Source organism: Bos mutus, chromosome 23 (assembly GCF_027580195.1).
Source record: "Bos mutus isolate GX-2022 chromosome 23, NWIPB_WYAK_1.1, whole genome shotgun sequence".
NCBI classification, from domain to species: Eukaryota; Metazoa; Chordata; class Mammalia; order Artiodactyla; family Bovidae; genus Bos; species Bos mutus.
Window position 1 is genome coordinate 6994531 of NC_091639.1, and position 60491 is coordinate 7055021.

The following is a 60491-nucleotide window of genomic DNA, read 5'->3' on the forward strand; positions in this document are numbered from 1 at the left end:
AGAAGCCAATCTGAAAAGGCTATATGGTATGTAATTCCAACTGCATGACATTGTGGAAAAAAAAAAACTGTGGAGATAATAAAAAGATTAGTGGTTGCCAGAGGTTTGCAGGGAGGAAGGGATTTCTGCGGAAGTGAAACTGTTTTGTATGATACTCTACAACTTCGGTTGTCACATGTCATTATACATGCTGTCCAGACCCACAGAATGTACAGCGCAGAACCCTGAACCCTAATGTACACTGTGGGCTTTAATAGCAGTGAATCAATATTGGTGCATCAGGTGTAGCCAATGTGCCACACTTAGGCAAGATAGTTACAGTAGGGAGGATGAGGAGGGGGAGATGAGGGAGTGTATGGAAACTCTCCTTTCTGAGTAGACGCTTCATAAACCTGAAACTGGTTTTTAAAAAAAGTTGACATTAACAACAAAAACAGGCCTCAGTACGAGTATAAAGTTTAAAAATGTAAAGAAAACAGACTAGTTAACCATATCAATTTTAATATCTATTCACAGTTTAAAAGTTTCCCAGCAACACAAAAGAGTATTTTAGCTTTGAGACATTAAAACTACAAATATATATATGGCCATTATCACTAATATTAATATAAATTACTCTTTAGATTTTAACATTTTCCAACAAGGTGAGTCTTTTGTACAAAAATACCATATTCTTATTATCTTATAATGTGCCTTTATATAATATCCACAAAATGATACCAATTGCATTTGTTATAAAGTCATAAAATGCATAAGATATCAGCAGTTTGATAACATTATTCTTTAAAAAGAATATCCAGTCCGTAAAATGACAGGCTTAACTAGACCAGTTCTAAGTTCAAAATGTCAATTTTAAATACCAATTTAAAAATAAAACTAAGAGAATATGTCATAAGTGAGATCACTGCTATAGCAACCAAGTGCATTTGCTCTTCAGAGCAAGTGTGACATTCAGAGCTGAGTCAGTGATCTGTCTGCAGCAGCAGCAGCAAGAATTTGCTTTGGAGAACAAGCTGGCATACTGTGGTGGGAACATGGAAAGAATGCATTTTGAAAGTAATGAACACACTTGATGTGAAGATGACAGAACCTTGACTTGGTTAAGTTGGAAGTCATCAAGCAGTGGGTTTGATGATCACCATTAATGCAGAGCGGTTGTATCGGTCAAAATCAAACAGGAGACTTTCTCCTCTATAATCAGGTGACGTAATTTTGAAATCTTTGTTGAAGTATTTCTAAGAAAGACACCCTGCTCTAGGTTGGAATTATCATTGCTCCCAAAATTACCTCATTCCAAAAGAGGAAAATGATGAATTACCATCTTTTATAAATTACCACTGCCAAATGGTAGAGGAGAACCTTGGTCGCAAAGAACCGTAATTGACAGCCCACAGGCATCTATGTAATTGCTGTACAAAACCAAAACAAACCTTTGAGGCCAAACAAAGTATTAGTCGGGGCAAATATAAAACACTCTAAACACTTAATTTCTGGAGGCATTTTTCTTTAAAAAAAAAGCTTCTTAGAGTAGTATCTATTAATTTGTAGATCAAATACTTGATACTTTGGCAAATAAAGTTTATTCAATACTTTTAAAGTCCTACCCATATCAGCATTGTGGGCAATGATGCTAAGAAAATGCATTTCATTTCTAGGAAAAAAATAGGAGATGATTTTTGCTCTTCAGAGTACCCACTATTATATATTTCTTCCAGAACACAGTAGAAATAGACAGCTGTAGACATGTCCCAGGGTCAGGGGGACTTGGTGGACTCCGTGGCGTGACGCCGTGGGGTTCACGCTAGATTCCTACCGGTGGCCTCCATACTTGGCCACCCAGTCTGTCCTCCCGTGCACGGAGGACACTGGCTGTGCACGGTTCACAATATTTAGATTCTTGGCTGTAGGATTATAAGTAGGTCCTGAAAACTGCCCCCGACCAGTTTTGGTGTTCCAGGGATATTCTGAAAGAAAGCACAATCAGAAATTAGAATTTTATTCAGATGACCATGCAAAATAAAGCAGTTCATTTTATGGGGGGAAGTCTGAATTTAAAAGATTAATTCAGTGTTTTCTAAAGTTTTTATATATATGCATATACAAATATAAACCAAAAATTCTAAGGTAGAATTGTGCTGATGCCAGTTCGCATTTTCAGCAGCTTCCGAGCCATAATTTCTGGTTTGCAATTCTGACACTGCTGCTCTTCCAAGTTTTGCTCACTGAAGCGCCCATCATATTTAGATAGGCAATACCATCTTGGGTGACCAAGAGCAGCTCCTTGGTTTCAGTTCAATGGACAATACCCACAGAGTTGTTGATCAGTCGCTGAGTCATGTCTGACTCTGCGACCCCATGAACGGCATCCCCAGGGAGCAGGTCCCCTGTCCTTCACTATCTCCCTGAGTTTGCTCAGATGTCCACTGTGTCGTTGACGCCATCCAACCATCTCATCCTCTGTGCCCCCTTCTCTTGCCCGCAGTCTTTCCCACGTGTTAGTATTTATATCACACTGTGGTTACATCTAAATGACACTTGAACACAGGGTCTCTACAGAAAATGCATTCAGAATTGTCCTGTAAAGTCTGACTTCATGGGGCCCCATAGTAGGTTCCTCTTTAAACTTGAAAATGTGGTTTTAAGTCAAGAAACCTAAATGTTTTATTGGGCAACTCATGGATGACAACATGACCCCAAACCTTTCATCACGAGGCTCATTTTATTCATACTTGGATTTGGCTGATGAGAACTTTGTGAAACATTTTACTGTGTTAGACATTTGTTACCTGAACAGTTTATGAGCTCTGATTGCTTGAACATCTCAAATGACAAAATCATTTTATAGAGAACTTTTTAACATCCTCAGTCCCTGCTTTGCCCCTTCCTTGCTTCAAACTGGCAGCCAGGTGTCAAGCTGTTCTCACTTGATGGTCCATCTTTCTGTTTGGGATTTAAATACCTTTTGACACTGTGTGGTCGGTGTCTTTCTTGGATTATCCTCTATAGGAGTCAATTTTGAAATAACTAACCATTCTGTACACTTAATAATAGCTCTGCTCTATTTATCTGCGTGGTTTTCCCGTTTCTTTCTTACATTTTTACCGTAGAATCGGGAGTGTAGGAGGAACTCATGGGGGCAGGTGGGTCCTGACATGCTGCTAACCTTGGCTGACAGAGAACATAGCCTTAAGTGAGGCGCCATCCTGGTGACGGTCACCTGGGAGGTTGGTGGTTTGGTCGGGACAGGGAAGCCAGGAGCTCTTTCTTGGTTTTAACAGGTCATTTCATCCCACACTTACTTGGTTTAAAGTTCTCAGAGGCAATACAAAGCTCCCTAACAAAGACAGGGACAGCGTCTAGAAGGGCCAGTTAAGTGTGCCTGTTTTCTAGAAACTGCCCTTTAGTTATAACCCACTGGGATACAGACCACCATCAGTATGATAAATTAGCGCCCTCACATCTGAAGACTCCAACCGAGCAGAATGGTACCACGGGAGGGCGGAGGAGAGGGCACTCAGGAGGAGGCCCCGGTAGCTCAGAGAAGGGAAAGGGAACCCATTCCTAAGTTACCAGTGGGTGAGAAGTGAGGGCCCCGGGGAGTAACACCCAGAGCGGCTTTTTCTCCACATCGTGACTTAGTGACTAAGTCAAGTCCTAAATGCATTTGAAGGAGACTGTGTTCAGGCCAGTATTCATGAAACCTTCCCCCAAAAGGGAATCATTTTGCCACTGAGGCAGGAGTCTTTGCTGAGAAGTAACTCTTTTAGGACTCCAGCCCCCTGGGGGTGAAGAACCTGGTAGCCCACCCTGCACCACCCCCAGAGCGGAGCTGAGAGCCCGTGGATGCTGGCTGTGTGTTTGTTTTAAAACCTGCATGTATCCTCAGAGGCGTTTAACCTGAAACCAAGGAGTTCCTTCTTGGCCAAAGGAAAAGGTGTTTGCCTCTAGTTAAGAACGTGATCCGTAACTTTTAGCAAGACAGAAACCTCTGTGCAGTGGAGCTCACGATGGCACCTTCTGCCGCAGAGGCGCTGGGAGAATTCAGTGAGTTACCGTGCCTCAGGACAGGCGGTGTCTGAAGCGGGTCCCTGCTCCAAGTCCCTGTGGCTGTCAGCTCAGGGGACAGGGAGGTACAAGGGGGCTCGGGATGAGAGACGACCTGGCGAGGGAGGCGGTGGCTAATCTGACGTTTCTTCTCCAAACTCGAGGATGAGGACTAGAGCAGAGAGGGAGGCCGAGAGACGGGGAAATAGTCGAGTAAATACGGTAATGACCTGGTTTTATTCTCTTGTGGGAAACTGTCACACCAGTGGGAGGGCTGGAAGACACATCTCTTCCAGAACAGTGTTTTCCTAAGGATTTGCATTGACCACTTGAGAATGGTTAATATTTACTTCTTTTTTTTACCTTTCCTCCTATCACGATCTGTAGGAAAATCTGATAAGCAGAGTAAATGGAAGAGATGAAAAGTTATGAGAGAGCATTTTACTTAGGAAAAAAAAATGAAACCAGGAATATGCATGCTAATCTGACAGAATAATTAATATATAAAGGCCTCCAATCTCTTATAAAAAATAGGTTCAAAAATACTCTTTCTCAGGTACTCAGAATAATTTTGAGACATTATAATTTTCTGTCTTCATATTAAAAAGTGCTAGCAAGCTGTGGCTAATGACTCGTGATAAGGCTGGCTTAAAATATTTGAGGCTTTATAAAAAGTATTGCTGTATAAAATTACTTGTATATTTTATTTCAGCAGAGAAATCCTGAAGCAATTCTTTTCACAGATAAGGTAACTTAGTACTGCGTAAGCACTTCTACTGTGGTTAAGATGTAAAATATGAAAGTCCAGTGGTTTTTACAATTTTAACTCCAAGAGTGTGACTGGTGACTCTAACCAGGAGTTCTAATATAAGATCCTGGCTGGGAGAAGACTTTTGAAGTAAACTCATAAAACTTAAACTGTAACTTGGTACCTTATCAAACTTGAAGTTATCTGCCTCAGTGTTAATTTTAGGTGCTTTAATCAGGCAGGATATCTATTTTAGATTGAAATAATTTAGACAACATTCATGGTCAAATCTTGTCAACGCAAGTTCAGAATCCTCACCTCCGTTTCAAGAGCATCCCCCTGAATGTGGCTGTCGTACGCCATACAACTGCAGAGCAGTGACCTAACTAGTCCTTATGTTGGAGTGTGGGGAAGGAGACTTCACCACCTACTATATTGCAAGGCAAGTGCCGGTGAGAATTCTGTGGTTTAGTTCTAAAGCCTAAGACGGACCTGCAGAAGAGCCGCCCGTGAACTAACATGCAGCAGAGCCTCAGCATCTCTCAGGGTTTTGCTCAGTGCTGGGTACCAGGCAGGGAGCTCTGAGAGATTGATCCTCTCACATCTCGTCGTGCAGCGTAGCACTCTCTCTGGACTTAAGACGAACAGGGTCAGTCCCAGCTCCACCGTTTACGAGCTGAGTGACCCTCAGTGAGCCTCTTACAACACCAGCTTCCTCATCTGAAAAAGGTCGACCTGATGAGGTCGTTGGGACAATTCAGTGGCAACATCCTTGTGTAAGTGACTCCTATCATTAGACTCATCAAACCACATCTTTGGAAGGAAAATGGGACATTTTGCCAAAAGCAATTAGAACTGTAGTTAATAGATGAGACTAATTGAAAAGTTTTCACTCAGGAAAAGTGACTCCAGTCTTTGGACGCTCTGTTCTCATCAGAATTCTCAAAAACTGTTATCTGAAGTTGTTCTTACCTGAAGCTGTTGCACCAATCGGTGCTAAGTGTATCCTCTGGCCAGCTGACCCCACTTCTTTTTTGAAAAAGGAAGGAATATATCCTGACTGATTGTAAGGAGCATAACTTCCAAGATTTCCTAGTGATGTATCATAAAGTTTCAGAGTCAAAAGGTTAATACTTTTAAAGCACTGGAGAGTAACTTTGATTACAACCACTACTAATGCTAAATTCTACTTGGAGGGCATCCTCTATATTTCATGCGAGGTACTACGAGCCTACAGGCACTCACTCCCATTCAGTCCGCATAACAACCCCCTTAGAGGCATGTTACCCACGCTGGACCTGGCTAAGTTCTCAAAGTAAGTGACCAAGATCAAACGTGAACCCAGAAGGTCACCCTGAGCGCCCCTGGGTTTGTATGGCTCCAGTTCGTGACCTGAGAGTGGGTTTCCTTCCAGGAAGCCCCTGTCCCTCTGGCACTTCATCACCTTGTAGAATCACCCTGACGAGTGCACCTGTCCTCACAGGGGTTGTTGTACGGACTGAGCGAGGTGGATCCGGAGCACTTAGCACAGGATCTGCTGTCCATCACGTGTCAGCTGTCATCACCCTCCATCGCTATCAGTGAAAATACTCCTTCAGTTATTTTCAGCAGATTTGCTTGATTTCTATAAATTGTCATAATTTAAGAAGACAAGCATAGAGCTTTTTTGAGAGCAAGTTATGCTTAGAATCCCAACGACTGAAGGAGGCCACTCGCGGTGTGGACGCTCCCATCTCTCCTAGTCCTGGTCTGACCCCTGGAAGCAGGGGCCCTTGGCCATCACAGGGTCCTCTTACGACAAGGTTTGGGGTAGATGTTGAGAGGCACATTGGACAGGAGATTCAGAGGACACACCGTACTCATCTACCATGCCCAGAAATTACCTTGTGGGTCCTCTAATTTTTCAGGGAAACTTTCATTGCATGATAGCTTTTCAATGGGTTTGATTATGCTTTCTTCTAAAGAGAAGGCAGACAGAAAGAAAGAATGAACAAGAAGGAGACTGTTAACAGGAAAAGCAGAGGAAAAAATGAATTTCATGATTAGTGAAAAGATCCAGAGAGAAACCGTGAAAGGAGAATATGTTTTCTGTGCAGTCACCGCTTTCATTTGCTGTTGATCATCTATTCCCCTGAGGCTCAAAGCTGTGGGGCTGTCATTTGACTGTATTCAACCAGTCGGTCCAGCAAATACTATTTTTAAGTAACTGAGAAAAAAAGAAGGAAATTGCAGAGCTGCAGTGTCGGACATCTCAGCACTGTTAGATGGATAAGTTGAGTCTCCACAGCAGGGAGAAAGCCTGTGAGCTGTCAGAGTATGTGATGGCACTCAGAACTCCTCAGCTGCTACAACAGTGGCCCTCTCCCTCTTGATCCAATACCACCTACATTTCCTTTCTAAAAAAGAGCTCACTTTCAGCTGCTATCTAAAATGTTTCACCATAAGTCTTAGCAATGCCAAAGGATATACCTTCTGGCCTAGTGTGATTATAGATATTTAAAAATAAACTATTACATCTCTCTCTTAAATACAACCAATGGAACCTAAACCATAGTGATTTTACCCTCACCAGTACTGACTTATGGAGAAGGCAGTGGCACCCCACTCCAGTGCTCTTGCCTGGTAAACCCCATGGACGGAGGATCCTGGTGGGCTGCAGTCCATGGGGTAGCTGAGGGTCGGACACGACTGCGCGACTTCACTTTCACTTTTCACTTTCATGCACTGGAGAAGGAAATGGCAACCCACTCCAGTGTTCTTGCCTGGAGAATCCCAGGGACGGGGGAGCCTGGTGGGCTGCCGTCCATGGGGTCACACAGAGTCGGACACGACTGAAGCGATTTAGCAGCAGCAGCAGCAACAGCAGCAGCAATTCTGACTTAAGAAATACGTGACCACAGTCCTTTGTGACAGAGAATTTCACATGAATCTCTTTTCTCTCTAAAATTTTATTTTTATTCATATGTCAACTCATTTTATCCAAACATAGATTTAAAAGTCTTTAACCAGTCAAAAATATGTATAGATTAAATCCTTTAGAAAAGGGTCTCGTAAGCAACCATAAGTATATTAAAAATTTTTTTTCTGTATTAGTTAGAATGATTCATTGTATATAATTAATCAAAAAGGTGAATATTATAAAACTTTATTATTAAAAATGAAAGGCTGGATGTTTTTTTGAAATTCATCTCTTAATGAGAAAGATAGAACCTTATACAAGTGGTTCATGTATCCATAAATAAATACAGCATGCTCAGTCGTGTCTGACTCTTTGAGACCCCATGAACTATAGCCTGCCAGGCTCCTCTGGCCATGGGACTTCCCAGGCAAGAATACTGGAGTGGGTTGTCATGCTCTCCTCCAGGGGATCTTCCCGACCCAGAGATTGAACTCCCATCTCCTGCATTGCAGATGGATTCTTTACTGCTGAGCCACCAGGGAAGCCCAAATAAATATTATTTATTGCTAAAATCAGACAGAATTCAGCTTTAATTTTTTTTAAGATGGTAAGTAACAAGAAATCTCATAAATGCATAGTAGGAAATGAAAGGTGTTTAGTTACAGCTTTATGATTGTAGTCTTTGAACTCTGTTCAGAGTTACCAAATATCACACAGTGATCTCATAAAAAATGATCTAAAATTGTTTTTAAATTTTATGTTGGAGTACAGTGGAACTAATACAGTATTGTATTAGTTCTAAGAATGATTTTTAATTATCATTCAGCTGTAACTCAGGTTCTTCTTAAATTTTTTTAACTTTTATGCTGGAGTACAGTGGAACTAATACAGTATTGTATTAGTTTTAAGAATGATTTTTAATTATCATTCAGCTGTAACTCAGGTTCACCTTCTGTTTTTTTTTTTTTTTACAAGAAATGGAAACAGACTTAAAAAGAATCTGTCCCCCAGTCATCAGAGGGACTCACTGTCTCAACACTGACACCAAGACATCAAATTGCCCTTTGACTGCACCCCAGATATTTTCACACCTGAGTGGTGGGTGTGAGTGCTGACAAGTCTTTTCTTTTGTAAAACAGGAGAAAAGAGACCCCTGCTCAGGCAGATCTTTTAGGAAAGAACCCACAGAGAAGTTAAGATCTAGCTAGTGATTTCCTGAAAACTCTCCATGCTGAGGACCAGCTGGAAACCCTCCTTTGCCCCCAAAGGCACCTTGGTTGGAAGAAGGCAGCCAGTACATTTAAAAGTAAAAATCTGCAGAAGGAGAACGATGCAAATTCATACTTTGGATGCAATCTTGCTTTACCTGTGTTATTCCTTCTGAAAGCAAGTTCTGCCCCCAAGGGTCCCAGTGACTTAGGAAACAACCGGTTGTTCCAGACATACGGGTTCATATCCTTTCCACTGGCAACCATGGACACGTTCTTGGGGTTGACACCTTAGAAGGACAAAACAGTCATTTCAGAGGTTAGAGTGCGATCGTAAACTTGAAGGAGAAATATACATTAAAACTAAGACTAGAAATAACTTGCGGGAATGGAAATAAATTTTGGCTGTAGGATAGCAAATATTTGCTATGTGACACCTTCCTAACCCTCAATACAATAACCTGGAATCCTCACAGTGTCTTTTAGAAATGTAAGGTTTTTTTTTTTTTAATGCAAATAAACATTGGACATTTCCTGCTAAATGTTTCGTAAAAACTGAGATGGCACAAAAATCTTCCAAAAGACACTTCCATGTCACTCACTCATTTTGAGTGTGCGATCTACGCCAGACCCTTCTTGGTTGGTTTAAAGCTGGGAAAACATTCTGGATTCAGCTGGAAAAACAGACATGTGGCCAAGAACCCAGGGGAACTGAGAAGTTGGAAAGTACACATAAAGATTCATCTGGCAAGCTTATTTGCATGTCAGATACAGTAAAATCTCAACAATTTATTTATGATTTTCCAAAATCTGGGAAAGGTGGAATCAGCCTTTGTTACCCAGTGGTCAGAAGGTGTTGGCTTAATATGTTTTAAAGAGATTTGAACACTTCCTGAACTTACTGTCTTTTTACTGATAATTAAATTTGGTTCAGTTTAGGAGACACCAGAGACATTACACTGTCTAAGCCTCTGGGTTGTATGTGTATGGTTCTCTACCACTAATGTAGTGAGTCAGAAGCTGGCCCCAGGTGATACAGGCTCTGGCTTTTCACAGAGCTTCTTGGCAAGGTTTCACGTTTCTGAGACATATAATATCCCCGGTTTTAAAGCCAGAAACACTCCTGGTGGTTCTGACTTGAGCCTCAAGGTTACTTATCATCAGTTCTCTAAGGAAACACTCCATCAGGTAAATCATTTCCCTTTATTATAGGATGTAGCTCCTTATGGATTTTGGTTTCTAATAAAATACCTACAAATAGAACTACAATAAGCAATTACCCAACAATAAATAAGAGGCACCAAGTAGCAATTACTCAGGTTAAAAACATCTTTAAATATTTACCCACAATGAAGGTATCAGGTCAGGGGGAAAAACTACAAATCTATCTAGGTGAACATTTTTTATAGTTCAACAAAGAATGAGCCCTGAATAGTTATTTTAAGACAATTAGCCTTGCAATACTCCGAGTTCTTAAAAGGACATACATACTACACTTTTGAAGGTAACTGCTTCAATTCTTTGTCTTTTTAAAGATTTCAGTTTTCTTGGAAATAGACAAAATGTAGAATTTTAAAACATGTATTAGTTTACAGGCTTTTCTAGACCACCTTCTTAAACTAAACAGTCTTAAAGAGACGCAGAAATCACTCTACTATCATCCCTCCTCTCAAAGGAAGTTAAAAAGTCAGTTAGCAAATATTTACCGAGCACTTCCCGCATGCCAGGCAGTGTGTGTGGCACTGGGGAAAAAGTGGTGAACAGAACAGACCCGTCTCTGCCCTTGTGGCTCTTACCATCTGCTGCTGCTGCGGCTAAGTCGCTTCAGTCGTGTCCGACTCTGTGCGACCCCATAGATGGCAGCCCACCAGGCTCCCCCGTCCCTGGGATTCTCCAGGCAAGAACACTGGAGTGGGTTGCCACTTCCTTCTCCAATGCATAAAAGTGAAAGGTGAAAGTGAAGTCGCTCAGTCGTGTCTGACTCTTAGCGACTCCATGGACTGCAGCCCACCAGGCTCCTCCGTCCATGGGTGTTTTCAGGCAAGAGTACTGGAGTGGGGTGCCATTGCCGTCTCTGCTTACAATCTACTCTGATAAAAAGGGAGACATCAACAGCTGTAGAGAAGCAATTAGCAGTGTGGGGATTATTTAGAAGAATCTCATGCCGAGGGGACAAAAACAGAAGCAACTAAGCCAGTCTTTATTTTAAAAAGGTACTTTAAAGCTGAAATGTGAATCATGCTGGGGACTTGGTAGTTGGTAGGGAAGTGTGTTTCTGGAAGGGAAAAAACCTGGAGCCAATCCCAAGGATGGAGGAGGGTGGGGGGAATGGGACCTGGCCTGAATGGGGCTGGAGTGGGGGGCGAGCGGGTGGCAGATCCCAGAATTCATGTCTTGCTAAGAAATTGAAAATACAGTTGGGAGGGGCACACACAGAAATGACACAGGATGCTGGATTCACCAGGTAGAAGGAAGGACTGTGTGTGACGATGAGACTCGAGAAGGTTCCACCAGAGCCAGGTTTCAGAAGTGCCGGAACCGGGAGTGAGACCAGAGGCCGTCCCAGAGCTGGTTAGCATGTCCTCCGTACACTCCATTTGCAACAACTACCTTGAGATCATTAAGTACCTAAGGCTTACAGGGCGAGCTGATGACCACAGTCCCACCGTAAGAAACAAAACAGAACCGCAGAGTCGCGCTCCAGTTCACAGCCGGTCAGCAGCAGGTCAGTAACTGTGACTCTTGTGTCTCTCTCCCTGAAGGCCAGTGTCACAGATCTGCCAGTCCTTGTAGTATAATGTCATGCTGCCCTGAAATTACATGGCACATTTCGGGAGCTCCCATGATCCTGAAGGTTGATGCTTAATAAGACCTTAATACTTGGCTTTACAGTTGAAAAAAAAAAAGGTGGGGCCCAAAAGTAATATTCTCTGTTATTCCTGAAGATACTCAATGAGTAACTATGGACCATAAATAAATGTCAAAGGTCACTTTTGTGTATCTGTTCTCTGCTGGCTCACAGTAGGTGCTCAATAAATGTTTGTCCAAGTGACTGAGCTGAGCTCAATTCTAGTTTCAATTCTCACCCAGCTCTAGAGGGGCCATCTTTGAGACAGAACATGTCAGAACAGGGTACAGTAAGGCTCAGGTTTAGATTGCAAACAATTCATTCTAATTTTGAGTGTTTCTTCAGTTCAGTCGCTCAGTCGTGTCTGACTCTTTGTGACCCCATGAATCGCAGCACTCCAGGCCTCCCTGTCCATCACCAACTCCCGGAGTTTACCCAAACTCATGTGCATTGAGTCAGTGGTGCCATCCAGCCATCTCATGCTCTGTCGTCCCCTTCTCCTCCTGCCCCCAATCCCTCCCAGCATCAGGGTCTTTTCCAATGAGTCAACTCTTCACATGAGGTGCCCAAAGTATTGGAGTTTCAGCCTCAGCATCAGTCCTTCCAATGAATACCCAGGACTGGTCTCCTTTAGGATGGACTGGTTGGATCTCCTTGCAGTCCAAGGGACTCTCAAGAGTCTTCTCCAACACCACAGTTCAAAAGCATAAATTCTTCGGCACTCAGCTCTTTTCACAGTCCAACTCTCACATCCATACATGACCACTGGAAAAACCATAGCCTTGACTAGACGGACCTTTGTTGGCAAAGTAATGTCTCTGCTTTTTAATATGCTATATCGGTTGATCATAACTTTCCTTCCAAGGAGTAAGTGTCTTTTAATTTCATGGCTGCAATCACCATCTGTAGTGATTTTGGAGCCCCCCAAAATAAAGTCTGACACTGTTTCCACTGTTTCCCCATCTATTTCCCATGAAGTGATGGGACCAGATGCCATGATCTTAGTTTTCTGAATGTTGAGCTTTAAGCCAACTTTTTCACTCTCCTCTTTCACTTTCATCCAAGAGGCTCTTTAGTTCTTCTACATTTTCTGCCATAAGGGTCGTGTCATCTGTATATCTGAGGTTATTGATATTTCTCCCGGCAGTCTTGATTCCAGATTGTGCTTCTTCCAGCCCAGCGTTTCTCATGATGTACTCTGCATAGAAGTTAAATAAGCAGGGTGACAATATACAGCCTTGACGAACTCCTTTTCCTATTTGGAAGCAGTCTGTTGTTCCATGTCGAGTTCCAACTGTTGCTTCCTGACCTGCATACAGTTTTCTCAAGAGGCAGGTCAGGTGGTCTGGTATTCCCATCTCTTTCAGAATTTTCCACAGTTTATTGTGATCCACACAGTCAAAGGCTTTGGCAGTCAATAAAGCAGAAATAGATGTTTTTCTGGAACTCTCTTGCTTTTTCGATGATCCAGTGGATGTTGGCAATTTGATCTCTGGTTCCTCTGCCTTTTCTAAAACCAGCTTGAACATGTGGAAGTTCACGGTTCACATACTGTTGAAGCCTGGCTTAGAGAATTTTGAGTATTACTTTACTAGTGTGTGAGATGAGTACAATTGTGTGGTAGTTTGAGCATTCTTTGGCATTGCCTTTCTTTGGGATTAGAATGAAAACTGACCTTTTCCAGTCCTGTGGCCACTGCTGAGTTTTTCAAATTTGCTGGCATATTGAGTGCAGCACTTTCACAGCATCATCTTTCAGGATTTGAAATAGCTCAACTGGAATTCCATCACCTCCACTAGCTTTGTTCGTAGTAATGCTTTCTAAGGCCCACTTGACTTCACATTCCAGGATGTCTGGCTCTAGGTGAGTGATCACACCATCGTGATTATCTGTGTTTCTTAGGCTTCAATTTACAGCCATGCTTCTGACCCAGAGTAAGCAGAATTGGTTAGAGCTTTCTGGTTAAAAAGGAAACAATCAGACAGGTTTCAGATACCCTGAAATAACTTGAAAACTACATTAGGAAACAAGCAGAACTGGGAAAAGGGTGTTTGGGATCCATTTATCCTCTGCCCCGGCAGCTCAGATGCTAAAAGAATCTGCCTGCGATGCAGGAGACCCGGGTTTGATCCCCAGTTCGGGAAGATCCCCTGGAGAACGAAATGGCAACCCACTCCAGTATTCTTGCCTGGGGGATCCCATGGACAGAGGAGCTTTATGGGCTACAGTCCACAGGGTGGCAAAGAGTCAGGAGATGACTGAGCCACTAATACTATCGTCTGCTGAAAATTTTACAATCTCCTTTCCCACCACCAGAGGGCGAACTTCTATAGATAACAATCACTGATTTTATTTCAGTGAGGTGGATTCAGTTTTAAAAAAAAAAAAGGAAAAATGTCCCCCAGGAATCTGTGTTCGGAAAACCCTGTTACACCCCTGCTCTCGCAGTCAGAACAGAACCTTCTCATGGTTTCAACACCAGAACTGACACTGACTGGGGCCTTGCACCTTTCCAAAGTGCACCCTCTCTTATGGTCTTAATAATTCCCACTCCTCTCACCGCGGTCCTAAGGACTTCAGTCCCAGAACAAGTCTTCGCCCTCTCTACCCAGATATGGGCAGCAGGCCCGCGACCAGTCCCCCGACCCCTTTTGAGCCCCTAAGCGTGGTCTACCTAGCAGCTAGATGATCTTTTAAAAGCACACATCAGATTATTTAGGGAACATATATAAATTCTATCTGTTTAAAAAAAAAACTTGTAATGGGACTGCAGAACTGTCTGAATAAAGTTTTGCGTTTATGAAGGCGCAGCTTTGGTGGGGAGGGTGGTGTTTCTCTAGCACACTCATCATCTTGACTTGCGGCTCCCAGGCGTTCCTTGAGCCCATTTCACAGAGGCAGAAGGTCCAGAACAGTACCTGGTGACAGGCAGGCCAGCGGAGGGCTGCAGCGGCGGGTCACGGGCGCCCTTTGGTCAAAGACTCAGAGGCCCTGGAGCATGACCTGCTAGCATGCTTTCGCCACCAGGAAACACTTTGTGGTCTCTACTTACCCGGAAGGTATCTTGACTGATTCAAATAGTACTGTTTGGCCGTGGAAGCAGCTGACAGTTCCGAATCTGATTTCAGGGTAACAGCAGCAGGTAAGCTCTTGTTTTCCCTCGTTGAGTAGCTGGAGCCCGTGGGCACCGACTCTGGAAGCCTGGAAAGTCAACACGAAGGGGTGTCACCAGGTGGGGAACAGCAAGGTGAGCCGCTCGGCGCTCCCCACCCTCTGCACACCTTTTCAGACCCGCCACTGGTTTCTGATAAGACGCCCCGAGTGTCAACTCCGGCTGAGCAGAGACACTGCAGTGCACAGAAATCGTTCCCGATACTGGACAGCGTACAGCACAAAGATTTTAGAACTAAGCAGCAATCGCCCTGAGTACAGTGTGTTTCCGTTTTTTTTTTTTTGTCTACACCTGCGGCAGCTGTGGCTTCAGGATGTGGCAAGATGTTGTGTTGAAAGGGGAGAGACTCTCAGCCGTGTCCACCCGTCTACTCCGGGGGTGCGGCTCCATGAGGGTGTTGGGAAACACTTTGGGCTGGGCTAAGGAGGGCTGCAGTGGGAAGAAGGGCTAGGAGAGATCCCAGACAAAACTTCCGGTGAGCCTAATGCCCTGCAGGGAAATAACACGTTGGTGAGACATGCCGGGAGAAGGGACCCACGCTGCCCACCACGCCCGCCTCCCCCAGCCCCGGTTTGGTGCCCGAACGCAGGCCTTCGGCGTGCCGGCCTGGCTCTGTCTAGCGCAGAGGCCATTTCTCTGAGCAGCGGCCATCACTGCCAGAGGAGACAGCTGTGATTTTGTGTTTTTTTTGCTGCCTGTTGCTCTGCATGTGGCCCTTCACCACAACCTTCTCCCGGCTCCTCTGTGGAGGCCTGGCCACACTGGCTGCTCTTGTCACCTGTCTGATCCCCGGCCTCCGTGCTCACCCCTGGGAGATCCCCACCCACTTGACCCCCTGGGAGATGGACACTCAGGTGACTGGTCCTCTCTGAACCACTGGCCACAGCTTTGGGGTGGCCCTGGACACCGGGAGACCCTTCATGAGAAACAGCCCTACTGGAGGTTCAAGAGGGAGGGGACACATGTAATCATGTTGATGTCGGGCAGAAACCATCATAATATTGTACAGTAATTATCTTCCAATTAAAAATTTAAAAAGAGACTGCTAGAGATATCAAGCTTTCAAGAAAAGTCCAGAAAACGAGCAAAAATGTTCAGAGCAGCAAGCAAATGATCCACTCTGAACACTACTGGCAGAGGAAACCATGACCTTTGTAGATTGTGCTTGGCTTTTTGCAAAGAGGCGTGTGGGCTTCAAAGGGCAGTGATGGTGGATCGTAATTCAGCGGGGGCACACTCAACGCTGCACCTGATAACCCCTCACCCCACACCCTCAGCCAGTGATCCCGAGACTCGTTCCTGTGCGGAGTCAGGGGTCTAAACTTCCCCAGAGGGAAGCGCAGAGATCTGGGTTTGAGAGAAGAAAATACCACCAAGCTACTTCTTACCTTTTGCCATCTACACTCATTTGCGCTTAATGAGTAGAGTCAAGTTGACGCGGGCTGAAAATATACGTTCCTGAGAAAACGTGAGCCCTCCCTTACCGAAACAGAGACTCCTTGCTCCTCGTCTCCTTGGACGAGCCCATGCTTGGCTTCTTGGAGTGGGAGGCTCCAAAGTCGCTGTCCTCCAGGTCTGCCCAGCCGTCTCCAGCCTTGCACACGGCCTGGCCCCAGCGCCTCCGGGCGCCTTTGTGGCCCAGGGCGCCGCCCGGCTTCTGTGGTGGGAAAGCAGCGTCGCCGTCTTTAATCGGGGGCCGAGGGCCTACTGTGTGCAGGCTGCCACATTCGGCGCTGCCTGTCCCCGTCCTCAAGGGGCTTTCCACAGTTAAGGAGACACACGGGCACGCAGTGTTTTAAGACGCTGACAAAGGCAGCGCAGGTTAAAAGTGTGATAGGCTGTTGAGAAAGATCTCCGTGAACCTGGGTTGCGGGAGGCTTGAGTACTCAGGATCAGAGCTGAGTCTTCGTTGACGTGTAATCTAGAAAACTCCCGTGGGTGGCTATTTGGGCAAATGACCTAACTTTTCAAAGCCTTAGTTTCCTTCCCCTTAAATGGTGGTGTGTGTGGGGGGGGATACAGTGTTCATATCTTAGTGGTTTTGGATTTGATAGTAAAATATATCAAAAGTTTTTAGCAGGGGCCCTTGCCTGTATGGGCTTCCCTGGTGGCTCAGCTGGTTAAGAATCCACCTGCAATGTGGGAGACCTGGGTTTGAGCCCTGGGGTGGGGAAGATTCCCTGGAGAAGAGAAAGGCTACCCACTCCAGCATTCTGGCCTGGAGAATTCCATGGACTGTATAGTCCATGGGGTCACAAAGAGTTGGACACGACTGAGCGACTTTCACTTCCTTGCACGTAAGTGTGACTGTATTAGGTATGTTAGGTATTGTTGTTGTTATTCTACAGTTTGGAAAAGGAAATGGATGAAGTATATCTTTTTAATAGAGAAGTGTCAGTGGGTGTTCTGGGGAGAAAATGTAGACGGAGTTGAGTGGACTGGATGTGTTGTGCTGTTGGAGGACGAGGCTGTAAAGACAGACGGGTGCTCTGTGATGCAGGACTGTGCATGAATCCCTAAGACATGGCAGCTGTCCTCTGGACCACGGAGAACGCTGGATGTTTTTGAGCTAAAAAAAGTCATGTGATAAAGGCCCTTTTTGGGAAAGGTCAGGCTCCTCAGAGAGGAGGCCTTTGCAGTTAGAGTGGCATGCAGTGACAAGGACAGCAGATTCATCGTGGCTGGAATGCTTGAGAAAGCACACGCTTCTGTTAACAAGGAATAAAAGGTGTGGACTCAGTGTCTCTCTGAACAGAGGTCAAGGTGAGTGTGGCAGACACTGCTGGTTGCCCCCTCAGTAGCCACCCTCCTCTGTCTCCTTCCTAGGATTCTCTTCTGGGCGGCAGTCTGCCCATGTAAAATAGCTAAAACAAAATGCCAGCCTCCCTCGCAGCTCTGTGTACCCAGGGGACACGATCTAGCCAGTGAGATGAAGTGCCCATCTGTTGGGAGGGGCTTCCAGGAGGGCCAGCGTTAGGCTCTGCTGGTGGCGTGTGCCTGTGTGTTTCACGCTTGCCCCCTTGGGGATGGCAGACACCACCCCAGGGAGCAGCAGCCATCCATGGGACCGGGAGCCCCCCGCTGAGCGTGGTGGTGGGGACAGGGAGACAGGGCAGTCCAGTGCTCTTTACAAGCGGCACCAGCCCTGGCTGGCCCACCACCCGCCTTCTTGCTATCAGAGAAAAACACCCCTCCTGGTTTAAGCCACAAGGGGTCAGGTTCTGTCTTAAGTCACCGAGTGTGGTCCTACAGGACACAGAGAAGGAGAGGCAGGCATGACTTCACAGCGCGAGCCTGGCTTCTCAGAGGGGTGGCTCCATTAATAAGGAATGAGGAAGACCTAGGCTGGGGCAGACAACGAGGCGGTTTTATTTAGATTAACATGGGTGTTCTGGGGCTCACGTAAACTCATGTAAAAGGTGACTGAGAATTGGGAATTTGGAAGCAAGGTCAGCAAATTCAGCTGCATTTGAAGCAAGAAGATGCTTAAAGAGTGGATATGCCATTGCTTGAAGCTCATGGTGCCATAGTGATGGGTGATGAACAAAAAGTGGTGTTTGAGAGAGAATGAGCTCCAGACTAAGGAGAACAAGGAGATCCAAAGCCTCAGATGGGCAGAGTTAATCAAAGTTATCCTTGTCTGAGCCCGAGACTCGTATTTCAGTTGAACTCTATGTTAGGAGCTGCTGAACAACGCCAGTAACATCTAGTCGTCTTATGTCTGAGAAGATTGGAAAAGGGAAAGCATTAATAACTTTTATAAAGTAGCAGGTGGATTTTTACGAACTCTACAGTAGTAAGTTTGGTGCCAGCTGAGGGCAAAGACTAACAGCAGTTACTAAAAGAGACAGCGTGCTAGGAAGGAAAGGCGGTAAATTGTTCAGGTCACTTTGGGAATGCACACGGGGGCTGCATAGTGCAAGGCGCTGAGTAGCTACGACTGAATTTCCTTATCTTTCCCTCCCGGTACGAGTCACCATTTTATGTGCCTTTCAAGGGGGAAAAAAAAAGATAACCCTTGATGCGTGAGTGAACACCGTTCCGGAACTGTGGTGGTGATTCACCCACCACAGGTATTTCCTACCTGCTCTCTGCCGCTAGTTCTGGAGAAGTGGAACGAAGGACAGGGAGGGGACTCGGGGAGTCAGCCATCAGTGAGTTCCAGCGGAGCCTGAGAGGGAACTGGGGGTGTGTTTCTCCTGGAGAAAACGGCAGGTAAGGTAAGGCTGCCTTTCCAGTATCTGAAGGCTGCCTTTCTGAAAGACTGATTCACTTTTATTAAAAGCTACAGAAACCAAGGACTTCTCTGGTAGCCTGGTGGTTAAAAATCTGCCTTCAAATGCAGGGGCTATGGGTTTGATCGTTGGTCTGAGAGCCAAGATTCCACGTGCCTCCCGGCCAAAACAAAACCAAAACAGAAAATGGAAACAATACTGTAACAAATTCAATAAAAACTTTAAAAAATGGCCCACATAAAAAAAAAATTTTTTTTTGAAACCAGATTTTCGTTCATTGTGAGGAAGAACTTTCTAGTAGTCAGAATTGTCTGAAAGGTAACGTGGACTCCTTAAGACCCTCAGGGTGGTTCAAAATCAGTGTGGACATTTACTTATTTATTCATTCAACAGATATTTGTTGAGAATTTACCACATGCCAGACAGCTTCTCTGGTGGATCAGATCGTAAAGGGTCTACCTGCAAATGCAGGAGACCTGGGGTTTGATCCCTGGATTGGGAAGATCCCCTGGAGAAGGGGATGGCTTCCTACTGCAGTATTCTTGCCTGGAGAATCCCATGGACAGATAGCCTGGTGGGCTACAGTCTATGGGGTCACAAAGAGTTGGACAGGACTGAGCAACTCACACTTTCACTTTTAGACACTGTGCTGGGTTCTGGGTCTGTACTGATAAACGAAACAGACAAACATCTTTTATATCTTCCCTGACGCTGAGAGAATGCCTAGAAAGGAAATCCTAGTGGAACCAAACCATCCAAAGTGTCATATTGGGCTACTTACGGTGGGCATGCTTTTGACGATACTTGGAAAGAGGGTTGGCGGCCTTTTCTGCTGACTGTGCTGTTTGGGTGCTGGCTGGACACCCACGTTCTGCGGCGGCTGGATAGACCGCAGTGGCTGGTGGCTGTTCTTCAGCTGGGGCGGTCCGGCAGCCTGGTCGTTTATGTCCGGCAGAGGCTGAGGTTCTGGATCTGCTGCAGATGGCTTTGGTTCGAGTGGTTGCACAAGCTTATTTAAAGGCTGTTTCGATTCCAAATGATGTGAGGAAGGGCCTAATACTTGACCAACTTGAAAATATGGGTGTTTCAAGGCCTGTAGCAGCATGGAAATAACAAATGAAAAATGGTTTCTCCTAAATTTACTGCGTATACACTACCATCCGGCACTGGGCTAGGCATGTATCACTCGTCTGGGTAAGTTTCAAAGATTTACAGAGCATCCACCTTTTCCCTTATGTGATGACTTTAAAAAGATACCCAGGAAAAAATAATTTGAGAACTAAATTTCATTTAAAAATTGAAAAAGTACATGTTAGTAGGAAGAATATAAGACTCACATTCAGTAATTTTCACATCCAGTCAATGCAAAAGCAAATGTTCTTTTAAAGACTTCATATGAAAACAAAATCTAGCTTGTAACATTGGCTGAATTTGAAAAAAATTCAAACCAAAATGGTAGATACTGATAATGGTTTAGACCCCATAAAGGCATTAAGAGAAATGAGTTAAGAAAGCCTTCTACGTAGTTTGTTTTTAATGAAAAACTCTACCATCATATAAAATTCAGGGTTATTCTAACTATAACTCCATATTGACTAGCAATAAAAAAATTCTAAGAAAGACAATAACAAACACATACTTATAAAGCCTAATTTAACAATATGCCAGCAAAGAGAAGATTACTTAGGGGATAGAATATAAAAATACTAGTTAAAACAAGAAAGAAAATACTAGTAAAAATGGTCACTATTTAATTGGATCGGTCATCAAACTGCTGCTATTACGTGGAAGTTGGGTGGGGGGACCTGATGATTGGGTGACACAGTCTTGAGCAGGGGTTCTGGACTGGGGAGACTTTGCCCCTTAGGAGATATTTTTTATTGTCACAAATTCAGGGGATGGGGAGTGCTCCTGGTGTCTAGGCATGCTGCAGGAATGCCGCTAAGTATCCTACAACGAACAGGACAGCCCGCCCCCAACCCGTCCCCTCAGCAAAGAATCATTGGGTCAAAAATGTCAGGAATACCACGGAGTACTCTGGCCACCTGATGCAAAGAGCCAACATCGGAAAAGACCCTGATGCTGGGAAAGATTGAAGGCGGGAGGAGAAGGGGACGACAGAGGATGAGAAGGTTGAATGGCATCACCAACTCGATGGACATGAGTTTGAGCAAGCTCTGGGAGTTGGTGAAGGGCAGGGGAGCCTGGGGTCACAAAGAGCGGGACACGACTAAATGACTTAACGACACCAGGGTTGATGACAATTGGTCTGGAGGCTGTCTGAAGGTTTATCTGCAGCTCAGCTGTGCATATAGATCTTTGTCAGTATTACATGTCTGGATGCGGAGGGAAGTTCCCAGTTCTATTGTTGTGTGTGTGTGTGTGTGTGTGTATGTGTGTGTTGGTGGAGGGTGGCTCCTTAAGATAACCAAGTCCAGTTCTCCTGCACCTCCTGCCCTAAGCCAGTCCGCACCCGCCATGTAGAGGCAGAACCATGACCCACAGTGAACTTCTTAGGTGCGCAAGGGCAGATTTTGAAGGAATAGAGGCAGCATCCAGAACTTAACCTCTCCCTAACTATGTCTCCCTGCTTCCACTGAAAAGCCCGGCACTGAAATAGTGAACAAGACAGAGGTTAAGGGCAGGGAGGTATGTTTTGGCAGAAGTCGGGGGGAGTTTTATTCTGAGTTTTCCCCTTAGACACTTTGTTCTGTCCCTTACCACACCCCATGCATGTGTTAATTACACAGACACTGCTTGGTGGAACTCAACCACTGTAGACGATTTAAATACATCAGTGCCTGGCAGCCAGGAGGCAAATTCTGAATCAAGTAGTCTCATTAATTAGCATGTCAGTATTACTCAGGCAAGAATGTACACATTTATAAGAGTGTGTTTTGCAATTTCAAAGCTTCATCTGTAACTTTTCCCCTTTAAGATACCAGCTACCATCCTTAAAGAAACAGGAAATCTTTAAAAATAATAACATTTTTTCCCTGTTTGTTAAGGGAATACTGATTGCATACAATAAGGAATGTATAGAAAGTTCTCAAGAAGAAATTAAAATTATCTCTAAAGCCAACACCAAAGAGAAAACTACTGCTCACATTTTGATGCTTTTCTTTTTAGTATTTGTTTTTAGTCTTTCATTTACATTACCTTTCATATACATACATATGGTGTGGCAAAAAAAAAAAAAAAAAAGTAAATTGTATTTACCATAAAAAATAATTGTTAAGTGATAGTAATTACAACAGTGAAGTTACTGGCATAGATACTCACAGTTGCAGAAGCTGTTAAGTCTGTAAATACACATGTATTTATAAAAAATGAAAACAGAAAAGCCTATTACCACTCAAAATGTATTAAACTATGAGAATTCCTAATAGAAAATGACCCTATTAAAATATTTTGTGACTGTGCCTTTTGCCATTTACCTTAATTAACAATATCTCACTTCCACCAATTATTGACTATACAACATTGCACAAATTATGCAATGTCTGAGTTCCTCAGTTTATTTATTTTTAAGCAGTGATAATGTGTACCTAATAGAGTTTTTGTGAGGACAGTCAGAAATTTTACATAAAGTCCCTGCTCAATAAATATTAGTTATTGTCATTAATTAATAACAGCATTACTGTTATAATAATAATACACGAGTGCTTGCTTGCTTGCTAAGTCGCTTCAGTCGTGTCTGACTCTGTGCGACCCCACAGACGGCAGCCCACGAGGCTCCCCCATCCCTGGGATTCTCCAGGCAAGAACACTGGAGTGGGTTGCCTTTTCCTTCTCCACACGAGTACTAGGGTGGCTCAGATGGTAAAGAATCTTCCTGCAATGCCAGAGACCCAGGATGGATCCCTGGGTCGGGAAGATCCCCTGGAGAAGGGAATGGCAACCCACTCCAGTGTTCTTGCCTGGAGAACCCCATGGACAGAGGAGCCTGGTGGGCTACAGTCCATGGGGTTGCAAAGACTGGGACACGACTGAGCGACTAAGCACACTTATGCCAGCACCTTCACTGTTATAATTACTATCACTTAACAGATTATGACTTTCTTGTAATACACACAATTTATTTTTTTGGCCATGCTGTGAGGCATGTGGGACTCTTAGTTCCCCAACCAGGGATGGAACCCATACCCCCTCCTGTGGTGGAAACGTGGAATCTGAACCACTGGACTGCCAGGAAGTCCCATTACAGATCACTTTAATATTTGATGGGGCAAACTGTCTACCCTTACCACCACCCCCCAAGTTACTTACTCTCATTCAAGCCTGTCTTGGTTATTCTTTCCTATCTGTTCTTCCAGTTGATCTTTAGAAAATATTTTCCCAAATTAAATTTTTAAAAAGCCAAACCATTATTTGGTTTATTTCAACACTTAATGAATAGTTAAATAAGACCACCATAAAGCCCATAACAACTTTTTAATTTACGCCATTTGCAGATAAAACTGTACTGTTTTTAAGACCACAAGACAAGGTTCCTCTGTAGGTGCTGAAGGTATAAGTGACAAAGAAGCCAAGCGTGGGTGTCACATGCTGCCCTCCTGTGGGAGCCAGAGAGAGGAGGCTCCATTCCCGCAGAGGGACGACCGTGCTGTGTGGAGGGAACAGGACTCCTCTAAACAGCAGGAGAGCAGTGGAAATTCTACGAGACTGTCTAACTGAAGAGATGCTCTTTTACCACCCATGACAAGTTGCTTCCTAATTAGCCTGTCCCATGCCTGAATTTTTATCATTAGAGATTGATTCCTTTCAGCCTCAACCTCCGTAGGTTCCTCATTTGAACCACAAAACACAGAAAATCACCGGAGTGGCTATTTTTTGCAATCCTTCCAAGAATCTTACACGCCTGGAAGTTAATTCATTAGGTACAGTGCGTGCCTTAAGTTTTAGGGCTTAATTCTCTTGGTAAAACTCTGGTCAAAAATAGACTTGTCTCTGCAAAGGAAGATACCCCAGATATAGTAAAACCTCAAATTAAAAGAAGAAAAAAAAGCTATACCAAGGAGATTTGTCTTACCTGGCTTGCTGTTGGTCGTTTCTTTGGGTCCCAGTTCAACATTTCAGTCATAAGCTGAATGGCTTCGTTACTGGCATTGGGAATAAGAGTTTTTAGGTTTATAGGAACACACTGGGGAAAGCGGAAATTCATAGAGGATGCAAGCTGGTACCCTTCTGGCCAGTCACTCTGTTGAAGGAATATATAAGTGGGGGAGAGACAGCAATAAGAAAATTGTTTTTAGTGATCAGTTTAATACAAACATAGTAATAATATAAGAATCCCTCATGTATGAAGTGTTGACTCATAAATAAATGTGAAAATGAAATAGCCAATGGCATACCTAGCTCAGTGCTACAAACAGTATAGACAGAACACTGAATTAAGAGTTAGGGGAAAAATGAGAAGGCACTTTTATAAATTTCAAAACGTTAATGATGATGGTGATGATGGCACCCAGGTGAGTTTGAACAACTAAGGACAAGTGATTTACAAAGAGAATAACTATTACAAAGATCCGCATTATATGTTAATGCATTGCCTCCAATGTCAAAAACTGCACACAGCTGGGAAATGACAGTTTTGTTAAACTTTTAATAGCTGCGTTAACTTGTCTAATATTAAGTACAAGGCACACACCCAAGTAAGGTGTAATTATATATATTTAAATGTATTAAATAAGTACAACTCAGAAAGTGAAGTCTAGCTGAGTGCAATAGTTAATTGAAAAGTCCTAATTTCAAGAAATTAAATATCTGTGGCAGAGGTATATAAAAGTAAACAAGAAAAGGTTAAGAGAATATAAAATCTAGGACACTTGGCATTAATAAAGTGATTCCAATGGACATTCAAGAACAAGGAGGAAAGATTCTGAGCAAGGATGTCTCCGTATCCATCAGCTGGTCATCTGCTCGAAGTTAAACATATAGAACTCTAAATATAGAAAATCCTCCCTTATGTTCTTCAAGGGAGGCAAGCACCATTTTTCCACAACCTGATAGAATTCTAGCTTCTGCAATCCTCATTCCATCCCAATTTTAAAAAAAAGATTATAAGAAAATTAACCGTTGAAGCATAAGCCTATTTGAAAAATTCAAATACCAGCTAGCTTGCCAAAAGTTATAAATAATGAAAAGTTACAACTTAGGGACAAGAGTACTTACTTTTTTAGGAGTCCCTAAAACCTGGCAAATCTTAAAGATTTCATCGACCTCACTTGTCCCTGGGAAAAGTGGTCTTAATGTATACAGTTCAGCCATTATACTGCCGACAGCCCACACGTCGATGGGAGAGCTGTAAGCTGAAGATCTTAATAAAACCTCAGGAGCGCGATACCTATGAAAAGAGAACACAAAACCGAACAGGGCATTCTGGGTGTCGTTCATGAGACGGAGGGACAGTAGGCTCTCATTTTGTTTGGTTGTGTATTCCAGTCAAGGACTGGGTGTTAAATGCCTTCTGTGTATCAGGTGTCTGCACAGTGGGTTGGGTTTCTATTGGATGGAGCAGATTTTTCCTGACCACATACATGTAGCGGAGCTCGAGACAAATATCAATGAAATGTCCAAGTGACCTAAGATAGGAACTCCAACAAACAGATGTGAAAATGCTATATAAAATACTAAGGAAAGGGGGGGAAGCTCTGAATGGAAGCAGATATATCCTAAATGGGAACAGCTGTATAATTTTACAATGCATTACATCCTGATACATTCATATGAAGGACAGAAAACAAAAGATTAACAAAGATTATCCCTGAGTAGTGAGCTTTCCCCCCCTTTTTTTTTAAGTTTATTTTATTCAAGTATAGTGATTTACAATGTTGTGTTAATGTCTGCTGTATAGCAAAGTGATTCAGTTATACGTGTATACATTCTTTTTCATAGTCATTATGGTTTGTCACGGGATATTGAGTATATCCTGTGCTTATTTATCCTTTTTTTTTTTTTGCTTATCAGTTTGAAAGCAGCAGTTCCTCAACTGACTCAATTCCCTTAATTGATAATATAGTATATTCACAGAGTTGTGTATCCATCATCACAATCAACTCGAGAACATTTTCATTATCCCCCAAAGAAACCCCACATCACTCCAACAGTCCTGGGTCCAGCGTCTCCAGTCTGCCACCTATCTATTGATTTGCCTGTTCGATCACTTCACATCAATGGGACCATACACTGTCTGGTCTTTTGTGACCAGCTTCTTTCACTTAACATGTTTTCAAGGTTTTATCCATGTTGTAGCATGTATCAGAACTTCTTCTCCACAAGCTGGAATCAAGATTGCTGGGAGAAATATCAACAACCCTAGATATGCAGATAATACCATACTAATGGCAGAAAGTGAAGAGGAGCTGAAGAGTCTCTTGATGAAAGTGAAAGAGGAGAGTGAAAAAGCTGGCTTAAAACTCAGCATTCAAAAACTAAGATCATGGCATCCAGTCCCATCACTTCATGGCAAATAGATGGGGAAAAAGTAGAAGCACTGACAAATTTTATTTTCTTGTGCTCCAAAATCACTGCAGACAGTGACTGCAGCCCCAAAATTAAAAGACGCTTTCTCCTTGGAAGAAAAGCTATGACAAACCTAGACATTGTCCTAAAAAGCAGAGACATTACTTTGCCAACAAATATCTGTATAGTCAAAGCTATGATTTTTCCAGTAGTCATGTGTGGATGTCAGATTTGAATAATAAAGAAGGTTGAGTGCCAAATAATCGATGCTTTCAAATTGTGGTGCTGGAGAAAACTCTCGATAGTCCCTTGGACTGCAAGGAGATCCAACAAAGAGAGAACATTTAGTCTGTTCAGTCCATCCTAAAGGAAATCAACCCTGAATATTCATTGGAAGGACTGATGTTGAAGCTGGAGCTCCAGTACTTTGGCCACCTGATATGAAGAGCCTACTCATTGAAAAAGACCCTGATGCTGGGAAAGATTGAAGGCAGGAGGAGAAGGGGATGACAGAGGATGAGACGGTTGAATGGCATCACCGACTCTATGGACATGAGTTTGAGCAAGCTCCAGGAGATGGTGAAGGACAGGGAAGCCTGGCGTTCTGCAGTCCATGGGGTCACAGGGTTAGACGTGAGTGACTGAACAACAACAATATTGCACTGTATGGCTGGACCACATTTTGTTTATCTGTTCATTGGGTGTTTCTACTTTTGGGCTATTACAAATAATGTTGTTATGAGCAGTTACAAGTTCTTGTGTGGACATATGTTTTCATTTCTCTTGGGTGTACACCTATATGTTTATCCACTGAGGAACTGCCAGACTGTTCGGTACCATTTTGCACTCCTACCAACAACCTATGAGGGTTCCAATTCCTCTGCATCCTTGCCAACACCTGTTACTATGTTTTGATAGTTTTATGAGGCAAAATTATTTGAAACGTTTTGCCAGGTTTAGATACTGAAAACAAATAGTTTCAGTTTCACTCCATTTCAGTACAGGATCTAAATTTACCCAGCTGAAAATAGAAGCTCCTTAAAAAGATTCTTCCCCACAAGAGGAGATTTTCCAATTCTAACTATACATTTAAACAGATAAAAACTAGTATACTTTGAGCTCTTAGCATTTAGTCTGTTCAGTTCCTCTTTTGCTTTTGTAGGGATAAAAATCATCTTCCTGTTTGCAAGCCTCATTTTCAATAATTCCAGTTTGCTATAAACTTCAGAACTGTGAGTTTTTGGCACTGTTTATCAAAAATTCTGAAGGAAGATTTCCAAGGGATTTGAAACAAAATGCAACCAAAATATAAAGGGATTATGTACGAAAAAGCTAGGTACTACTGTAAATTATTAAAATTGACTTACAAAGTAGTTTTTCAAAGGTTCAAACAATTCTAAAATTCGAATGACAGCAAAGAGAGAAAAATACACAGCCATGCTGCAGCAGTCTTTGAAGTCAACCTCAATGTCATCAAAGAAAATTTGTGGTTTGGTTAGGCTCTGTCTGTGGGTGTGTGTAATGTGTATATTTTGACAACTGTAACTTGTTGTTTTGTTAGAATGTACTTTAGAAGCCTATTTGGAAGCAGTTACAAAACAGATGTGCATCATCAATACATACCCTTCAGCTTTCTAGGTTTCTTAATTTAGTAAGAATACTGTTTTAATGATGTTCAGCATCATTAAAACTTGTATTTGGTTTATCACTTCAAAAAGAATGCTATTTTCAATGCACAAGTTTTTTAACCAAAATTAAGTAGCATTCCCAGTCATGTCAGCCATTTCACTTTTCAAAGAATGACCTTCCTAAAGCTTCATATTGATTCCATGGATTGTGATGAAAAAAATCAAACCATTATTAGAAATAAGGTAACTAATTTTTCTCTTCAAAGCCAGTTTGAAGACACTCATTTTTTTAAAACTGTTTAAAATTTTTTAAAAAATTAAAAAGAAAAAAAGAGAGCTGGCGTTGTTAATTAGCTGTGTGTTAAAGTGTGACCTTGGTTCACTGTCTCTCATGTTAGCAGCTAAGACTGGGGGAGAAGCAGGAAGCATAGAGTGTCGGGGGATCAGACGTGACTCAGCTCATTTTAATGAAACTACTGATCCCAGGCCCCGGCCAAGACTGTCCTGAGCAAACGGGGACATACTGCCACTCTTTCCCGGCTCTGTCCTCAGATTGATTCATTCTTTAACCAGACTCGCTCCCTCAGTGACCTCATCCAACCCTGTAATTTTAAACACTGAGATCTCCCAAGTTTCCAGCCCAGCCCTGCCCCCTGAACCCAGGTCATAGGGCCCGCCGCCTACTGTGACATCTGAGGGGCACCCCTCACCTGAAAACAGCCTTCCCCAAACCCGGAGCTCCACAGCAGCACCATCCCCATCAGGGCCCACTCCAGCCTCCTGGCTGCTCACCGAAAAGCCCCTGAAGTGCCTGACTCCTTTCCTTACTCCCTTGTCTGATCCCCCATGTCTGCTCTGCCTTAGAAACACACCCCGCATCCTGTTCCTCTCACCACCTTCACGGCCACAAGAGCCAAGTCATTTTCTGCCATCTTCTGCCCCAGTCTCCTCCCTGCTCTCCCAGTTCTGCCTGTGCTCCTCTAAATTCTGTTTCCAATCCAGTAGCTCAGAGCCTCCCAAGGGTCTCGCCAGTTCTCGCAGATCAGCGGGCCACCCTTGTCCTTACCATGATCCACAGGGACCTCTGAGAGCTGGCCACCCCTCAAACACTCTAACCTCGTTTCCTGCTCTTGCCATGCATGTTCATTCTACTCTGTGCAGAGTGTTCCTGCCTCCAGGCCTGGTCTCAGCATTTACACTCAGCGTTTTCACCGCCTGAAAAGCTCTCACCGGCATCTCCCCACCCCTGCACCCCAGCATCACTGAGACCTTCTGTTTAAAACAGCAACACGGGGACTTTCCCGGTGGTCCAGTGGCTAAGACTTTGCCTTCCAATGGAGGGGATGCAAGACAGTGCAGGACAAGGCCTTCCAACGCAGGTTCGATCAGGGAGCTAAGAGGCAGAAAAACCCAAAACAGAAGGAAAAAAAACCAGCAACGTGCCCTTCCCCTCCCGTGCCGCCTCCAACCCCGTGTCCCGTTCCAGACTTAATTTTTCTCTGTAATAATTTTTTCTCTGTAATAATTTTTCTCAGTATCACTATCTGATACTCAAATATTCTTAATTGCTTTCATTGGAGTATAATATAAATACTTTGGCCAGCTGATGCGAAGAACTGACTCACTGAAAAAGACCCTGATGCTGGGAAAGACTGAGGGCAGGAGGAGAAGGGGACGACAGAGGATGAGATGGTTGGATGGCATCACCGACGTGATGGACATGAGTTTGAGCAAGCTCTGGGAGTTGGTGATGGACAGGGAAGCCTGGCGTGCTGCAGTCCATGGGGTCGGACACGACTGAGCAACTGAACTGAACTGATACAAACAGAAAAAAGCATGTGTCCCAGGAATACAGCTTGCTGAATTTTCACAGTTAGAACGGACCCAGCGCCCAGATCAAGGGACTGCATGTTGTCAGCACCCAGACGGTCCCTCTCCTGCACTCTTCCGGTCACTTCTGCCCCTCCTCACCCCGCTGTGTAGCCGCTATCCTGACCTTTAACAGCATAGATTAGATCTATTTTTGTTCATTAAATGGAATCCCGTAACGTGCTCTTTTTCCGTTTGGCTCTTGCTCTCCGCACTGTATCCGTGAGATTCATCGAACTGCTTATGCAGTTTCTAGGCCTCTGAATCTCGTTGCTATAAAGCAGTCTAGGCATCACGTCTCAGACTACCCAGACGTGATGAGCTCTGATGTCTTCCGATGGACCTGTTATGTCTCTCTGTGGGTAACTCATGCCGTGTTTAATTTGTTCATGGACTGGCTGTCATGTAAGTAGCATGAGGCAGAAATTCTTTTCTGTTTAGTTCTCTTCTGTGTTGTTGTTGGTGTTTAGTCACTAAGTCCTGTCTGACTCTGCAACCCCATGGACTGTAGCCCGCCAGGCTCCTCTGTCCATGGGATTCTCCAGGCAAGGATACTGGAGTGGATTGCCATGCCCTCCTCCAGGGGATCTTCCCGACTCAGGGATTGAGCCTGTGCCTCCTGCATTGGCAGGTGGATTCTTTACCACTGAGCCATCTGAGAAGCCCTCACTTTTGTGCTCCCAGTGCCTAAAATAGTATCCAACAGGAGGTGTTCAGCAAATATTTGTTGAATGAGTGAATGGATGTGTGAAATCCTTTTTCCTTCTCTTTTTATTAATCAGAAGAGTCATGAGCCAATCTTCCACTCTCTCCAAAGAATATTAAAAAAAAAAAATCAGTTCTATATTTTAAGTACTTGATATAGAACCTCCAGAAAGACACAGAACAATCTACTGAAGGAAAACTTCACCAGGGACAAACGTCTCCGGACAGTTGCATAAACTACTCACCATCTGGTGGATACATAGTCCGTATACGGGGGCTGTGACCTTAGTTCTCTCGCAAGTCCAAAGTCAGCAATTTTCACAAGTTCTGGGCCCATACAAAGCAAGTTTTCCGGTTTCATGTCCCTATGGAAAAAACCTTGGTAATATAGAGAGGAAAAACAATAAATCATCGTATCTGGACATATTTGATTTATTAACAAGATGAAGCTGAACCTCTGTTCTAATTAGGAATGTGAATTTAGGGGGCAAATTAAACCTTATTTATTGTCTATTAAATGATGGGAGGTGGGGACCGTGCTTTCAGAATAATTTGGCAAGGAAATTATACAGTATATATGATGGGTAAAAATAAATATGCACATGTATTTCCTTTCCTTTCCTTTTTTTTTTTAATGTTTATTTATTTATTTGGCTACACTGGGTCTCAGCTGTAACATACAGGATCTCTGATCGTCACTGTGGCACGTGGACTCTAGTTGCGGCATGTGGGATCTAGTTCCCTGACCAGGGATTTAACCCAGGCCCCCTGGACTGGGAGCACAGTCTTAGCCACTGGACCACCAGGGAAGTCCTCCATTAGTATTTCTGTTTGTGGATCTGATGCGTTCAGGCACTGGGTTAGGTGCTGCCACATTACGATTATCTCCGTGAATCTGCAAAGCAGCCCTATGGAGGCCCTGTGATCACGAGTGTGTAACAGACGAGAAGGTTCAGCCTGGAGAGAGGCGGCCATGTGAAGCTCAAGGAGGGTTGTGCATCAGTTCACGCCAATGCAGCTGGTCTTCCTGCTGCTGGCAGTTTAACCGCAATTCCTTGAGTATAATCACTTATTTGAGAAGTGCATTAAGTGCAATGGGAATGTGCTTATTTACCGAACTAATGTATAAAATAGATGGTTCCTGAAGCTTCACGGCAGCCCTGTGAAAATGAAGCAAAAAGCCCTCCTTGCAAACGTCTAAGGAGTATGCAGAGCACACTGGCTGTACACAGACGGCCTGTATCCTAATGACCCTTCCGGGTGGAGAATTAAGAACAGCCTGCTAATCGGTTGTAGGTGATCGTCATCATTCCAAGAGGGTTTGAGCTCAGAAGACTTTTCTAAGCCTGAACTGTTCTAATCCCTTCAGAGCCGTTGTGGGCTGTGTGTGACATTGACAGATGGACTCGGCACCCCTGGTACCCCTTACTCCAAATAGCTATTGAGATCCATTTCATTCACTTTCAAGAGAAACATGTTGTATTTTCACAATGAAGACAGGAGAGGGAGCACGTGACATTAATCTATAAAATCTTAGAGAATTAAACCAGGAGAAGGCAATGGCACCCCACTCCAGTACTCTTGCCTGGAAAATCCCATGGATGGAGGAGCCTGGTGGGCTGCAGTCCATGAGGTCGCTAAGACTCGGACACGACTGAGCGACTTCCCTTTCACTTTTCACTTTCATGCATTGGAGAAGGAAATGGCAACCCACTCCAGTGTTCTTGCGTGGAGAATCCCAGGGACAAGGGAGCCTGGTGGGCTGCCGTCTATGCGGTCGTGCAGAGTCAGACACAACTGAAGCGACTTAGCAGCAGCAGCAGAGAATTAAACCAGAGTTGAAGTTTTCCCCACCTTATATAGTATAAATATATTGGTAACTTGGTCCTATTTTAACTAAAGTATTAGTTCAATTTTTTGACAGCTACCATTTTAAAAGTGTCTGTTTTCTCAAAGGATTACATCTGAGACGTTTAAATACGACAAGAATAAATTAGCTTTTGTAAAAATGTCTATTGTTCTTGAGTCTGCTTTCCCAAATCACAATGTAGACACTTAAAAAGCCATCTCTAGGTTACCCTTTACTTTTAGCAGCAATTTTTAAATCCTAAATTAGTTTCCTTTTTCAATCCCTTATGCTCTGAAGGTGCTGGTTCAGTTCAGTTCATTTCAGTCGCTCAGTCATGTCCGACTCTTTGCGACCCCATGAACCGCAGCATGCAGGCCTCCCTGTCCATCACCAACTCCCGGAGTCCACCCAAACCCATGTCCATCGAGTCGGTGATGCCATCCAACCATCTCATCCTCTGTAGTCCCCTTCTCCTCCTGCCCTCAATCTTTCCCAGCATCAGGGTCTTTTCAAATGAGTCAGCTCTTCACATCAGGTGGCCAAAGTCCAAAGTATTGGAGTTTCAGCTTCAACATCAGTCCTTCCAATGAACGCCCAGGACTGATCTCCTTTAGGATGGACTGGTTGGATCTCCTTGCAGTCCAAGGGACTCTCAAGAGTCTTCTCCAACACCACAGTTCAAAAGCATCAATTCTTCTGCACTCAGCTTTCTTTATAGTCCAACTCTCATATCCATACATGACCACTGGAAAAACCATAGCCTTGACTAGATGGACCTTTGTTGACAATGTAATGTCTCTGCTTTTTAATATGCTGTCTAGGTTGGTCATCACTTTCCTGCCAAGGAGTAAGCGTCTTTTAATTTCATGGCTGCATTCACCATCTGCAGTGATTTTGGAGCCCCCAAAAATAAAGTCAGCTGCTGTTTCCACTGTTTCCCCATCTATTTCCCATGAAGTGATGGGACCAGATGCCATGATCTTCGTTTTCTGAATGTTGAGCCTTAAGCCAACTTTTTCACTCTTCTCTTTTCCTTTCATCAGGAGGCTTTTTAGTTCTTCTTCACTTTCTGCTATAAGGGTGGTGTCATCTGCATGTCTGAGGTTATTGATATTTCTCCCAGCAATCTTGACTCCAGCTTGTGCTTCCTCCAGCCCAGCGTTTCTCATGATGTACTCTGCATATAAGTTAAATAAGCCGGGTGACAATATACAGTCTTGAGGTACTCTTTTTCCTATTTGGAACCAGTCTGTTGTTCCATGTCCAGTTCTAACTGTTGCTTCCTGACCTGCATACAGGTTTCTCAAGAGGCAGGCCCATCTATCCAAGAAATCTAAACCAATTTTATTACTAGCCTAAAAAATAACAGTAAAATACAAAGCTCTTTACAAAAAAAATCAAAAGAATTCATGAGGCTTTTGATTTTTCACACCACACTTGCTTCCATTAGCATAAATCAACGCATGCAAAAATCAAGAGTTATCATGCTGACCAGTTTTAAAATGGATTGAAGATAAGGAATCCATTACAAACAATTAAAATAGTATATATCCTTAATTTTAATTAACAAATGACTGACTTTTACCAATCAATTGTAGTAAATTATCATGGGTTTTAGATTTTGAAAGACCTTAATAGCTTATATAAAACTGGGAATTCAAGAATGTTCTTACAAGGTTTATATGGAATTCTGCATGGCATTTTTAGAAAATTCTATTTATTTCCTGTAGCAGTTAAAAGAGTAAAGAAAATATCAGATGAAACATGAAAGGAGACTAATGATGGTGAGTTTTGAATGCTTGTGCTCAAAATGCAGCAATGGTAGCATAAACTTTTCTAATTTAATATCGAAACAGCTAGTGATTCTAAACATTCATTAAAATTTTTCATAATAATCATATTAACTTTTCAGGTGAAATTATTTTGGTTTGATAGAGATGCAAAAAACAATATCAGTTAAGATTAACATAAATAAGAAATTCATAAAAATAAGAACAAGCACTTGATTTAATTTCTTCAAGAACAGAAATAACTATTTATGAGTACTAAGAAAAACTAGAAAATACTATAGCTTGGGTGGCTTTAACCTAGTTAAATGTTAGTAATTGGTCATGATAGATCAAAGCATTTCAACCTTTTCCAAAAGAGGAACCTTATAATTTTTTTATTTCCATGGTAAAATTAGGTGGAATAAGGTAGCAGGGTGGGTTTATGATGACTGAGACTAAATGCTGGTGATCAAACTGCTAAAAAATTCTGATATATAGAGGACGATGCTGCTGCTGCTGCTAAGTTGCTTCAGTCATGTCCGACTCTGTGCGACCCCATAGACCGAAGCCCACCAGGCTCCCCCGTCCCTGAGATTCTCCAGGCAAGAACACAGGAGTGGGTCGCCAATTCCTTCCCCAATGCATGAAGTGAAAAGTTAAAGTGAAGTCGCTCAGTCGTGTCGGACTCTTAGTGACCCGGTGGACTGCAGCCCACCAGGCTCCTCCCTCCGTGGGATTTTCCAGGCAAGAGTACTGGAGTGGGTTGCCCTTGCCTTCTTCGATAGAGGAAGATAATTATAGATTATAGAAATTCTATTTTATTTAGAATTGTAGAAATTCTGAAGTTTTTAAATATGTCATTTAGTAGGCACATACTCCAAAGTTGTAGTTATCTAACATAATATTATTTATTTAATAATAGCTTCCATATAATTCCTATCCATAACTGATGATAATCTAAAGATGTAGGGATATGAAACCTACCATGTTTATGGATAAATGCCAGCCCCTGCAATATCTGATACATAATATTTCTGATGACAGACTCAGGGAACAACTTGTTTCTGTGAAGAAATGAACAAATAAACAGTAATGTAATTCAGTTTGTAAAACGAATGGTATATACTGAAGGTACAGTCATAGAATCAGACACAGTGTTTTGTACACGGGTCTTCAGCTGAAATGGAAAAGGTTACTTGAATAGGAAAGGCTTGTAAATTAATCCTCATAAACAATATTTCAGGAAGTTAAGCTACCAAAAACAGTGTCAAAATGGCACTTACCCTCAAATAGCCCTTTTACCATGTACAGTCATTAGTACTTTCGTTTATACTTTTTTCTTTCTTTTTTTTTAAATTATGAAAGTATGATAACACATTTATAGGAGACTTGGAAATAAGTTGTACTTTTATACTTGGAAATAATATTCTAAACAATATCACTTTTATTTCCATTTAATTTAGAAATCCAGAATAGAATCATGAAATTCCAAAGCTGACTCTTTTTCAGTGCTCATTTGCAATTGTATTAATTACTTCCACCGAAAGGTTTATATATTTTTAAAAAATCAGATGAATATATTTGTTATATTTATATGTACTTAATTTTTTCTTCAAAATTATATCTCAACGTATCTTGTTTATCATCTTATATATTTAAAAGAGCATAAATTATTATTCAAAGCCAAGATTACCCATAATCATACCACCTGATGAAGAAACTATATTGATTTTTCAGTATTCTAATCCAGTCATAATTCACATGTATAATTCTTATATAAGATGGCAGTGTTACATAAATATAACTTTGGTTTCTGTTTTTATGGGGTCGCTGAGGGTCAGACACGACTGAGCGACTTCACTTTCACTTTTCACTTTTATGCATTGGAGAAGGAAATGGCAACCCACTCCAGTGTTCTTGCCTGGAGAACCCCAGGGACGGGGGAACCTGATGGGCTGCTGTCTATGGGGTCGCACAGAGTCAGACATGACTGACGAGACTTAGCAGCAGCAAGCACTTTCATAATCTTCATAGTTATCACTTCTAATGGCTACAAAATAACTACATCAGTATTATCCATTATAATTACCAACCTTTTCTCCCATTGATAGTTACTTATTTTAAATAGTTCAGAGATAGGTGAAGCTTTGTATAGTCGTTTAACAGAATATTCTAACTGTGGTCACTATGGGTATTATGTATCAGCATTAAAAAGAAAACCTGTAAGTGGATAAATCAAATAAGAAATGTATCACCACTAAAATTACAACTACATATAAAGCACGCATGCCTGCATACAGGAGCTAGGAAGAACTTGAGAAAAATAAACACTGATTTGAGAGGTAGAGGTTTTCTTTACTTTTAACTGCTATTAATGTCATAATGCTATCAGCCTGGAAGATAACATATATTCAGTATTTTTGAAAGAAGGAAAAATAGGATTAAATAGGATTTCTCAAGTTCATCCTTAGAACTTGAGAAAGTGTGTATGTGTGTGTGGGTGGGTGGAAGAAACACAGAGAGAGAAATCAGCATCAATCCACTGGGAAATTCATCTCATATTTTAGGATCTTTTGCTGAACGCCTCTGGCTTTAAAGACAGGCAAAATGGACATTAAACTCCAGATGTGATCAGTAGCTACCATGAGTTGTTTCCATGCTCATGGCACATGACTGAAAACTGCCCTTGTTTAGAGATTCTGTCCGTATGTTTAAAAGGAGAATTTTCCTGGTGTTGTAACACGTTGTTGTCATTCACTTAAGCATTCTAATGAACCAGTTTATTAGGTCCTTTCTTAAAAGCAACTTCATTCTTTCCTCCATTCCTTAATTAACCTTCACAAGATGCATGGGAGAGCAAGGTAGATGCTCTTCTCAGTTTTGCCCAAGGCCAGCTTTATTACTGAGTATTAAACTATAGATTTTGTTTCAAAAACTATAGATAGTGTGTTTATATGAAATATTTATCTTGACTTCTAAGAGATTACAACAGAAGAATGATGGTTCTTCTCCAATTAGACATTATCCTTTCATAAAGATAACAGCTAATTTAGAGCTACCCCTTGGACCTGTATATTGCAAAGTGGGATATACTGAAGGGCTCCTAAGGGACTGAGGGAGGAGACAGTAAGGCAAAACTTAATTTTCATAAAGACATACCTGTCTTTCATTAATTGATAGAGGTTTTCTTTCATATATTCAAATATAAAATAAAGATGGTCATTTTCTCTGATAACTTCTTTCAGTTTGATCACATTGGCATGATTAAGTTTCTTCAGAGACTGCAACAGAGCAAGTAAATATGAAAAATTCTTAAGGCAAAGGTACTGAATCTGGCAAAATCTCATCAATGCTAGATAGGATAATTACATAATTTTTCATTTCTTCTAAATTCATTAATGAATTATGTTTTAATACCTATAATATTTTACACATCTTAAAAACATCTTAGAACACCTATTTAGAGTAAGCAAAAAGGGCTTCCCTGATGGCTCAGGGGTAAAGAATCTGTCTGGGAACCAGGAGACGGAGGTTCGATCCCTGGTCTGGAAAGAGCCCACGTGCCAAGGAACAGCTAAGCCTGTGCAGCATGACTACGGAGCCGGTGCTCTGGAGCCCGGGAGCTGCAACTACCAAAGCCCGAGCACCCTGGAGCCTGTGCTCTGCAACGAGAGAAGCCACCGCAAGGAGAAGTCCATGCACCCACAACTTGTGAGGAGTCCTCACTCGCCGCAGCCAGAGCAAGCCCGAACAGCAACAAAGACCCAGCACAGCCAAAAATAAAGAAGTAAAATCTTAAAGTAAGCAGTGATTGTTTAAGGAATGAATATAAGTGCAGAAATAAACTAGGTCAACAGTAGCTATCAAGCATTTCAGTCTGTCAACTTTTTTTTTTCTTGGTCATAAATAGGTTTAACCTTTCTTCTGACTTAACCGTGTGCAATTCCATGCAAAAGTCTCCGAAAATGCATCCACATTGTACACATAAAATATAAAGAAATGGTATGTGGTAATTTAAAAAATTATCTTTCCTTTGATAGTATGAATTAAAACGCTCTTTTAAAAGTGAGAGTGTACTTTCACGGCTATATTTAAAATGGATAGCCAGCAAGGACCTCCTGTAGAGCACAGGGAACTCTGCTCAATGTTATTTGGCAGCCTGGATGGGAGGGGAGATTTAGGGGAGGATACACATACATATACATGTATTTATGTGGCTGAGACCCTTTGCTGTCCACCTGAAACTATCACAACATTGTTTGTTAATCGGCTATACCCTAATACAAAATTAAAAGTTTAGAAAAAATAATAAATGGAGATCACTGACATTAAAAAAGTGAGTATACTTTCAAATGTGAGGGTACAGTTATTTTCTGCTCTCCACTGACATTCTGATGAGAAATTAGGAAGATAAAGAAAAACATAAGAAATAGAATTATCTTTGGTCTGCTTCCCACAGAGAAAGAAACAGTCTCCTTAGCTACCACCCTCGGAAATGAGAGACGTGTGAGATAGAACTGAGGTCTTCTCAGGTTCTTTTCATCTCTGGGGTTTTACCTTAACTTCTCTCAAGTTCATACATTCATCCCAAGAATAGAACTTTCTCTTCATTCTGAAATTAAAAAAGAAAAGTTTAGTGCCTGGGGACGGAGGGTGTGAAGACACAAATTACACTGCTGGCTTTCCACTCTATTATTAGTTTGCTTCAGGCAAGCTGTGTATCTGTCTTCCCTCCTCCTTAAAAGCAGATCATCTCCATTCTGTGCATCTCAAGGCCACTTCGTGCACGCTCATGACTATGTCACTTCTTGGACAAATTACCTAATGACCCTCCGTGCCGCAAATTCCTTAGCTATAGTGTAGAAACCGCTGCATAAGAGAAGCTTATTGTAAAAGGCTTAGGTCAGGACTTAGTAAATATTAGATGTTCCTATTTTTACCAGTATCTGTGAAAGTGAAAGTGAAGCCGCTGAGTCGTGTCCGACTCATTGCGACCCCATGAACTGTAGCCTACCAGGCTCCCCTGTCCATGGGGTTTTCCAGGCAAGGGTATTGGAGTGGGTTGCCATTCCCTTCTCCAGGGGATCTTCCCAACCCAGGGCTTGAACCTGGGTCTCCCACATTGCAGGCAGACGCTTTACCATCTGAGCCAGCAGGGAAGCCTCACCAGTATCTGTGGTTGGCTACAGTGAGAAAAGAAGGGCATCACTGCTATTATTCCTAAAATACTCTTAGTGAATCCGAATTTCACTTATATGTATTCAGGTGCTAAAAATTAAGGGCTTACTGACTTACCAAAAGATACTTTTCAGTACTATAGCCATAAATGTCTTGCTGAAATGAAGAAAGTCCAGTGCTCAATTTGAAATAAAATACAAATCAATTCAAATATAGTATAAAAGTATTTTCATCAAGTGGTCAGATCCATCCAAAACTGTACATATAATCTCTATGATTCTTAAAAAATAATTATAGAATTTTTAATCCAACCTTTAGAGGCTAGTTAACATATTCAAGTTCTTTTTCAAAATTTAGTACAAACTGAAATGTTTATTCTGAAAAATCTGTACTAGCTGCAATCCACATTTACTAACATGCTACTTTCTCCTCAACAGTTACTACTTCTTATCAATACTACCTTAAAGTGATACAGGTATCTATATGCAACAAATATAGAAGTTTCTTCACAAAACAATTATCGCAATTTCTTAGACCAATTTAAAGAAATTAATTCAATTGTAAGAAGTTAAACCAATTTGTTAGAATTCCTTTTAGACTCCCTGCCAGCTTCTCTTCCATTTATTCATCCAACACCTACTACGTGCCCGGATGATGAAATCGGGGATGGTTACCGGTGCTTCGCATCTCACAGGAAATCGACTTTAGTTAACACAAAATAGACATACAGATCAGCTTTGAGGATCATGAGATACACTGGCCAGGCCTCAGGCCTTTGTGATGAGGCAGTGTTTCAGATGAGGCCTGCAAGACAGAACGCACCAGCCAGAGAAAGACAGCTAGAAAGAGCTTGGCTGGTTAGAAGAATGGAGAGAACTTTCACCTTAGGCTGATTCTTATTCCTTGAACGCCAGAAGCTGGCTTTCAGGGCTCTGAGGTCACCTTTCCTGTTCTGCTTTTTCTCCCATAGCACTGACCACTTTCTTATGTACCATATAGTTAAATTATTACGTTTAGACCTTGTCGCCTCTCCTCAAGCACAGCAGCAAGCTCTCTGAGGACACCACCACCTGCCTGATCAGTTTTTGAAACACAGTTTAAGTCTCAATAGATATTCACTAAATGGTGGCTTGATGGGTTTTGAAACCCACAGGTGGGGCTCCTGAGGAACTGTCCCACAAACAGGAGACCCTCTGGAATGGAACTGCCTCTCAGGTCTTTAAAGGACACAGGACTTAATAAATATTTGTTAATTTAATGAGGTGAGAGGGTCTTATCACCAGCCCCTAGAAGGACCATGGTATAGCTTTTTTTTTGTTGTTTTTTTTTGCTTTTTTTTCCTGAAATGGCAGCAGATACTACAAGGTTTCTTACCAGTGACCTACAGTAAAATTTCCCAAAGGAAAATCTCTCCTGCTTCTAGGCCTTCATATATGCATATCCTTCATACATATCCTTAAAGCCTGGCTATGCTTCCCTCTCCTCTTGATAGCTTTTTCTCATTCTCAAGATCTCATTTTCTGTGGGAAGTCTTCCAAGATCATACCATGAGACCCAACCCTCATTCTCATTTTCTTATCCCTCTCTCCCTAGAAGCATTCATGGATTTTATTCATGGATTTTATTGTAAATCTTTCCAGTCCTTTTAAAGATATTTTTGCACATAAATTTATTTGTATGTAATGAAGTATTTTTGTGAATTTACATAATCACTTAACCTATAACTAAGAATGATTTCATCTCATTTTGCCTGATAGTTACACCCCATCTATTACTTTTTTCTCTTATTGCACCAGTTAGGGTCTCCAGTACAATCTTGATCAGTAGTGGATACAACAGGTATACTGGTCTTAAAACCAACTTTACGGGAAGTACCTGTAATATTTCACCTTTCAGGTCAGGGAAATTTCTTTTTATTCCCGTTTTTCATTTCAGTTATGTAAGCATGCTAAGTCACTTAAGTCGTATCCAACCCTTTGCCCATGAGGCTCCTCTGTCCATGGGGTTCTCCAGGCAAGAATACTGGAGTGGGTTGCAGTGCCCTCATCCAGGGGAATCTTCTCAACCCAGGATCAAAGCCACGTCTCTTAAGTCTCCTGCACTGGCAGGAGGTTTCTTTACCACTAGTGCTGCCCGGGAAGCCAATCCATTATACATTTACTTACTTGATACTAATGGCTATTTGACAATACTTTATAAAAGGGTTTCCTTATGTATGTAATATTTTAGATCATGATATTGTAAAGTTTTTAACATTTGATAAACATTTGTTAAAGCATTTAAATTTTGGATGATCATCCTTTGGTTGAAGTGGTAATCAGTTTCCAAGACTTGTTGCAGTGGAAGCCAGCTACCGTGTCATGAGAACACTCGAGTGATGATCTGTAGAACCCCATATAGAGAGAAATTATCTTTATATAAATTTGTCTTTATATAAAAAGAAATTTGGACAAAGAAATATGCATCAAGGGAAGCTGATGTGGGAGGCACATGGAGAGAAAATGCCATCGATAAGCCAAGGAAAAAGGCCTAGGAGAGATCCCTTCCTCCCAGCCCTCAGCAGGAACCAACCCTGCTGACACCTTGACTTTAGACTTGTAACCTCCCAACTGTCTCAATAAATCCTTACAGTTTAAGCCAACCAGCCTGTGCTTAAACTGGCACATACAGAAGTCCAGTCTGAGCCACACTGTGTCCCCCCAAATCCGTATCTTGAAGTCCTAACCTCCCGGTACCTCGGAGAACGACTGCATTTGGAGATAGACCTTACAGAGGTAATTAAGGTTAACTGAGGCCTTTGGGGTGGGTCCTAATCCGATATTACTGGTGTCCTTATAGGAGGAGGAGATTAGGACCCAGACATACACAGACGGAAGACCAGGTGAACACACAGGGGAGAAGAGAACTGTCTGCAAGCTGAGGAGAGAGGTCTCAGGGGAAACCGAGCCTGCCAACAGCTTGCTCTCACACTTCCAGCCTCCAGACTGTGGGGAAATAAATACGTAGCTTAAACCACCCAGTCTGGGGTACTTGGTGAGAGCAGCCCCCAGCAACCTGACACAGCGAACCAGCTTGCAAGTGCGTACTCAGGCCCTGGTCCAGCCTGCAGACAGACAACTGTGACCTTGGCCAACCTCTACCAGCACCGCAGAGAGACCTGGAGCCGGAACCACAGCTGAACTGCTCCTAAATTCCTGACCCACAAAAACCATGAGTTACTAAATGTTTCTTCTTGTCTTAAATCACTAAGCTTTGGGGTAATTTTTGTTTTTTCTTACATATGACATATCAAATACAGTAGACTAAAGAAATAATTAATAACTCCTCTGTTTCATTGGTAAGCTTGGGGAAATACCATATGCCATTCAGAACTGTTGGATATTATGAATACCATCTGATTTTGAGGCCTGTTGTTTTAAAGAAATAATAGGCTCTACTCTGTACTCCACTTTAAGTGCTCTAAGCATTACCTTCAGTCTCAGTTCAGATTTATCATGCAGAAGAAGCAGAGCCCTAAATAGGTACTAATAGGAAGCTGCTGTGTAACGCAGGGGGCTCAACCTGGTGCCCTGGGGCAACCTAGAGGGTGGGATGGCATCGGGAGTGGGAGAGAGGTGCAAGACAGAGGGACCATATGCACACTTATGGCTGAGTCATACTGATGTATGGCGGAAACCAACACAACCTTGTAAAGCAATTACCCTCCAATTAAAAATAAATACATTTTTTTCAAAAAGCAGAGCCCTTATATTTCTTGCTGGACAAACCAGAAAATTAAATTCATATACGTGGGGACCAGCAGAACTCCTTTTTTGCAGTGCTGTCTCCAGAATGGCATTCCACGATGGCCTAACAAGTGTGGGGTCTGGACCAGACTTCTCTCTGCGCTTGTATACGTTCTCAAGCAAGCAAAGGAGAGGAACAGAAAGACGGGTGAACGTGGCAGGGTCGCCCGCGGTACCTTTTGATGGCCACCAGCTCCCCGGACTCGTTGCTCTTGCCCATGAGCACGCTCCCGTACGTGCCGTCCCCCAGCTGTCTCATGGTCGTGTACCGGTTCATCTCGGAAGAATGATGCAGTGCAGGCTGTCCACGGGAAATAACGTCTTTGTTGTATATAAATATAAATGCGTCTTTTATTTTTACTCGTTTCTGCCCTTAGACCGTTGTTGCTACACTGGTGACAGGTTTTGTCATCATTAAATACAAGTTCTTCCCCAAGATTCTGTAGGTTCATAAGATACAGCAGTAAGGAATCTGGCAAGGAAACGGTGCCTCCATTCTTATGAACACCCTGTAGAAAAAAACAACAAGAATAAAAGGAGTGTTCATTAAAGAATCACTTCCAAAAATGTACTGGTAACCTAGGAAAACTGTAAGACAAAGACTAATTGTTAAGCACGTGCCAATAAATCACTTGTGCCATGTGGAATGACGTTCACATATGATAGACTGATGAAAATCACTGCAGAATGCATTTATTAATACATGGTACCATGTAATGAAACTGAACCCAATAAACACTGACTTAATGATGTTTGTGATTCCTTTTTTTTTTTTTTTAACTGACTATAATAGAATCTATGGGCTTCCCGGGTAGCTCAGCTGGTAAAGAATCCGCCTGCAATGCGGGAGACCTGGGTTCAATCCCTGGGTTGGGAAGATCCCCTGGAGGAAGGCATGGCAACCCGCTCTAGTATTCTTGCCTGGAGAATCCCCATGGACAGAGGAGCCTGGTGGGCTACAGTTCATGGGGTCGCAAAGAGTCGGACACAACTGAACGACACAGCAGCAACAGAATCTATATGAGTCCACATCAGACTGTGGAAAATCAGATTCTCCACTCTATCCATTCTTAGAATCAATTTTTGCATCGTGTTTAATTTGGACCACAGTCCCTTATGTGAAATTCCTGGGCCAGATGTGTTTGGGATCCAGGTACTTGCGTATTTTAGAAAAGAAATAGAGGGTGTCCCTGCTGGCTCAGGGGTAGAGAATCCACCTGAAACACGAGACACAGGTTCGATCCCTGGGTCAGGAAGATCCCCTGGAGACGGAAATGGCAACCCACTCCAGTATTCTTGCTTGGAAAATTCCATGGACAGAGGAGTCTGGTAGGCTACAGTCCATGTGTCAAAAGAGTCAGACTTGGCTTAGCGACTAAACCACCAACCACAGAAAAGCAGGAGGGTACATAACATCTCCCAAAGAGCAGCTTAATGTGCCTGCGCAAAAATGTACGAGAAGAACACTAAGCAAAGGAATGAAGACCATAAGTGGCCTCACATCATTCGGGTTGTATTTTATTGCAAATGAATTTCCACAAATTAATTTCTGAAAATTCATCTTTCAGAGCTTTGTGGATTTCAAAACTACAGAAAAGGGGTTGTGGATGTGTATATATTAGAAGGGTACAGGTTTCGATAGGTTCTGATTTTATTATCACAATTAAAAACAAAACAAAACAAAACCGAAGCACATAAAGCCATAGTACCTCCTTCATTATAACTGTGTTCAATAATCTCCTCCCACTCTTCTGTCTCAGTTCAGCTTTCAAGGAACAATTTCTCATTTCATACCTGTTTATCATACTTATGTTGCTTTCAAAAATCTATCCTCCTGCTACAAGGCTGTATTCTTAGCTGCAGAAGGTAACAACGTTTGGCACTATGGAAGGACATAGTCTGTTTTAAAATGCCTTTTATAGGGAATTCCCTGGAGGTCCAGTGGTTAGACACTGTGATTTTGCTGTCAAGAGTCTGAGTTCCATCCATGGTTGGGGAACTAAGATCCAAAAAGTGGTGTGGTTCAGCCAAAAAAATAAAATTAAAATGCCTTTTATAATCTGATGCTTCAATCAATGATTATTTTTCTTTCACTGTAGCACTACTTCCACAAAATAAAATGACAGAAATTCCTTCTCTATTAGACGCAGAACTGTAGGAGCAACAAGAATATATTGTAATTGTCAAAGTACCCAAGGCTTCCAAAAATAGGCTTTTCTGCGGAAGCACAGCAGAGAAGTGCACTGAACGACGCGGTTCCCTTTATACGGGACACATTTGTCCACAGGAAGCTCTGGAAGGACCTGTGGGGCTTGTAAATAACAGGAGTGTGCTTTCATTTGTCATTTATTTTACTTCATGACAGATAGCAACCCCTTCAAAGGCGCATGAGTAGTTTAGGCCACACTGACTCTGTGGCCAGGATCTTGACAAAGAGATCTCGATAGTAAATTCCATTTCTATTTAGTGGTTCCTTCATCTGGAAGAATCGATGCCTTTCAACTGTGGTGTTGGAGAAGACTCTTGAGAGTCCCTTGGACTGCAAGGAGATCCAACCAGTCCAGTCTGAAGGAGATCAGCCCTGGGATTTCTTTGGAGGGATTGATGCTAAAGCTGAAACTCCAGTACTTTGGCCACCTCATGAGAAGTGTTGACTCACTGGAAAAGACTCTGATGCTGGGAGGGATTGGGGGCAGGAGGAGAAAGGGACGACAGAGGATGAGATGGCTGGATGGCATCACTGACTCGATGGACGTGAGTCTCAGTGAACTCCAGGAGTTGGTGATGGACAGGGAAGCCTGGCGTGCTGCAGTTCATGGGGTCACAAAGAGTTGGACACGACTGAGCGACTGATCTGATCTGATCTGATCATCTGGCTAAGTTATGTCTTAGCAAATGGTTTCAACAAATGCCAGCAAATGCTTCCCCATTTGCCTGAAAATGAAGTTCTTTTGCAAGTGGTCTTTACATTATACATAGACACAGGTTCTAAACACGAGGGCATTAATATAGAGAAAGGCAACATCCCCCTGCACAGTTCCTGACTGTGTATTTGGTTTCCTTAATTTTTCCATTATCTAGGTAAGGAAAGATAATTTTGAAAGCTCTTTGGGGGTTTGTTTGGTAATACCTGTTTATCATTCTTATGTTGCTTTAAAAAATTTATCATCCTGCTACAAGGCTGTATTCTTAGATGCAGAAGGGGTTTGTTTGGTGCTATGATTAAACAAAACATAGGCTATAAAATGTATTCCTTCTGATCATTTAGAATTTTATTAAATCAGCATTTTTCAGTTTATTGTCAGATGTTAAACTGCTTGACACTCTTTTTTTTTTGGCTGCACCACATGGCTTGCAGGATCTTAGTTCCCTGACCAGGGATGGAACCCAGGGCCTTGGCAGCGAAAGTGCCAAGTCCTAACCACTGAACCACCAGGGAGTTCACCTACTGTTTGCTTGACATTCTTTTCTAGCTTCACTATTTAAGGTCTTTTAAGGAAATGTGCTCTTCAGAGGTTTACCAATTCTTTCTGGTTAAGTAACAATACAGAGAATAAATTTGTCCAAAAGGCCACAGTGTTCATCATAACAGTAACAATGTACAATAAAAAGGCAGAGGGATTAAATGACCTAGGATCGATCGAGAGAATCAGTGATGGAGTTAGTCTAATAGCTGCATTAGCTTGAAGCTGTTTGGTTTTTCAGTGCGGTCCCCACCTTCTAAACAACCCATCCTTGCTAGCTACTACAATCACTGATGCAGTAAAAGAACCACCGCTCTTCACTCCCAAACCATGTAGAATCTAACCCACGATGAAGGCTGCCCACCCCCACCACCCACTAAAGATGCCTAACTCCTCACCCCAACACGGCAAGATGCTATAAACAACCTGAAAAGTACACAGAGGTCTCCCCACCCCGACTACGCCGTGGGGCTAGATCTGGCTCATGCCTATCTCCTGGAAGGACACTGAAAAATTAGGCCAGAAACAGTGAAGGCGGAGTGAGTGAGTGGGGGAGAAGGGAGTCTACTTGGAGTTTGTTAAGAAAGTTATTATTTTTACCCCACCCCCAAGTTACTGAATTAAATTTTAATGGGATAAATAGCAGCATCTTTTCTTTGCAAATCTGCTGTATATGCAACAGATTATTTTCATGGTAACACCTAAGCGAGGACAAACATTGAGGGTCTAAGAGGTAGGCGGTGATTATAGGCACTCCTGCTGCTGCTGCTAAGTCGCTTCAGTTGTGTCCGACTCTGCACGACCCCATAGATAGCCTCCCACCAGGCTCCCCCGTCCCTGGGATTCTCCAGGGAAGAACACTGGAGTGGGTTGCCATTTCCTTCTCCAATGCATGAAACTGAAAAGTGAAAGTGAAGTCACTCAGTCGAGTCCGACTCTTAGAGACCTTAGAGACTCTTAGAGATGCAGGACCTGATGCAGTCCTGCATCAGGACTGCAGCCTACCAGGCTCCTCCGTCCATGGAATTTTCCAGGCAAGAGTACTGGAGTGGGGTGCCATCGCCTTCTCCGATAGGCACCTCTAGAAAGGGACAAAAGATAAAGGAGTGAAGAGGGAGCTGCCCAGGTTGGGAGAGAATTTCAGAGGTAAGGGCTGCCAGAAACGTGGAAATTTCACCTTGCAATGGCTCAACCACCTGCAAAAGTGGAATAAACTGCCTCTTTCTCTTACATTGTAAAGAGCATCAACCATAACACCACCAATACTATTACAGCACAACAGACCACTGATGCCTTCCTGCTCCAGCTTGGAAGCCCAGATGTTTGTTCTTGTTTTTGTTTTGGAGTGGCTGTAATAGAAACCTCACTCCAAGTCTTCCAAAAGAAAAAACACTGGAAACACAGTTTGCTTCAAGTGCTATAGCATAGGATACTCATACTCAGGGAAAACTAAAAGAGGTACACGGCCGTTTCTCGGCTTCTTTTGTTTGAGGGGATGAAGATTATGGGAATCATGTGGATTTTAAAAAGTTTGATGTGTGGTTCCAAGACAATTGGAGTTTACACAAGTTTACATACTATGCTCCCATACAAAGCATCAGAAAGGTCTCTTTTGAGTCATTTTAATTACAAAGTAAGCAGTTGTCCAGGGTGAGAAGCTGACCATTCCAGCTATCTCCTTATCCCCCTGAAAACAAGGATAATGGCCCAATGTAGACAGGCATAGATGTATAAAGGGTTTTTAAAATTATTCCCATGTACCTACTCACTGAGGGGCTTTCCAGGTGGCACTAGTGGTAGAGAACTGCCAATGTAGGAGACTCAAGAGATGCAGGTTCGATCCCTGGGTCGGGAAGATCCCCTGGAGAAGGGCACAGCAACCCACTCCAGTATTCTTGCCTGGAGAATCCCATGGCCAGAGAGCCTGGCGGGCTACAGTCCATAGGGTCACAGAGTCAGACATGACTGAAGCGACTTAGCGTAGCACAGCACAGCACCTACTCATTGATAGCACATAAACAACTGTTTATTAGTGTTCTTATCAGTGTAGCATAGGAAGATCCTAAACTGATTTACTAGTCAAAAAGCAGTATATGTTATTTAAAAGACAGACTGCCTATAGGCCCCCAGTTCACATTCAATGATATTTCTCTGCAAACTACGTATATTCTTCTTTGTTTTTGTGTTGTTCAGTCGCTAAGTCGTGTCCAACTCTTCGCAACCCCATGGAGCACACCAGGCTTCCCTGCCTTCACTATCTCCCGGAGTTTGCTCAAATTCATGTCCTTTGAGGTGGTGATGCTATCCAACCATCTCATCCTCTGTTGCCCGCTTCTGCTCCTGCCCTCAACCTTTCCCAACAACAGGTCTTCTCTGTGGACCCCTGGAAGCTAATTCTGCAAAATAGGGGTGTATTAATATGATTTCTTTTGCACATGAATATTTCCATGTATATATTTCAACATGGATGCAACAAGGCATAACACAAGTAAATGTAATTTAACTATGATCCTCAATTAATTTAACAGAATTGTTAGGAACTTGGAATTTTCTACAATCAAGCTACAGTACTTTCTTATGAGTTATACACACCTTATATTCTGGTTTAAGGAAAAAAAACATTTATTGAGAGGCTCAATCACAGGCTTACATTATATAAATACTCTTACCATTTCTCTTCCATTCTAGTTGTCTTATTTTTAGCTAAGTGCACAACTCCTGTAAACTGGAGCTTTATTCTCAACAGCTTCTACCAGCTAATAAGGGATTTAGAAAGGATTAAAGACGATTAAGAGAGAGGGCAAATGGAGGGTAAAATCTGTGTCTGCCCAATCACTGAGCAGATAACCTCTGCTCCTCTTCAACTTGTTGTGGTACAATCTGCCGTAATGTTATTACTCTAAGGCTGGAATTAACGTTTGTTTGTTTTTAAAGTAATGCCATAAAAATCATTACGTTGTTTAAAAAGCAAAACAGAAAAAGTTTTCAAGCCAACCAAGTCATACGTTTACAGAAATTAAAAGGGGAGCTTTTGCAATGGGAAAACAAAGATTTTGTGTTTTAAAAATAAAAGCATGGTGCTCTGTGCTAATATTCACAAACTGTTTTTAAAACGAAGCAAAACCAACCGCCCCCCAAATAAATAAATAAAACCCTTCCCCAACAGATGGATCAAACACCTTTGCCCAAAGCCAGCTTCTGCCTTGCCCAGGCAGAAGGTAGCCTCCTTGGGCGGAGAGAAGGGTCTCTCCTTTTCAGGTCACTCGGTCACTCGGCAGAGATGGAGGTTGGGAGGATCGGGACGGTAAAGACAGGCCAAAAGGCTGGATAGTAACTTTTGCCTCCATTACTATTTCGACTCTAGGGATTGTTTTTCTGATTAAAATAACTCCGATACCTTTGACTCTATGAGAATTCCGTTACAATTAGAACAATTGCCTGATCATTTAAAAATTAAACACAATTACATACATTTCTTTCCGTTTAGAGTTGAGATTACAAACACCTTATAAAAAGCCAGTTTCATTGCCTCCCCTCCCCCGACTCCAACTCTGTCCTTAAACTAAGTGCCCGTCTTATTGCAAGTCAGGAAGCAGTTTTCGTTCCCTGACGCTCTGATTTCTGATATTCCAGCCCGCCCCGCCCCCCGCCCCCAGCAAACCAGAGCCCTTAAGACTCAGGGTGCACAGTCCCGCCGGCCTGCGGGAACGGGTGGTCCCGGGGGGCCCGTGTGTCCCGCCGACCGCAGCTGCGGACTCGGCGTGGGGGGCCCCGGGGGCCCGCTGGTCCACCCTGCGCCGGGATTCCGCTTTTACCTGGGAGCGGTTTGGGATGCACTGAATTTGGACCCAGTTTCTCTTTCCTCCTTTTCCATTTTTGTAACAGTTCTGAACTCAATTCCGCTGCCTTCTCGAGACCCGGTCCCGCCCCCTCACTCCTCAAAGTAGTGTCCCCTCCAGCCCAGGCACTAAAGGGAGAAGCGGAGGTCCGGGGTGAGGGGGTACGATGGGAGACTCTAGATCCGAGGTTCGGGGGTGAGGGTCTCCGAGGCTGAAGGATGCCCACTGTCATCCTCCAACCCAGGACTGAACCCCGCCGTCTAGGGGCGCAGGAAAGTGGCCAGGAGCGCTTCGGAGCAAACCCACCGCGCTGGGAGCAGGTAGATCGTCCCCGCCGGCCAGCCCCGCCCCTCTCCGAGTCCTCCTCCCTCCAGTCACCCACCCCTACCGGTGTCCAGGCCCCTTCTCTCAGCAGAGGTCCGCCCCGGTAGGACAGGGCGCCCAGGGGACATGCCGGGCCGCCTCGCAGGACAGGCTCAGGTCGGACGGACGGTGGCCGCCTCTCTGCCCGCTCGGGATTACCTGCCTGCGCCGGCCGCTTACCTCGTTCGCTCCCTTGTGAAGCTCAGGCGTCCTGTGTGTTCCATCTCCTAGGAAACGGCGGGCGTGCGTCTGCCCCCGCGCCGCCCGCCCGCTTACACCCCGCCCATGGGGCGGGGCTGAGCGGGAAGGCCCCGCCCATGGGCGCTCAGCCCGCCTCCGAGGGGCGGGGCCTCCGGGAATGCCTGGAAGCTGCTGGAGTTCTGCTCTTCTGCTGTTTCATTTGGAGCTTGGGGCAGTCCTGATTACTTTTGCATTTATTTATAAGAAGTTGGGTTGTTTGCCCTTTGTTTGTTCCCACTCGTTCTATAAAGTCCTGATTCGCTGAATCTGGTTCCCAGGCTTGTGAAGAGCAAGAGGAAGCCAACTGTTCGCCTCGTAACCCTTGTATTTTGTACTGCCTGGGGAAAACTGCACTGGATTGCAATTCTTTATATTGGTCAACTTCTCAGATATATGTTAACTCCTGGGCCACACTTCTGAATTCATTTTCACTCATTCGCTCAAAGAATTTAGTACCAGTCACGGTGTTCAGTTTAGTTCAGTCGCTCAGTGTTGTCTGACTCTTTGCGACCCCATGAACTGCAGCAGGCCAGGCCTCCCTGTCCATCACCAACTCCCGGAGTTCACTCGAACTCACGTCCATCGAGTCGGTGATGCCATCCAGCCATCTCATCCTCTGTCGTCCCCTTCTCCTCCTGCCCCCAATCCCTGCCAGCATCAGTCTTTTCCAATGAGTCAGCTCTTCGCATCAAGTGGCCAAAGTATGGGAGTTTCATCTTTGGCATCAGTCCTTCCAAAGAACACCCAGGACTGATCTCCATTAGAATGGACTGGTTGGATCTCCTTGCAGTCCAAGGAACTCTCAAGAGTCTTCTACAACACCACAGTTCAAATCTGCCACTGTTTCCACTGTTTCCCCATCTATTTCCCATGAAGTGATGGGACTAGAGGCCATGATCTTAGTTTTCTGAATGTTGAGCTTTAAGCCAACTTTTTCACTCTCCTCTTTCACTTTCATCAAGAGGCTTTTTAGTTCCTCTTCACTTTCTGCCATAAGGGTGGTGTCATCTGAATAGCTGAGGTTATTGATATTTCTCCTGGCAATCTTGATTACAGCTTGTGCTTCTTCCAGCCCAGCATTTCTCCTGATGTACTCTGCATATAAGTAAATAAGCAGCGCTCAGCTTTCTTCACAGTCCAACTCTCATATCCATACATTATCACTGGAAAAATCATAGCCTTGACTAGACGGACCTTTGTTGGCAAAGTAATGTCTCTGCTTTTCAATATGCTATTTAGGTTGGTCATAACTTTCCTTCCAAGGAGTAAGCGTCTTTTAATTTCATGGCTTCAATCACCGTCAACAGTGATTTTGGAGCCCAAAAAATACTGTGGTAAATCACAAGATAAATGGGTTAATGGTGAATAAACAACAAGTGATGGTAACTAGCCTCAGGTTGTGAGAGAAGGGCACCCTTGTGTTTCTACTAGAAGAAGCTCAATTAGCTAGCAAAAAGGCCCATAAATTAGAAGCATGAGACATGGGGTAGTGATATACCTGCTAGCAATTATCCATTATTTGTCAATGCTCTGGAATAATGACAGGGTAGCAGGACAGACAGTCATGGTTCTCTTACAGCTTAAAGTGAAAAAGATGGGGAAAGTATTAATAAGAAGTGTCAAGTTAGATCATCGAGGTCATAGCCCAGCTATGATCCTTACCAGGCAGTAACGAGAGAACTATGAAGAACTTTCTACAGAGGAGCGACATGTTCACGTTTGCATTTCAGAAAGATCACAAAAGCAGCAGTGGGTAAGGTAGATTTCAGCAGTGAGTCTAGAGGTAAAAGAATAAAAAGGAGGCTATGGCAATTGATCAGGAAGAAGTGGTGGATCCAACTGCAGCAGTAATGACAGAGATAGATCAAGGGATATTTAAGAGTTCAAATTGACAGGACCATGTGACTTAGACAGATGGTGCCATCCTAGCACTGGGACCCTCTGCACCTGCCCCAGGGTGGACCCAGAAGTTTCAGGCAGAAGCCAGGGAGGGCTCACATGGAAGAGATCAAAAGACATTGAAGCCGAAACACTCAATGGGAACTTTAGCCAGGAAGAATCCCTATGGATGACTTGGATCGTCTTGAAGGGCCATGGGCCGGGTTGGGAACCTGAGACCTGGCCTGTCTGTCAAGGAGCAGCTACTTCACTGCTCTGTGTTTACACAGACTATTCAGTTCACTTCATAACTTTCACAAATAAGTCTAGAATCTGTCTTGCTTCACAGGAAGTCATAAATTATATCACCTCAAGTGTGTTTGCTTCTGTCAAAGGAATTTTTGGAGCTGATCTTTATCAATAGGTTTCTAGGTTCAGCAATTTTGTTTATGTTTTATTCACTGACTTAGATGATTCTACTGTAATACGATATATCATCAAATTCCTGCCCAAAAGGAAGTTCAAAATCTCTGAAAAAAAATTTTTTAATACTAGAGGGACATCGTAAAGACAAGTGACTATTGAAATCCAAATTTTCATTCCCACCTTTTTTCATTTATTAAAATGCATACTTTTTGATTTGGATTGCTGTGGGATACTTGGGAGGAGGTTAAAAGTTTAAAAACTCAGAAAATCAATGCAGCTTTTTAAAGCATGAGAAGTAACTGTAAACTTCATGTTTTAAAAACATCACACATATATACAATGAAATATTACTCAGCCATAAAAAGGAACACATCTGAGTCAGTTCTAATGAGGTGGATGAACCTAGAGCCTATTATATAGAGTGAAGTAAATCAGAAAGAGCAAAACAAATATTGTATATTAATGCATATATATATATATATATTCAATCTCGAAAGATGGTACTGATGACCCTATTTGCAGGGCAGCAATGGAGATACAGACACAGAGAAAAGACTTGTGTACACAAAGAGGGAAGGAGAGGGTGGGATGAATTGAGAAAGTGGCATTGAAGCACACGCATTACCATATGTAAAGCAGATAGCCAGTGGGAACTTGCTGAATGACACAGGAAACTCAAACCCAGTGCTTTGTGACAACCTAGAGGGGTAGGGTGAGGTGGGAGGTGGGGAGGAGTTTCAAGAGGGAGTGGGCATATGTATACGTATGGCTGATTCATGTTGATGTATGGCAGAAACCAGTACAATGTTATAAAGCAATTATCCTCCAATTAAAAATAAAGAAATTAAAAAAATAAAAGTAAAGACCGACATCATCAATAAAAAAATAAAAACACGACACAAGTCTTTGATTGGTAAGTATAACTTTTAATTGGCTCCATACAGATGGAAACTTAAGAGGTATTTATTTAGATGTTTTTATTTACTTATTTAGTTCATTGTTTTGGGCGTATTTCCCATGGCTTGCAGGATCTTAGCTGCCCAATCAGGGATTGAGCACAAGCCCTGGCAATGAAAGCCCTGAGTCCTAACCAGGGAATTCCCTTAATTTTTTTAATTCACTTTTAAAGATGGGTTTGCAAATAAACAGATAAATAAATAAAACAAAATAAAGGACTGCCCTAGTGATCCAATGGTTAAGTCTCTGGGCTCCCATTCTAGGGGGCAAGGGTTTTATCCCTGATCGGGGAAGCAAGATCCCACATGCCACACAGTATGGCCAAAAAATAATAATAATAAAGATGAATTTGTTTTAGTTTTGCCATTAGTTTTGGGGTATATTCTTTGGATCTAGGATGTAACCTTTACGCCCTATCTCCCTTCTAGAGTTCTGATGGAAGACCTACGGTGTTTGCGGTCCCCTCCAACTTGGTGAGACTAAGCACTACATTAGGTCTCCCTAGCAGCCAGCAGACAACACAGTTGCTCTATTTCTGCAGTTTTTTCCAGCTGTGACTTTAACAGTTTCCTTGGAGTCTTGTCTAAACAAGCACAGGTCAGGGGTTAGCCAAGAGTTTTAAAGTGAATTTGTACCCAGGTTTGGGGGACTTCCTCTCCGTGGCTGTTCTGTGGTTCCCCGGCTCAGTTTCCAGCTGCGCCGGCATCTCTAGCCTCCCTTCTCTGACAAGCCAGAAGCCCTGCGGTCTTCTGCTCTGGTTCTAGCTGCCCTGCCGGTGTAGACTGGGATGCACCCTGAGGAGACACCTGACAAGCACTCTGTAGCCCTGGACGCCAGTCATCCTGGTTCTCTTCCCTCGGGGCTCCAATCCCTGTATTCCCGCCCCCTCCCAACTTCTATTTGACTTTGGTGGTTTTCCCAGGGCCTTCAAATAGTTAAGCTTTATATTTGTCCAGAGTTTATAACCGCCACCTGAAGGAGAGTTAGTTCAATACAAGCCACTCCACCCTTTCCAGAGCTAGAAATTCAACAATTTACTTTCAAGTGTTGATACTTCAAATATTGCAGAGCAATGTTGTATTCTTAAATATTCCTATTTGTAATCTGATGGACTGACATGTAGATATGTAACAGCAAAATGGCAAAATATGTGTTCTGAGCCCAGCATAGCATCAGGATTGGCAGTGGTTTAATGTTATCATCCAGGGAGTTCCCTTCTATAAACCCTCATCCTTCTACTTTCCATAAACTGTGTCATCCTCAATAATCAATTTTTCAGTGCTTAAACCTTAATTGATGTTTCTTTCAATTCTCCTTACAGGATGGAGTGTTGAAAAGTATGTATATTTTTAAACTACCTGCATGTTCCTTATCAAAGATTAGCAGCATATCCTTCGTTACATGATTCTTATCAAGACTGTGGCTGACCTAGCAGCCTCGAGGTTCTTTTGAGACTATATTTCACATTTTGAGCTCTTCATTCCTTAGGAAAATAAGCACTCTTGAAGAAGATGTCATTACATGGCCTTCTCAGAGCTTCCAATTGATAATACTTTGTAAGCCTAAAATCAGTTGAGACCCTCTGAACGTCTTAGTAATTAAAATTGACAATAAAATAATTGAGAAATAGAGCAAGAAAAATTTAGCACATGTATATATGTCCTATTTTCCAAAAATTGTATTCTGTTTAAAAATATATATTTTTCATGAAGTATCTTTTTTCAAAATTGAAGTATGGTTGATTTATAATGTTCTAGTAGTTTCTGGTATACACTGAAGTGGTTCAGAGATAGACAGCTAGATTCTCTTTCAGATTCTTTTCCATTATAGATTATTGCAAGATAGTGAATATGGTTCCCTGGGCTGTACCTTGATGTTTATCTGTTTTATATTTTGTGTCTGTTAACCCCCAGTGCAGTCACATCTGACTCTGGTGATCTCTTGGGCTGTAGCCCACCAGGCTCCTCTGTCCATGGAATTTTCCAGGCAAAAATATTGGAGTGGATTGCCACTTCCTCCTTCAGGGGATCTTCCTAACCCAGGGATCGAACCTGCGTCTCTTGTGTCTCCTACTTTGGCAGGCGGATTCTTTACCAATTCACCACCTAGGAAGCCCTTGTTAATCCACAATTCCTAATTTATACCCCCCCACACCCCCCGCCACCCTTTCCCCTTTGGTAACCATAAGTTTGTTTTCTAAGTCTGTGAGTCTATTTCTGTTTTGTGAATAAGTTCTTTTGTATCATTTTTTAGATTCCACTATAAGCAATAACATATGATATTTATCTTTTTCTGTCTGACTTACTTCACTTAGTATGATAACCTCTAGGTCCATCAATTGCTGCAAATGACATTATTTCGTTCTTTAAAGAGTAACTGTGTGTGTTCCAAACAAAGGGGTTAGTGGGTCAATGACTGTTGCTGTGTTGTTCATGAGTAACTACTAGTAATGATACTTTATATTTGAATAGCATTTTACAACCTACCAATGGCAAGTTTGATTGTATGTTGATGATTCCCAAATCTGTATCTCCAATTCTATGCCTCCATCTTGGACTCTAGACCCATATATCCAATAACCTGCTCAACACTTTACTGAGAAATCTAGTAGTTTGAACTTAATGTGTTAAAACTCATCTCCTAATAGTCTCCTTGCCCCACTTCCCCAAAGTGCTCTCCCTTCAGCCATCCCCATTATTGAGGCAGTCTGAAGGCGAGTTGGAAAAGAATTTTCAGACACAGAGTCCTGCAGAAAGCAGTGAGTTTATTAAGGACAAAGTACAGAGTTAATGAAGGCGCTGCAGATCCAGTAGGCCGACCTCCTGTCAGACCAGTGAGACCTAACGCTTTTCATAGGTTAGTGGCCAATTATAGCCCCAAGACAAAGAAAATTCCTGCTGGCAGGTTCGTATTAGGTGATTAGTTTGGGCGCTATAGGGTGACTACCATGGGTGGGCATTTTTGCCTAATTTGAGGTCAGGAAGCCTGCTAGAGATGATTGGGGGAGGGCGTTTGGCAATGGTTACAAAGGGGCTCAGTCAGTTCTGGGGGTGACCTTGGTTCTGCTTTCTGCTTCTGTGGCCTTGGTACAGGGCTTTGCACCTGTGGCCTTGAGGCAGACTCAACACCTGTCTCAGTTGATATATATCACCACTGCAAACGTCCAGTAAAAAAAAGGATAATTCATCATTCCTTACTCCTTTTCTACATTTTTTTTTTTTTTTTTTGGGTCGCACCATGCAGCTTGTGGGATCTTAGTTCCCTGATCAGGGACCAAACCCAAGCTCCCTGCAGTAGAACCTCAGAGTTCTAACTGCTAAACTACCAGGAAAGATGCCATTTTCTACATTTTAGAATTGACTTCTTACTTACTTTAGAATTTCCCTTGGAGAGCACTTTAAGAGATAATTGTGGAGACTCAAATTATATTTATCCATTCTTTTCTGGATTACCTAAAGTAGATATATTTATACTTTTGAGAACAACTTTTACATTTGCAGTTCAAAGAATACTCTAGAAACTCTTTTGGAATGTCTGATGTTACTAGTCAGCAGCCATTTTTGATTTACGATCTATTACAAATACCTGAGAAATCCCCTTGAAATTATTTTCCTGGCATTTGCACAACGGATACAGGTCACTGATAACATTATTCTGTCACCACTTGCTACACCTTCAGGTTCAGCAAATGCTTAGTATAACGTTTCACAGATTCAAGGCATCTTGTCCTCGTTAAAGAAATGAATCTCCAGGGTCTCATGAAAATCCTGAGTCTCTCTTCAGTGTTTCCACCAGCAGTGCAGTGTAGAGCAACCTCATTAGCTATTAATACCGAAGAGTAGCAAACAAGAATTCCAGAGAATATGGTATATTTACCAGCTGAGGAGTAGACAGTCTTACATTTATGAACTTTGCATATAATTAGTTCTCTTTTCTTCTCCACATAAAATCCATTTCAGTTTTTTAATGCATAATCTTGTCTAGCCTCTAATAATACTAAATTTTGTCAAAACAAGCTAAGCTTTTATTCCATTTTATTAAAAAATTTTTTTATTGGAGTATTAGTTGCTTTACTTTGTTGTTAGTGTCTGCTGTACAGCAAAGTGAATCAGTTATATGTCAAACCAAGCCTTCAACGTCTAAGTATTCCAGGGACTTCCCTGATGGTCCAGTGGTTAAGACTGCCTGCCCTCAATGCAGGGGGCCTGGGTTCAATCCCTGGTCGAAGAACTAGATCCCACAATCTGCAATGAAGATCACGTGTGAAGACCTGGCACAGCCAAATACATTTATTTTGTATATATAATAAAGTCTGAGTATTCTAAGCTGTGTTTTACATGTAGGCGGTTTATCAGTGTGACCTGAACTCTGGTTGGGAATGAATCACGAAAGAAGACAAAACAGGAGATGTGTGATGGAATCCGTATTTGAAATGTTGGAGTCTCACCATATGTCTTCCTTCTAAGGATGTACTGAGTCCCATTCTCAGAGGGGTGAGCTTGATCCAAGGATTCCAAGGTCCATGGAAAAGACTCTAGGATAACAAACTGCTTTTGCTTCATCTGATGCATTATCCTTCAGTCTTTTCCTCTGTATCTTAGGGAGGTTGCTTATAAGCAGACTTCTAGACCACATCCTGTTTTCTGGCTCATTTTCATTCAGTTATTTCAGATTGTAAAGCGCAAGTTTCCCAGGTTTCTGTACAAATCCTCTAAATAATATAGAATCTCAGGGACGTTCCCGGTGGAAGCCCAAGTTCAATCCCCAGACAGGGAACTAGATCCCAGAAGCCACAACTTAGAGTTCTGCTACAACTAAATTAGATCCTGCATGTTGCAACTAAGACCCAGCAAGGTCAAATAAGTAAATAAATAATTTAAAAAATGTAAAACCTCTGCCCCTGAATAAAAAGGAGAAATTTCAGTTCCTCTGAGAGGAAGGAACCAGAGATCAAATTGCCAACATCTGTTGGATCATCAAAAAAGCAAGAGAGTTCCAGAAAAACATCTACTTTTGCTTTATTGACTATGCCAAAGCCTTTGACTATGTGGATCACAACAAACTGTGGAACATTCTTCAAGAGATGGGAATACCAGACCACCTGACCTGACTCCTGAGAAATCTGTATCCAGGTCAAGAAGCAACAGTTAGATCTGGACATGGAACAACAGACTGGTTCTAAATAGGAAAAAGAGTACATCAAGGCTGTGTATTGTCACTCTACTTATTTAACTTCTATGCAGAGTACATCATAAGGAACGCTGGGCTGGATGAAGCACAAGCTGGAATCAAGATTGCCAGGAGAAATATCAATAACCTCAGATATGCAGATGACCGGAGAAGGCAATGGCACCCCACTCCAGTACTCTTGCCTGGAAAATCCCATGGACAGAGGAGCCTGGTAGGCTGCAGTCCATGGGGTCACTAAGAGTCAGATACAACTGAGCGACTTCACTTTCACTTTTCACTTTCATGCATTGGAGAAGGAAATGGCAACCCACTCCAGTGTTCTTGCCTGGAGAATCCCAGGGACAGGAGCCTGGTGGGCTGCTGTCTATGGGGTCGCACAGAGTCAGACACGACTGAAGTGACTTAGCAGCAGCAGCATGCAGATGACACCACCCTTATGGCAGAAAGTGAAGAAGTACTAAAGAGCCTGTTAATGAAAGTGAAAGAGGAGAGTTAAAAAGCTGGCTTAAAACTCAACATTCAGAAAACTAAGATCACGGCCTGTGGTCCCATCACTTCATGGGAAATAGATGGGGAAGCAATGGAAACAGTGAGAGACTATTTTTGGGGGGCTCCAAAATCACTGCAGATGGTGATTGCAGCCATGACATTAAAAGACGCTTGCTCCTGGGAAGAAAAGTTATGACCAACCTAGACAGCATATTAAAAAGCAGAGACATTACTTTGCCAACAA

The 60491-nt window shown here is 42.8% G+C and overlaps 1 protein-coding gene and 1 non-coding gene across 6 annotated transcripts; both read right to left on the reverse strand.

Moving 5' to 3' along the window:
- Positions 1-1809: 1809 nt before the first annotated feature.
- MAK (male germ cell associated kinase) lies at positions 1810-51314 on the reverse strand. 5 transcript variants are annotated; one of them, XR_011462135.1, is made up of 15 exons: positions 51248-51314; positions 43578-43910; positions 38996-39050; positions 37598-37719; positions 35423-35502; positions 31066-31198; positions 25329-25500; positions 24187-24354; positions 19936-20247; positions 16404-16576; positions 14800-14948; positions 9058-9189; positions 5765-5884; positions 4275-4437; positions 1839-1964 (listed from the first exon to the last, which is right to left on the reverse strand). XR_011462135.1 is itself a non-coding variant. In XM_070360703.1 (14 exons), the coding sequence occupies exons 2-14, from the start codon at positions 43676-43678 to the stop codon at positions 1810-1812; spliced, it is 1872 nt and encodes a 623-aa protein (XP_070216804.1). In that variant the 5' UTR covers positions 43679-43910; positions 51248-51314. The 5 variants fall into 5 exon arrangements, 4 of the variants coding, with proteins under 4 accessions (XP_070216804.1, XP_005905560.1, XP_070216806.1 ...); XM_070360703.1 differs by lacking the exon at positions 4275-4437 and having other exon boundaries at positions 1810-1964; XM_005905498.2 differs by lacking the exons at positions 4275-4437; positions 51248-51314 and adding an exon at positions 51093-51241 and having other exon boundaries at positions 1810-1964.
- TRNAE-UUC (transfer RNA glutamic acid (anticodon UUC)) lies at positions 46768-46840 on the reverse strand. The gene has a single exon. It is a non-coding gene; the product is annotated as a tRNA-Glu (tRNA).
- Positions 51315-60491: the final 9177 nt, after the last annotated feature.

Excerpts from the sequence above, each read along its gene's own strand:
- MAK (XM_070360705.1), bottom strand. The coding sequence starts at position 43,678 with ATGAACCGGTACACGACCATGAGACAGCTGGGGGACGGCACGTACGGG. Across the intron at positions 6,751-9,057 it reads TTTCAGAAGGAATAACACAG|AAGAAAGCATAATCAAACCC; the intron begins GTAAAGCAAGAT and ends CCTTCTCTTTAG. Across the intron at positions 1,965-5,764 it reads GATTGGTGCAACAGCTTCAG|AATATCCCTGGAACACCAAA; the intron begins GTAAGAACAACT and ends GCTTTCTTTCAG.